General features: G+C 48.4%; 1 long non-coding RNA gene across 1 annotated transcript; it reads right to left on the bottom strand.

Moving 5' to 3' along the window:
- Positions 1 to 37,867: 37,867 nt before the first annotated feature.
- LOC126545722 (uncharacterized) lies at positions 37,868 to 54,423 on the bottom strand. Its single transcript, XR_007602430.3, has 2 exons — positions 54,007 to 54,423; positions 37,868 to 38,341 (listed from the first exon to the last, which is right to left on the bottom strand). It is a non-coding gene; the product is annotated as an uncharacterized lncRNA (long non-coding RNA).
- Between the last annotated feature and the right edge of the window lie 17,666 nt (positions 54,424 to 72,089).

Genomic DNA, 72,089 nt, shown 5'->3' with positions numbered 1-72,089 from the left:
CAGATTTTCTGCTAAGCATGCATGGCTTCACTGCTCATTGGCTTCAATTTCTCAATTACATGTGCCCTAAAGGTAGTAATTAGAAAGGTAATTAGCATAATGTAGTTAATTAGTGCCAATATCGTTGCTATTTTTCATGCCACCAATGTCTGTCTATTCACGTAGCCTATCAGGAAAAATGGCAGGGACCTAGATGTGTCAGTCTCTCTCTCTCTCTCAACGAAAAAAAAAGAGTTTCGTATAAAAAGAACGAGGAGAAAGGCAACCGAGGGCCTCGATCTTTTGTTAGTCATAACCATAATAACTACAGGAGACAATTAACCCAAGGAAATCACGGGGGAAATTTCTTGTTAAGTGAAATATAGAAATTATAAGGAAAAGGGAAAGTGGACGAAAAAACAGCCTGCCGCCTTTGCCGGACCCGCATCTCCACCATTACTCGTGCAATTCTCTTTGAGTATATATGAACTTGGGCGTCACTGAACTTATAGTCCGAAGCAGGCTGCATGCGACTCACTTTTCTATGTGAGTACATACGCGAAACACGCTGTTTCAAAGCTATATCAAAAATAACCGAAATTTGTTTCACGTTTGTCGTTACCACCTCTTTGTCTCTCGTTCCTCCCGCGCGTATAGAAATGCTTTCCATGTGGTGGATGGCACAGTCTGTGCGCAACGCCCGACTGATATGCCGTGTCCCGCTGGGCGACGACGGGAAGTTCGAATCGATGCCGCGCTCTCTCGTGCGTCCGTGACGGGAATGTTGCGTGCGGTCGGCCGCGCGGTCCGTCCAGAAAGTGCGACTGTTGTGCTCTGCGCCTGGGCTCGCTCGGTTTCTGCTAGGCCTCGATCATTTCGACGTGGTCTCCATTGATATGATCAGACAACTAATATATATAATATATATATTTTTTAAAACTTCACTTGAAAAAAAGAATTTTCCAGTATTGTGATGAACGTGATAAATTTTGAGCGGGGTTTGGATTCGCCTTAATGCACCCAAGCTTTGCAGAGAAACAAGCTTGCCGGAAGGAAGCACAGACATCGAACGGGAAATTTGCGAGGTAAAATTATTAACGTAGCTAGAACGGGAATCCCTGGTTGTCACTGCCACGCCTACAACGCGTAGTTGTTAATAATGATTTCTACCAGTTTTTCAATAGCCACGAGAGCTGCGAACCCAACATTAACACCACTCGCAAGAAAAAAAAAAAAAAAAAAGAGAGAGAGAGAGAGAGAGAGAGAGAGAGAGAGAGAGAGAGAGAGAGAGAGAGAGAGAGAGAGAGAGAGAGAGAGAGAGAGAGAGAAACGTGACCGGAACACGACTGCTCAAATCCACAGTGGACAGGAGGAAGTGACTGGCACAAATGGTAACCGGAGAACATCAACCGCCTCAGGTCGCTTTCACTCCGCACAACGACATAATTCTGCGTCAACAGGGGAAGAGAATGAGTGGAGGAAGGGAGTGAAAGGAGAAGAAGAAATGATGGAAGACATCGAAATGTGAAGAAGTAACGTTAAAATACATTAGGCGTTAGCAACGGTGTTTATTGCAAGTGGTAAAGAAGTCTATGGCACATTATGTTAATGTTAATACAGTCGGCAAGAGCGAAAGAACGAAAATTAAGTAATTTCATTGAAACGTAAACGGCAGGAGGAAACGTAAACGGCAAAAGTCGAAAAGAGTTCAATGTAAATAATTTCGCTCGTTGCAAAGGCGCAAAGAGCAAGGAAAGTCGTCAAGTTCAGCGGAAGTTGTCGTCTATTCATTACAGTAATTCTCTGTCTGAGTTTGGTAGTTTTCCAAGGATAGCGCTGGACCGATGTTATATAATATTTTATTTGAAAGCACACGTAACGTTGCGTTTGTATGCTGGCCAAGTCATTCTGTATGCATGAAAAGTCAGAGTGATGTTTTCTTCGATATGCTACTTGCAAAGTGTAATTCATCTGCTCGCGCGAATTGATGTCGCGTATCAGATACATCCCTTCCACTTCACGAGCCTCAATGAACGCTTTTGCCCACTGTCACTAAATACGTTTCCGTACAAGTTATTCGAATTTCTGCCCGTATAGACGTGCATTTTCACTTGCCCTCTTTATGCGCCACGAGTTAGAGCAACATGGCTATAAAATACCGAATCACATCGAGGTTAGTCATGTTGGGAAAGATGACACACTGCGCACTCGCTCGGTGACACAGGGGGCACGGCCAGCGCACGGCACGCTCGAAGCGGCGGCGCATGCGTGATTCACAAATATTTGTTGGCCTTCCCCACATAGAGAATTAATGACCGCGCCACACGGGCGCCGCGACGATCGCATGCTAACGACGCTGCGGGACAACGACAACACCTCAGCTTCGTAAAGCCCTGTGGAGAAGATAACCAGCCCGCAACTAACGAATGCCTTCTATATGACCCATCGCGTGCACTTCAAGTGTATACCAGCGCGAATCTTTTTTTTATGCGAAAGCATCAAATGGTCCATTGAGCGAAAAAGCCGGCGTCTGTAGCAGTGAAGCGGCACCTAAATTTCCATTGGCTGCGACGCCACGTCACGGGCGCGCCTCGACGGAGCAGAGCGGGCGAAAGAGAACACTTGCTGGGGCGATGGCGCGCCAGGTGTTGCATGAGGGGAGAGGACATCGCCGTGACGCCACGTCGCCCTCGCTCTGGCAAGACTGCGTTATCCGCGCCTTCCTTGTCCGCACAAGCTTTCGTCGACGTTCTAACTTTGCCTCGGTAATCGTTATAACGAATTAATGTATATAAAAAAATTGAATGTAAATAAATTAATTATGCGCTTGAAGGCGGAAACTTGTTGCAATGAGAAAATTCACCGACGACTACGATACTCCCTAATGCTAATTTTGAGCGCATCCCTATATTCGTGTTATCATTTGCCGATATATTGAGGCATCGCACCGATCACCGCACCGACTGGTAGAGCCGCGACGCGCGGCGCTATAAATAGACCGACCACACAGTTGCCGCTTCCCGGCAAGTGCAGCTTATGCAACCGTAATCTTTACCGGGAAACACTTGCGGCGAACACCATGCGTGAAGGCGAGATTTCTGATTATTTTTCTTTCTTTCCCCTGCACGGCCGGTGCCGCCGTGGATGCGCGGACGTGAGCGCCATCTGGTGGTGCTTCAAGGTGGCTTCCTCCGCTTTCCTCCGCATGCTTCCACTGCACCTTCCCCCGCTTTGCCTCCATTTATCCGCCGCTGTGCTCGTTCGCTCGGTTACGCGGAGGGACGACGCCGAGGCACACCGACGCTCAACGCAAGAACGGGCGCCTAAGAGCTGCGTTCTAAAACATTGGCGGTAGCGAGTTTCGGACCTACGACCTCACGCTGAGAAGCCGAGTGTCTTACCCACGGGGCTAAACCAGCGCCTCCTAGGTAGAAGGCCTGTGCACTCTGCTTTATCACATTATGCTACTTGGACCGAAATTTCCATTGCCAAGCCCGGCGTGACGAAAGCGGTGACGTCAAAATCACCGCTGTTCGGTGTGAGCGTCCCCACTGGATTATATGGCAGTCGGGCAAGGTAGCATGACGTCACGGATCGAAGTGCACCGGCCTTGCGCTATCTAGGAGGCGTTGGCCAAGCGTCTCAACGCACTCGCTTGCCCGCGAGGAGTTCGTAACTCGAAGCGGTGTTCAGCGGCGGACACTAATGGTTTCGCATTCACAACTCATACGAAGTGCTTAGTTGTCCTCAGATTTTTTCTTTGTGTATGTCAGCATAAGAACGGCGACCGCGCTGATGTAGGTCCAAAAATTTCACCTTTGAGGCGTCTCTATACCGTTAAACTTTGCCGGATATAAAATACAGTTGTTTCCATCCATGCCGTGTGTACTCAGAGTACCGACCACCGCTGGTTCGAGTTTAGCGAGCGCCGGGTTCGCCTCGGCAGTCGCTTCGCGAATACTGTCACGTTCAGCATCCGGGGGGCACTGCGCCGCAAAAAGGGTCCGCAAGAAGGATGCGGCGACACGTGACACCCTACAACTTCCGCACTAAGGCGGCGCGAGGAACAAAGGCCCCCTTTACAATGCCGAATAGAGCAAGCGCCGTCGCAAGTACGCCGCTGCGGGTGGAAAGCTCCCCGCGGCTATAGGCCCTTTTCAGGGCAATCCTGTGGGAGTCGCCATGTCTGATCACGTGGTGAGGCGTCCATTGCTTTGCCCAGCTGCCTCGTCGCCTCCATGTTTACAATGGATGTGCATGACGCCGCTGCGGCTCAACAGACCTCTGTTTCGGCGCATATAGTATGGACGGCGGCTGGGCGCCTTGTCTAAACTGTGCGAGCATATACGGTGCTTGTGTACAAGAAGGGGGCATGAAAGATGTTTAAAGCTTTCCAAACTTTCCGATTCTGAGTTAAATCAGGATCAATGTCTTTGGCTCTTCGTTCTTTATTTCCCATTCATTTTGAAGCAACGGCTTGCCAGGTTTCTGACTCAGTAACGTTCCTCGGAGCGGTCACTATAGGATTGTTTACTTCCTGCCTAATCGCTCGCTGGTGTACTCAGTTTCGGTAGATTTGTTCTTGCTGCGCACAAGGCTTGCAACGTAGATGCTCTGGGCTCTGTAAAAGCTTGTACAGGAAAGACATATTACCGCTATAGTCACTGCTTACTCTGTGCACCGTCACGGAACGTTCAGCTTCGAAAATTTGTGTGCTGTCGGTGTAGTCCTTCACCTATTCTACGACGCATTGATACAAAAGTGTGCCTATTCACTTATTCTTGATACGTGGACGATGGAGTGGGCGTAAGTTTGAGTGTAAGTTGGGGTGAATTTGTGTAGATAACCCGCGAGAAACTTACTGTACCAGTAAGCACCGCTACTCCCTTTGTTCACTGCGTATAACGAGCGGTACTCACTCTTGCCGATGTTCCGGAGTTGAATTCCTTTCCGTGGAGGTTAGCGATAGAACGCTGGCAGATGAGTGGATTTTCGATCCTCGAGGAAAGCTATGCGTCGCGAAGGGCCGGTAACACAGACAGTCTATACGTAGCAGCAGTCTGTGAATTTGGTCAAATAGATTCATTCCATTCCTTAATATGCCAGTCACTATTTTTTGCAGCCAACTACAGCACACATCTTCCCTCTACCGTTCTACATTTTGCAGCATGAATGGAGCACAATGCATTAGCAAACGCCCAGTTGCATTTCCGACAGCTGACCATGCAGTATTTCGGCTTAGCGCCCGGAATGAAGCAACGCAGGGTACGCGTTCGCAGTAGGTGAAGGACACCGTATAAGCAAGCTCAAGTCCGAGAAATTTTCAAATGGTCCTTCGGACGACAGGAAGCCTGTACGCGTTTTACGCTATTCATATGAAGTATTCTGCATGTGCTGTTCTCGATACAGTATACATATATGCGCTAGCTCTCACGGCTGCGCGGTGCGCGACCGGAAGAGCGACAGCTCGATTCCAGTCAACAAAGGCTTATATTGGAAACTGGCCACTGGATCTTCCGAGGTGGAGCAACAGCCGAGTGACAGCCCATCCGACCCCACGTCCCACCGTGAGCGGAAATGGAAGATAAGCAGGAGCGAAAGAAGAGGTCAATACGCGAATGAAGGCGACGAGGCGCGCCACAATTTCAATACCTATATATAGTACTACGCAAAGAAATTACGAACAAGGCTCATTAGCACTTTTCGACGTAATCGTTATTAACGCCAGTGCTTTCTTTAGGAAGAGGGATCCACTTTCTGCAGTATTCGCAAGAAATAAGAAAGCGTCTCGAGTCTGCCTTTTCTTCTCCGCTATCCCTACATTTCATAGTAGGAGCATGTTCATGCTCGGCAACAATCGTAATATTTATCCAAAGCCTCCGTGCACCTTCTAGAAGACTGGCTCGAATTATCTAGCTCTAAGCGTTCGGGCTTCGTGACCTTGTTCATTACCCGTCCTTGTTGGAAGGTGAGCGCCGCCAGCTGCTTCTCGGCATTCGAAGTGAGGGCGCGGACACTCCCAGCTCCTCGCAATCGTTTCTTGATTGCGTCAACCATCGCTCGTTCAGAGTGTTTTTATGCCACCGCCAGGCGCCCTACCGCACGCGCCTATCTCGAGCTCACTCGGCTGCATTCTGCTCTCGCGTGATCGCCCAAAAAGCGGCTGGGGCGCTGGTGATGGGCTGAACCGCGCATAGCGACAAATAAAAAAAAAAAGAAGAGAGAGGAAGGAAAGTGCGCGAGATATGCCGGTGCCGGTTGCCGTGCGCTTGCCGCGGCTGTTCACGGCGGCGACGTTGCATACCGCGCGCACTCACTCTGCCGCGGTCGCTCATGCGGAGAGGCGTCACGCAGGCTCTCCGCTGCAGCGAGGAGGGAAGGGGGGCGCCGTTGTGTAGGGCAGGCATCTACGGCCACGGGGTTTCGCGCGCGCCGCTGTTTACGAGCCGTTGTGTGCGCTGCGGGCCGGTGTGCCCAGGGGAGCGGCGGCTGTAGGCACGCGAGCGCGCCGCGGGCCCAGGCGCCGGCGAGGGAGGTTCTTCTCTTGTCGCCGGTGGAGAGCCCCCAGTGAGTCGCCGGCGGGGACCCTCCCCCGATCCCGTGGACGCCACCTCTCTCACCCCAGTTCCGTCTATCCGGCCTATATGCGACCCCCGGCCCCTTTCCACCTCGTCCGCAGGGCACCAAGCTCGCTTTTGTTCGCTGGGCGACCAATGGCGTGAGGCCCTTATATGCCTCCCCGCCCGAAATCAATGCGTAATACCACCACTTCTAGGGGAGGTGCGGGGGTGGGCTCGCCAAAAGGAACAAGAAGGAACCACAACGCCGTCGGCCCGTCACACGCACGCACACAAACACACACACTCTCTCTCTCATTTTCTGCTTCCAGTGCCGTTCCATTTTCCTGTCGTTCCCTTTTTCTTTTTATATCCCTCAATTTTCCCCTAGCGTTATGACGGCAGCCACCGCTCGATTTTTCTTTCCGCCGTGACTCTGCAACTGTGTGACAGGAGAAAGCCCGTTCAATCCCTGGCCGTCAGACGCGGTGCGGCTTGGGTTGCAACGGGGTGCGGCGCCCAGCGCGCGCCGTCGCCTCTGATCGCCGACGACACTTGCTTCTAGCCGATAGCTCCGTTAATTATGCGGCGCGTTGTTCCCCGCACCGTACTTCGTCCGCTGGTGAAGAACAGACTAAAAGACCGTCTGAGGGGCATATCAACACCGAACACTTTTGGCATTCCACGTGCCATAATGAGTCGATCGTTCTTGATGCAACTTGCGTCTTTGTAGGTGTTAAAGTATTCACTGCATAAATCCGGAAGTCCCCGTATTACAGGCCCACTATACAGCGCCACCGGACTGTCCTTAGTTCCTATTTACACCGCTCTGCTTGAAACCACTCGTGTACCGCCAAGGAGCGGAGGACGCATGCAGCGCACTCTAGAACAAAGGTAACGCGGTTGGTCTGTCTGAAGTACGTTCCCATCCACTCAGCGAGCATACCAATAGATCGCCGACACGCGGAGTTCTGTACTCGCTGCATCAGTTTTTGAAAGAAGAATCGGCAGCACGGTCGTCGTCAGGGTCGATCGAGCCATTTCAGCGGTACACTTATTGCCGATAATGCAGCAATGAGTCGGTATTCACTGAAAAAAATAACCTGGCGTCCCTTCTCAGCCAGGCATAGTGCGTATTGTGTCTATGGTGTTACAAAACTAAAAATATTGTCAAGGCGGTCGGCGGCGCAAGGCTGACAGCATAGACAAGAACGGCACCGCGAGCGGCGCTGCTGCGCCGGCGTTGAGAGTGCCGCATGAGGTGGCGAAAATTCAACTAGCGGGTGGTACGCCTCTCTCGTTCGCACCGCCTTGATTGCCTCTTGCACTGCGCGTGTTTGGGCACGTTTCGTACCGCGCGCGGTGTGTGCCTACGTGTGTGTGCGTGGACGCTTTATTCGAAGGACGACGTACACGCTTCTATTTGCCTTTAAGAAGATCGGTACGCTTGACGATTATGTTTATGGCTGCAATGCGGCGAAAAGGCAGCGCCTGCTTAGCCATGTAAGTGACGCTGAGCAGGTAATTGGAAACGACATCGTATGTGCCGCCGGAAACATCTTCGGCATATACGATGCGTGTTAGCTAAAATAATTTTGCCAGTTTCCCACAAAATGTTTGCTGCAAATCCGTGTTGTCTCTGATGTCGACAACGGACTTCCATCGACACTGTGCGGAAATAAACAAAATATATCGCCGCATAGCACAAGTACGACATGCGCACACAACTTTATCTAGTACGTCTCCTACAATATAGAATAGCTGCTGAGCACGAGGTCGCGGGATCGAATCCCGGCCACGGCGGCCGCATTTCGATGGGGGCGAAATGCGAAAACACCCGTGTACTTACATTTAGGTGCACGTTAAAGAACCCCAGGTGGTCGAAATTTCCGGAGCCCTCCACTACGGCGTGCCTCATAATCAGAAAGTGGTTTTGGCACGTAAAACCCCATAATTTATTTTATTTTACAATATAGAATAGAGGCAGCAGCGTAAATAGCTTGGCAATTTTTTAACAGTGGTCAAGAAACGGAAGTTGAAAGTATTAGGAATCACTTCTGCTTCAGCAATGCCGGCGCGACCAAGACGCGGGCGTGTATCGTCCATGTAACTCGATCGATCGGTGCAGTGGTGATGCAGGAATGAACTCCGGTCATGTTCAATGCATCGTGCACATATTCAATTTCTCGGCACGCGTCAACTTCGGCCACTGCTAGCGCATGCAACAGAAGTGATTTCCATTCTTGGGCAGCGCACACACAAACGAAACACAAAGAAGACAGGACAAGCGCTGGTCGAACAACTGAAAGTTTTTATGTGAATAAAATGATTATATAATGAGTAATCATGAAATTAATGTGGGTTACTGATAAGAACCGTCATCACTCACGAGTGATCAATGAGCCAGCTCGTTTCGTTTGCCAGTTGTTTTCTTCGTTCGGCGCACCGCCGTAATCCATGTCTGTCGTCTGCTTTTTCGTACCATTTTCTTGTGAATCGGCAGAATTTCACTGGTGGCATCAATCCTTTCGTGTTTACATTAGGTTTGTTCGATTCAGAAAAAGGTACACGGCACCACAAACGAAAGGGTGCAGGGGGTGCCAGTTATGGTGTGTCGGGCTGCACCCACTCGCTGCAAAGTTCAAGGGTGAACTGCACCGCGACGGCACCTTGCCTTGCAGCCCGTTCAATGGAGCACGGGAGTGCAGGGTCCACCGCTGCACCTCGGGGAATCGAAGGCCTAGGTGCAGTGCACCGTGAATAGGTGCAGAAGGTGCAGAGAAACTTGGCTGTATCGAATAGACCTATTGCTGTCGTGACAGTTAACAAGACAATAATGATTTCCGGTCATCCGAAGAGGCGCCGTCGCAAACAAGACACGTTTCGCGCGCAGTGCGAACTGAACGCGGGCGCGACCGTGAAGGGAAGCGGCGGCGGAAACCTACACCCGTTGGAGGTGAAATCATTCCACCAGGGGAGAAACGAGCGCTGGCGTGTAGGATGAAACTTGGCGTGCGGACGTCTATAAACACGGCAGTGGTGCCAGCAAACCGGATACCTGCACGTATACGGTTAACCTCCCTACCCTTCCTCCCCTTGCCTCTTTCTCTCTCCCTCTCTGATAAGCCTTTGAACTTGTCCGGGTAAGTGCGTCCAAGATTGCTTACCGTATGTCGAGCAATCTGACTATGCGCGTGAGGTTCGGCTGTGGCGAGCATTAGGCACGCGAGCCGAGCTTCTGTTGGCTTGTTCCTTCTTGTGTCGCAGCTGTCATTCGCCCAGTGATGAGTGCATTCTGAGAAAATTTTAAAAGTAATAAAAAGAAAGAACACGAATAGCAGATGTTGTCTAACAATTACAACGCTCTAGTCCCTGGATTCCCTGGAACGCTGTAGTTGTCATTTTGACAATGGACTATTTTGTTTTTGTTAGTCGTACAGCTGATTGCTTCTGTCTTGATTTTTCGCCAGCCTGTGTTTTCGAAATGTCTTGCTGGTATATACACTCGCGTTGAAATCCGAACGCGCATAACACGACTGTTATGTTGTGCTTGCAGACTGTTCACGAACCCGGTGCGCCGGTGGTATACTATTCACAGTGTTAGTAACCCAACCTCCAGGGTCTTCGCTCTCGGAAAGGTCACTTATGCACCTATATAGGCATCGAAGCTGTGTCTGATTCGCGACGCTATCCTGTACAATCGGGCAGAACGGAGTTGAAAACGTATAGGTAGGCGTGTGCACCATACCCTCTGTGCGCTGGTCATTTGCGGAACGTACAGTTTAGGATTCAGTTTAGGACGACTGCCACTTCGACTGAATCACTGTTGGACTTGCAAACCACCATCGCGTCTCTCTCTCTCTCTCTCTCTCTCTCTCTCTATATATATATATATATATATATATATATATATATATATATATATATCACGTACAAATTATGGCTTGCAGAAATTAACATCACGAATACCAGAGCTGAACAAATACCCGTCATATTGAACTTTTTACAGAAGACGATCTCCCCAATACAATTTACGAAGCAAGTTAAGGCAATATTACTTTCTGAGGGCTAGGTTTGTGCTGTGTGTTGTATGATAGATCTCATTTTGGTGTATCATGTGTGTTTACTATAAAAAATATTATACATATATAGCATTGTTTGTTTTTCTTTTTTATTCTTCTGAAGAGCAGAAAATAATAATTGTTGCATTTGCATTGATGTATGCACCTCATTGTCGTTTCGTGATGTGCAACAATATGAAAATGATCGCACTGCTGCGGCTGTTGTCAGGGTGACATGGCCTAGTCAGGTACTTTCCGGGCCTTTTGCTATGCCTCCCAAAGCAATTTGTATAAATTGTCTTGAATAAAGAATGAATCAAAGCGAATGATGTGTTGGTTGCTTACGATATGGCTAATAAAATCGGGCCCCTCAGTTTTTTTTTTTTCGGTCCCTTTCTTCTCGTTCATTACAAAGCGAGGGTCTCGTATCCGTCAGCTTTGATGCCTTCAGGTAGCATGTGTTGGTTTATTGACCAGTTGTCTTCACCCAGAAAGTTCAGGTAGACGTGACGCTTGCGGCAGAAAGGACGTTCCACATTCGCCGCCAAGGCTTGTGAGTGGTGGCGCAGGCTAACACTCCCGAGTTAGTTCTTGTTGATAAACATAAATACCCCAGAAAGTGGATGGGAAAACAGCGCCACGGTAGCTCAATTGGTAAGAGCAATCCAAACGTAACAAGACGTGGGTTCGTATCCCACCTGAGGTCGATTGTTTCTTCATCCACGTTAATTTCCGTTTATTATTTCCTTAATTCAACTAATATCTGCAAATTTCCCCCATGCTGTCCTTGGGGTCATTGTTTGCTGGTTCCTTACGATATCACTGCATATGTACAGTCAAACCTCTATATAACGAACCTCGATTTAACGAAATTCGCGATGTAACGAACTATTCTCATTTCCTGGTCATCGTTGCCTTGAAAACCGTGTACTTATTTTTCTCGATTTAACGAAGTAACTTTGTGACAGCTTCGATTTAACTAAGTTTTCGGCCATTTCAATCGCGCACTTCCATGGAGCCTGTATGGCTAGTAAATCTAGCAAAAAACTATGTCGGCCGATACAAAAGTTATTTCAAGCGTCCTTCTGCATGAAAAGTTTGAGCGGCAAAACCGCCGTCAGAGCGCGCGCGCCGGGACGCGGTAGGCAGGAAACACTTGGAGAAACACGAGAGCTGACGATTCCTTCTGCGCAAAAAGGGTGGGGAGGGAGTGAACGCGCGGTGACGTGATCAAGCACGCGCTGGGGCAAGTGGGAGGGGGGGGGGGGGGGGAGGAGCGCGCGCCTATCGTGCGCGGGCCACGCGCCGAATCGATCTTGGAAGTAATCTCACCGCGGCAAGCCCAAATGGATGGTGCCTTCACGCGCATTTTGTTGTTCCCGCGCGTATTGTGCCTGGCGGTCGCGTAATCTCAAGTTTCGAAGACACGGTACGAAGCGCTCGCTCGCTGTGACTTCGAGTTCGTGGTCATCGAGTGAGATCCGTTAATGTTTGCCTGGCCGCGCGTGACACCGACAAAACTACCAACCTTACTTCGTGTAGTCTCGTTGCTAGCGCCATCAATGCTCCACCTTTCTGGCGAAACTAACTTTTCCTTTTTTTTTTTGAGCTCAGGACCAACAGCCGTATCTTTTTACACTCTTGTTTTTAATTTGTGAGCGCCGGCTGCGGGCACTAAGTGCGGTAATCTATGGCCTCCAAGATAATTACGGCACCGCGCGACGCAGCGCACGCAAATCTCGGACGCCGTGAGCCCCGTCGATGCATTGCTCCCGGTGCGATCTGCACCTCACGCATTGGCGCTCATAACCGCATTGCTATATGAACCGACCTTCTTGCGATTTGTTTTTAAGTTCTTACTAACAAGATATCCACTCGGAATGCTCTGCGAATTTGTGAAGTTGCTTTTTAACGATGAAACTTTAAAACGACGAATTAAGGAAATTTGCGATTTAACGAAGTTTTTCGCAGCAAATACAACTTCGTTATATCGAGGGTCCACTATTATATATATATATATATATATATATATATATATAGACAAACGAGAAGACAGAAAACCGAGGGGCCTGATTTTTATTAGTCGTACTATAAGAAGCTAACAGACACCAAGGTCAGCATAGGGTAAATTACGTTCACTTAATAATTCAAATAAATAACTGATAAATAAATGGAAATGAAAGTGTATGAAAAAGCAACTGGCCGCAGGTGGGGTACGAACCCACGTCTTCCCAGTACGGGTGCAATGCTCCTAGCAGTCAGGTTGCCGCGGCGTCGTTTTCCCGTCCACTTTCTGGTGTATTTATGATTACCTACTAGAACTAACCCTAGGAGTGTTAGCCAGCGCCACCACTCACAACCCTTGGCGGCAGACGTAGTTCATCCTTTCTGTTGCAGGCGTCACGTGTATATATATATATATATATAGTTTGTTATAACTTTTCAAGATTTATCCGTAATTGCGTACAGTGGTGTGCGCTTAGGCTTTATTTGGTTTTGTTAGTTTAGTTTGCTGCCCTTGCATTATTGTCATTATAATGCCTTAAGCAGCAGGAATATTCTCGCTAATGTAGTACTTTTGTCCGCAGGCGCCGGTAGCAGGAACGATAACTAGCTTGGAAGGTCTGAAGTTGATCATGGCAGATGTTATGCCGCGACGCGGCATATCGTTTTGATAGCATGCTTTTGTGAGCGGCGCGCACTCTCATAACTGAGTCTTCACGCATGGCGCCGACCTGTCAGGCAGCGTGCTCCACCGCTGCAAAGATTACGAGGCACCACGCATGGTACTTTGCTCCCCGCAAGAGACCCTTGAGTATTCACGAGGAAAGACTCATCGCACCGATGCCCTGCCAGGGTTCCTGGGACTGCAAGAAGAGACCCTGGGGTAAGCACGGTGGTTCGAGCGAGGCGGGAGAGCGAAGTGCCGGAAGGCGAGAGAGAGAAGAGCCGGAGGCGAGCCGAACACTGTAAAATAATTTACACCCTAAAAAGTGAAAAAGGGTGTAAATGTGTCTATAACTCACACCCTAAGGGTGTTATCTCTATGTCGGACACCCTAAGGGTGTGAGTTATAAGACACATTTACACCATTTTTCGCTTTTTAGGGTGTAAATTATCTTACAGTGAAACAGAGAAACGGCACACGAGACGAACGGGAGACGCGGCCGAGGAATGCAGCGACTGCAACACGCTTCACGTCGACGCTCCGCAGATAATAAACAGTTTTCATTTAAGCAAGTATCCAGCCTTTTTCATTGCTGTCACTTTAGTTTAGCGGTGTAAGCAAATATGCTGTTTTCTCATTCAGTACGGAGATATGTCAGTTTACTTGCTCAAAAGAAATTTAGAAGCCACTGCAAATAGCGCTATGGTTCCTGATTTGGAGCATGCGTCAGACCTGGCCACAGTGCCGCCAGCTTGCTTTCCGGCTCTGTGCACTCAGCTAAATTCCATTACAACCGGTTTGATTCGTTCCCAAGTCATGCACTTACACAAGTAACATTGTTGAAAACCGTGGCTAAATTTCGGAAACCTGTTGGAAGAAAGGCAGCTTGGCCCGATTGGTTGTTATTTACTTCTCACGTTTCAGGGGAGGAAAACGACGAAGTGAATCTTGTACGGACCACTGTCCCTTCGCTCTGCAGTATTTTCGGCTTTTTCCCGTGTTTTACTGGGAGACGCCGCTGTCACGACACTGGAAGTGGAGTCGGCAGAACGCCGACGCGACGTGACTCTATACTTGGGCAGGTACCGGCCCGAGGAAGAGAAATTGCCCTCCAAGTCAAGCTGACAGCGAGGACACTGTGCTGTACTCCTGCTCAAGCGATGAGGCCTCAGACAAAGAAGGCTTCGAAAGAGTGGTACATCGGAAGGCCAAGAGAAGAAACGTCAGCGGACGGTCTTCGTCAAGTAAGTCAACCGTCATGCCACAGCGGAGGCCACCGGTGCACACAATTCTTTTTGTGCCGGACACACCTACCGACAACCTCAACCGCCTTAATCGACAAGCGATAGGGGAAACTGTCACGCTTTCTCTATATATAGGTGGAACGGTGGCAGGTCATGGTGCGACAATTATATCAAGTGATATTGCGGTCAAGCGTATTCAGATTTAATCTGTAGACAATACACATGTGCAGCGTCGATAAACAGCATCAAACGATACCTATTGCCGCATATCATGTCTACGTGAATATCGCGGTTTAGCCGGAAATGTCTGGCTCCCTGTGCGACGCAGCGTGCTGTATAATCAAGTAACTCTCCATTACTTTTTCCCGCTATGGTGAGAATGAACGTTAATTGTCGCATTTGTGCATCAGTTTTGTGTTTTATTATCCACATTTGACGATGTGATGTATTAAAAAAAGGTATTCGCGTTTGAGAACAGTGATATATGCGATTCGAAGAACAAATCGAATAGCACGATATTCGATTCGTTACTTGGAAATTTCCAATATTCGCACACCCAGACTTAAAACAGCACAGTTGCAATGTACAGCTTAGGAAGTACAGAAAAAAAGTGCGTAGCAGAATTTCAAGCATCCCTGTGGTCACACCCTCGAAATAGAACGGCCAACGACAGGCAACTCCGTGCAACTCAGTTTTGCTTTTTTGGCAATATCCGAAAGTCGTCCCGTTCGCAAGGATATCCCCTTGATGACGGCATTAATCCGCCTTTCATTGCCCCCCATTTTTTTTTTTCACGTACGTTGTCTTCTTTTCAGATCATTTCTGCTGAATTCCGCAAGGTGATGGAAGTTTCATCGAAGGGAAAAATTGTCGTCCACCCAAATGTTCTTTCTTTTTCTCTGCACTATTAGGGGGCACGGAGCTTCGCGTCACTAATTTTTAAGGCTTTTTGTCTGTGTTTCTGACATCGCATCATCTACCATTGATGTGTGATACGAAATAAACTGCCTTTGGGTGTAGCACGAATTAGGCTACAAGGAAAACACATACAGGTTTCTCGGAAAGCTTCTCAACTGAAGAAAAAAAAATTGGCAGTTATTATAGCATACGCCAAAGTAGGTGAAGGCGAAAGCCTGCGCGTTTATGAGGCATTCGTTAAATTACTTGACATTCTCATCCGAATGCGTTGTTACTTCCTATTAGTTGTTTTCTCCCACCAAAGGTAGTGGGTTCGAGTGCCTTTATTGACGCTTGCTTAATTAACTGTGCCTTAATTAACTTCGCCCTAATCAACATCAAAGGTCGTGGGTTTGACTCCCACCAAAGGTCATGGGTTCGAGTGCCTAAATTAACTCTATCTTAATTAACTCTACCTTAATAAACTTCGCCTTAACACCAAAGGTCGTGGCTTCGACTGCCACATAACCTCGAGGGTTAGAGTGCCCGAATTAACTCTATTTCAATTAACTTTATTGCCTGAATTACGAGCGACGTCGGAGCCAGCTGTGGAAGAAGACGACGACGAACGCGCGAACAATCTGCGCGAGGAGAGCTCACGTGACTTTCTGTACCGCACACCGCGTTTTCCAGGCCATCGGGGGTGTGAGCAACTTAAGGCTTTAGCCTTCAAATTCGTCCTTGTCCGTGGATCGAAACCGGGACCAACGCGAGGGTCGAAACAAAGCCCGGATTTGCTCGCCGGACGAGGGCAAATTTCGCTAGTGCGAAGCTTTCTTTCTGGGAAACCCGTCAGTTGTCTTTGTAGCTTCACGCCACTCTCAGGTAGATGTCATTTTTTTTTCTTTCAGGAAATTATATCGCTTTTGCATTTCCCAACTGCGCGTATACAGGTCGATTATAACTAAACGTGGAATGTTCAGCAAGCTCACTCACAAAATTCACTAATTATTCTTTAAAATTCACTACCTCAGGTTACACGTCACGATTGAGGAGGTACATACTTTTTATTCAGCAGTAGTATAGCTAAAGAAGGCTTTTAGAAGAAATAATTATCGAAATGCCAACGTATTTCGTCGCACATTTTATGGGTGCCTTAATTTTCCTGGGATTTCTTGCAGATGAACGCAGCTTTGTTCGATTCCGCACTTGCATCACGACTGACTTCAATTCCACACTTGCATCTTCTGGTCTAATGTAAGCAAACAGTTCGTTGGTGGAAATTTGTTAGTTCGGTAGTTCCTTGTTGTGTATTGTTGTAACTCTTTCCCGTCTATTCAGTAATCCAGGTGAATTGTTTGCAAGCACTCAGTTTGCCTTGATATCCACTACTTCACGAGCCTACATACTGACGTTTACAGTATATGTTATGAATTATATAAAGTACAACTGTATGTGTGGGTAGGCCGGGGGGGGGGGGGTAATTGCGATATCTGCCGCCGAAGGTGTCTCTATTTTGTATAGTTAATAAATAAATAAATAAATAAATAAATAAATAAATAAATAAATAAAAGAAGTAGCATCGACGTATGTGACCCTGCGCTATGCAGGAACTGGATATAAATTTGTAATCTGGTGATTTACGGAAGGCGTCAGGCTTGTCTTGTAATCTAGGTCATTTAGAAACAAGAGTCCCTGGACGAATTCTGTGCCGGGAAATATCCCGGGACTGATGGCAGACGCTCACATTCGTTACTTTGACGCATGCACTTGTGGCAGGTTTCATCCCGCACTATTTGAAGCGTTTCCAAATGCATATAAGGGTATTCACTTGGGGCGCTATAACGTAAAACTATTCCAAACTTTTCTATTGCAATTCTGCAATCAGCCCTCCGCGATTGGTCAAGAACATTTTGGACCACCTGCACTTCACCTGTCTGTCACGCGACGTCACGAAAACCGCGATAGCTCCCCACCTGACATGACGTGTACACGCTGATTATGCATGATTTGACCGAAAAAAGAACAATAGTTATTTCTGATTCGACGCCTTTTCGCCATTAGCCCCCCGGATTTTGGTCAAAAGTTTTCGGGCTGCACACATTTCACCTGGCTGTCACGCGACGTCACAAAACCGCAACAACTCACCGCGTCAAAGTGACGTCTACGCGTTAAGGATGCATTAATATGCCGAACAAAACTGAATTTTCTTCTGAATAGCTGCAGGCTGCCCCGTTCCGAAAGGAATAAAAAATGGCTGACGCCGATCGCTCAGGCGCTGGCTATATACTCGCACCTGCCGGAGAGCATGGGTTTATTTGCGTGTAATAAAACTTTTTGCGTGGCCGTGTCACGTTTTCGAGCACTTTTGGCACGTTTACGACCTCATTCTGCCAACTCTTCATTGCTGAGGATCCGTTTTAGCGTCATTCTTAAGCTTCCGTTGCATGCCGCCGCGATTTGCGACCAGCCACCGCAAGCTAAGTAAAGGAAAGCGGACTAAGCGCAGACGCCGGCACCACCTTCTTCATCCGGTTATCGACTTTCAGTGCAGTGGCTCTGCCCTTTCGCATCCCTCTCCCCTTGTGCGTGCTTCTCGCCTCTTCTCAGCCAATTAGATACGACAAGCCGCTTAGTGTAGGCAATCCAGGGAAAACAGGGGGAATGTGGGAGATGGAAATTCAAGACGATGATCAGAACGTGAACAAGGTGAATGCAGGAGCCAACGTTTCGACAAGTGGATTTGTCTTCTTCAAGGCCTTGAAGAAGACAAGTCCACTTGTCGAAACGTTGGCTCCTGCATTTACCTTGTTCAGGCCTTGAAGAAGACAAGTACACTTGTCGAAACGTTAGTGTAGGCAATGTTATTCGTTTTTCAAGCAAAAAAAAAGCGACCTCCTATGAACGAGGAGAGCGTTTGATTGGTCTGTTCAGACAACCCTGCGAGTGACCGCCCGGTGCTTGCGTCGGCGGTTACGGAAGTTAGACGTCAGGAGATTGGAATAAAAACATATTGGAATAGTTTTACGTTATATAGGGCACTTGGGCGCTTCCTGAATATGACGTCAGTGCGTTCTGTCGTCGGCGCCTATTACACGCTGCGCACTTTGGACGCCGCTTCATGAACAGATCCCGTAGTTCAGAGACGAGATAAATAAAGTGGGACGCCATTACAAGTGACAGTATAGATTTGACGATGATAGGTCCTCCTATCGAATCGTTGGCCAGCCTTTCTGAGGTACCTTATCCCTGTTTATAACCTGTATACCACAGTGCACGTGCTGCTCCATCTATCAGTCCCATTCTTGATTTTCGATAGCACAGATTAATAGGCACAGATAGAATAAAAGTACAGATAGGCTGGCTGCGCGCCGCAATTACGACGATACATAAAGGAAGCTTAGAACGACAGAAAGCTGAGCTATAGTTGGTAAGGATTCATAATGCAAAAAGGGTAAAGGCGTGCACAGACACGGGCACAAGAGAAGTGGACAACGCGAACGCGGCGTTCGTGTTGTCCACTTCTCTTGTGTCCGTGTCTGCACGCCTTTACCCTTTTTTGCACATAACAGGAACTCGAAACAATACTGATTGAGGAGGCGGTAAGGCGAACGGGCCCAATCTCTCCAATGCTGTTTGTTCACTGTATGCTTGGAAGAAAAATTAGTCAACATACTGGGAAGGATTAGGTTTGGGATGATCAACGGAGAGCATCTCAGCAACCTTCGGTTTTCAGATGACATTGTCCTGTTCAACAACGCTGGAGGTGACTTGCAAATAATGATTGAGGGTCTTATCCAACAAAGTGCAGGACTTGCATGGTCTGAATATTAAGATGCAGAAGACTAAGGTACTCTCGAATAGTCTGGTAAGAGAATGAGTATTCGTAATTCGCAGTCAGCCCCTCTGCGCAAAGAGTACGCTTATCTAGACCATTTAGTCTCAGGGGACTCGGATCATGAGAAGAAGATGTACAGAAAAATAAATACGGCTTGGAGCGCATACGACAGGCACTACCAAATCATGACTGTCGGCATATTCTCGAAAATAAAAGTGTAAAATCATTGCATTCAATCGGCACTAACATACGGGGCAGAAGTTTGAAAAGCTGAAGTTCGTGCAACTAGCGATGGAACGAAAGTGATAGGCGTAACGTTAAGAGACAGGCAGACAGCGGTGTGGATTAGAGAACGAACGGGGGTAGCCTCTACTGTAGTTGGCATTAAGAAGAAGAAATGCAGTTGAAAATAATCGGTGGTCTGTTATAGTCATGGAACGGGTATCAAAGGAAGCCTGGTCTAGAGCGGCAGAGAAATATAGGAGGTGTGATAAAATTAGGAAATCTGCGGGCGTAGAATGATGCTATATAGCTGACACAAGACACAGTAATGAGAGAGGCTTTCGTCCTGCAGTGGCCATACAATAGGCTGATTATTATTATTATTATTATTATTATTATTATTATTATTATTATTATTATTATTATTATTATTATTATTATTATTATTATTATTATTATTATTATTATTATTATTGTGACATACTACATAAATATGCGATGACTGACACCATTTAACATAGGCTGGGGGTGACCCCTTTGCCTTAGTGCGAACATGGCATCCATTTGGTAGTTGAAACGTTAATCCCGCTAACTTGCGTGCCGGATGCCTCATTTATTTTCCGCGCATCGCACCCGATCCTAGAGTCCATCACATGTATTTTATCCGTTCCGGCGGCGACTATCTACAGTTGTTCAAAAATAGGGCATTCAAGATAATATAATAAGTTATTGCCGGCCGAAAATTCGGAGCTGTATGGGACAGCAGAAAATTGTGCGGTGATCTCGAATGAGCTCTTCGACTATGGTAATTAGTTCTTCAGCTAGTGACTTTATCGCATCTGTTGCAATGACGGAACTGTTAGTAGCAGGAATTCTGCAAACATTAGCTCCACTTTTGTGATGTTCGTCATAGCGGGGAGCTCCGGATATTAGTTGCGACTACCTGGGTATCTTTAACGTGCACCCAATGCGCGGTATACGGGCGTTTTTTGTATTACGCCCCCAGCAGAGCGTGGCCGCCGCGACCGCGATTCGAACCCGCGACCTGGCAAGCTCAGCAGCGCAACGCCATACAGCCGCATGGGCTACCGTGGCCGGGCAAGTCTCTGGTTTTCCGCGTTCTGTCTCGCAGCGCACGCAAGAGAGGCTTTGTGGGAAAGTGATACGAAAGCAGTTGTTGACGAAGGCAAGTAGTTCTCTTGTCGAAACGTTGGCTCCAGTGCCCGAGGCGTTCCTCCTTCGCCCTGCGTTGAGATGCAGGAAGGAAAACAGACTGCAGGAGGGAGACTCACGTCCCAATTTCTGAATGCTATTCGTAAGAGAATGCGAAGAATTGGTTCTCACCACGTGAGAGGCCATCTGTAATGTTTAGCCAGTGAGCGCGCGAATGGTACGGCGCTGATTAGGGCGGATTGAGCGCTACCACGAAGCGAACGACGTCTTGGAAGGACAGGCAAAACGTGGTGGGCTATACTTCCCAAGAGTCAACGCACAAGTAGATCCCCGAAGAAGAAGGCCCGGAGGCGTCACAGCAAGTTTCCTTGCCAAGGCTATAGCTGCCTGACGTCGTGCTCCATTTTGGTATTTCTACTTGATTAATGACTGTTGATCACTTCAAATCTACATCTTCCTGTGAGGCCTCCTTCGTTCTTTCTTTCTGTTTTTTTTAATGCCAAAGGCACTCTGCCGCGAGCTTGAGGAGGTATAGTATAAACACACACACACACACACACACACACACACACACACACACACACACACACACACACACACACACACACACACACACACACACACACACACACACACACACACACACACACACACATATATATATATATGGAGTACCTTTACAAGTACAAAACACGCAACGCAGTAATAAAATAAGGTGTATCTCACACGTACGCCTGTGAGATTTACCTCTCCTTTACTTGACAAACAAGGAAACACATCAAATGGAATCGCGCAGGAAGAACACTGCCAAGAACAAGTAAACAAGCGAAAGTCTAAAATAAAGATTTCTAGTAGCGTTTTTTGAGTTATGTCTGGAAGAATTATAAAGAAATATATATTTGCGGAACAATCACAGGTTCTTTTGAATACCTCGTTTACAGCTCTACCAAGTGCCAAAACCGATTCGTATTGTTATTTGAGAAGTTGCGTAACGATGCGTGGTCACCAGTCCCGTACAACCGCGTAGAACGCAGGACGCTGCGGTTCTAGACGTACTGCGCCCACAGCGAAAGGTTAGAAAAACACCCACATAAGCACAGCACAGAAGTGGCTACGTAAGGTGGCTCGGCTGATAACTGTAGAAGCGTCATTTAAAACACACAGAATCATTCTCCACTTCCGGCGGCGTTTTCTCTACTTCTCTCTTTAAATAAAAAGATGTTGCTCCATAAATATTTTCACAACGGTTAAATTTGTTAAGTTTCGCTCTTCCTTCCTGTTTGGCTTTTGCCTTGGCTCTCTCCTTTAGTACATCGCTTAATTTCTGAACTCCTTGCGACTCTTGTTTCCAGTTGCCAATTTGCGCGAAAAGTGCTGTACAATAAGGGAAAAGCCAGACGAGGTAACGGGTGACATTCATATTGCTTATGGGTTTAACTGTTATTGCAGGGTTTGCTGACGGACGCTGTTTCGCATGATCTTATTTTCCACCTTATCTAACTCATATCATGGGTATATGGTTCCAAGGATCTGCCAGCGTCGCGGCGAGCCGTCACTCGAGGAAGTAATGAGGCAAAAGGAAAAGTTAAACGCAACTGGCGTTTTCTCTGGCCACAACTCGTTCCACGAGCATACAGAGCAGCTGACTACGAACTGAATCCATTTCCTGGTCCCTGGATCACTCTAAACAAAGAAGATTGAACCAATTAACGAAGCAACAGCGATGCGCGTGACCGTTGCAATAGATGGTGACAACTGAACGCATCTCAAGTTAATCGCGCAGGCACGGAATCAATGAGAAAATTGACTTTCACACCCCAGGAGATGCCGATAACTACCGCCATCCAAAAGTAGTGAAAAAGGCAGCAAAATGTTCACTGCCGCATAGCTGTCAACTCTCAAGCTTTATTTGGCGGCGCTTTAGGAATGTGTGTGAGGAGTGGTGCCGTTGGGGGAGGGGGGGGGGGGGGGCTATGCCACTTAATTTCGGGGGGGGGGGGGGGCATTGGGTACGTGCCTGATATATATATATATATATATATATATATATATATATATATATATATATATATATATATATATATATATTCCCTCGGTATTCCTGCTGAGGAGACGTGCCTCGCACTGCTGCAGTTGCACGATCACAATATATAGGCCAAGGTTAATATTCAAAAGGTTAATTAGGGAAGTTTAGTCAAGAGCTGACCAGCGTTTATAGCTCAATGGCTCCTGCTACGAGTTTTGACCAGCGAGAAACTGTAATTTCGTCTCGAATCCTCCTTCTTCACCAGATTTTAGACACTGGTCGCTGAAACACCCTCGTGTAGTTGACAAGTTATCCAAAGTTCTTAAAATGTTAACCCGAAATTAGGTCACACTATCTTGCTCGTGAAATGAAATAAATGCCTAGGGGTAGATCATGGATACGTGCTACTGCATACACAGCTTTACCGAAGAAGTTAGAATCTGAACATTTGGCCTATGAATGTTCTTTATTTCTTAGCAAAGACATTAGCGTGACAACATGTAAATGTTATTTGTTTTTTTAGCGTTTCTTCTACCTTTCCTTTCATTCCTTTTTTAACTCTTTCTTTTGGCTATTGTTAACGAGGTGGTTCTTCTATCATTATTTCTAAAAGGCAGTCCAGCGCGCAAGGCACCAGCTAACAAAACTATAAAACAGTAACTTATTGATAGCGGGTGGCGTGACATTATTTACTGGATGGCGATATACGCTCCATGTAACTAGAGTTGCTGTATATGGCTCCCATATACAGTGCCTACATGTAACGTCCGTAAGTTAAAAAAAATAAAAAATGACGAGAGACACGAAAGAAAGAAAAATAAAGAAACAGAAATCTCGGCACAATAGGCGATTCTGCCCGATCGAAACGAATCGCAGAGGAAATGTGCCCTGCCGTGACGTGTGTTTCCCTCGGTGAACAGAGTGCAAGAGACACCGAAGCCGGACACCAGAAGTTAACAGAAAAAAAAAAAAAAATATTAACACAGAGACAATACCGAAATACATTTGCAAAAGAACGAGGAAGGCAACGTGGCGAGGATGCATAATGAATGTAACGCCTACGGCGCCGCGCGTGACTTCCCACGCGAATTTTAGTGCACCCCCCCCCCACCCCCCCCCCCCGCCAACGTGGTTGTTTTCATACCTTTTCCACCGCCCTGCCCCCTCTCCCACCCCGCTTCTTTCTCCGACAAAGTACCCATTCCGGCTTCCCTTTCTCGCCAGCGTTCCCTCTCTTGATCGGCCGGTCGCTCACGCCATAGCTCACGCCGCAGCCTGTGACGATCTCTGAGGAAGAAAGCACGGAGCTCGAGCCAGGCAAAAAGACAGCGGCAAGAAGCGAGAACGAGGCCCCCCCTCCCCGTTCGACGGGCGGCCAGTTCCGCGCGCGACCGCGTGCCAGCGCGGGCTCTTTGTACGGGGATCGATGGGCGCTCGCCGCCACTCGGCCGGGCCCCTTTACGTATTCATGGCCTACTCTAATGGCGCGTTTTCTCTAACTGCCCTCGAATCGGCTCAGCTGAGGCATGCCTAAAGAATTACCTGCCATCGTTGGGCATCTCGCGGCCACTGTCATGCACAGTTGTATTTGACTCTGCCCGCGGGTTTCCTGCGGGGAAATCGGAATCATCGACCGGTATCCCTTTCGCCATTTTCTTTTTCTGGCGTCCACTTGTAGTTACGCACGTACACACGTAGTTACACACGCACACACACGCACACACACACGCGCGCGCGCGAGTAGGCTTCTCTCTCTCCTGGTCTTTAGTTTCACCTTTTACTTCTCCCACTTTGTAACACGTGACAACGCTCCTTCCGTCAGTTGGCACGCTTTGGCCAGAAGTGGCCCTTGCGCCACTAAAGCCCATTAATCCAATCTTTCCGTCAGTTCGTTCGCACCGCAATCAATTTACTCCCCGCTTGTTCCTTTCGTTACTTACTTAATATTTTTTTTTCTTTACTTTCGAAGTGTGCTCGTATAGCCGTAATGATGCAATTGGTGGCATTGGTACTGCTCACGCCGCTCTCATCTGGTTCGTGTAACGCAAGCACAACGGATCGATTTCTTCGCAGGTGCCAAATTGAGACGAGGTAATTTCCGCCTCCCACCCTTATAAATTTAATTTATTTTTCACAAATAATATAGGATGTGTCAATGCACCCTAATTTCGAGCATTTACTTGAATAAATGCTCGACAGCCTGTTCATGTGAAGCGTTAATCTTTTTCCTCAGCTTAAGCTGCAACAAGGAAAACGGTATTTTTTTTTTCTTTCTTTCTTTATGTGGTTTTCTACGCTTTGTTTCCTGCTGGAACACTTACGATATCTTCTTGGTGGTCTACCGCTCCTTAACTGTGCCTGACGTTGCTGTCAGTGGTAAATTTGTGCAAACAGCAGTACGCTTGTAAGTGTGCGGAACGAATTTCAGTAATGGTGTAGTTCAGCTTTGCTGTATACCATTGTGCCCCAGTGTTGTGACATCTACCACGCTTTCATGATTCGCAGGCGTTGCTGGCACCAGTTCTTCAACCGGCACCTTCGTATATGTACGCTCGGCTAGAGGAAGGAAAAAAAAAAGAAAACGCAATGAGCTCGTAACCGTTGTAATGGTACGGATAAGGAGAAGGAAAGATAAAATGAAACATGCCTCTCTGTCGCTTCTATTTCATGCAGAAACGAGGGAACAGTTGTTAGAAGACAAGGAAGATGGGCCCCCGTCAAGTTTTTCCTTCACAGCTCCACGGACAGCCAGCTGCGCGCAGCATACGTGACCTGCGAACTTCCGCTCAGGTCCCCCATTCCGTCTCCGCGCTCGTATACTCTTGAGTTCCGATGTTTTATTTCATCCTCTTGCGGTGAAAAAGTGCACCTGCGGGGCAGAAGCAACAGTTATTGTCTTCTGAAATCTTGCTCCCCGCGCCAGTCGTCCTTGGCGCCCCCCCCCCTCCCCCTGGAGTGGGACGAGGAACAAAGAGCGCTTAATTAAAACCGCACTTGTTCATTTCTTTTCTTGGATACGTGAGGCAGGTATGCTTGTGCGACTATTCTACTTGTATACGTTTGGCCCTTTTGCCGCCGGTTGTAGCTGGAAAACTCCTGCAATTTGTACAGGAAAGTCCCTGCTCAAGGACCGCGTTTTGTATTCTTTTCTACCACGCAGAAAAAGAACAAAAAAAAAAAGAATAAAACTGAACATTGTTGTTGTATTGTGCCTGCTTTTCCTGTTGGAGTTTGGCGCCTGTCTTCCTTATAGTTTAAAGGAGCCATCATGACGAGATCACGCGTTGGGAAGCGCACAGTTTAAATATTTAACTACACCATATAGCTAACCATTAATATATATATATATATATATATATCAACAGCCTATTTATGTCCACTGCAGGACGAAGGCCTATCCCTGCGATGTCCAATTACCCCGGTCCTGCGCCAACCGATTCCAACTAGCACCCTCAAGCTTCCTCATTTCGTCGCACCACCTAGTCTTCTGCCGTCCTCTACTGCTCTTGCATTCTGTTGGTGCCCATTTTGTCACCCTAATGGTCCAACGGTTATCTAATCTGCGCATTACATGACCGGCCCAGCGCAATTTTTTTCTCTTAATGTCTATTAGAATGTCGTTCTATACCCGTTTGCTCTCTGATCCAAACCGCTGTCTTTCTGTCTGTTAAAGTTATGCCTAGCATTCTTCTTTCCATCGCTGTTTGCGCGCTTCCTTAACTTGTTCTCAAGCTTCTTTGTCAGTTTCCAAGTCTCTGCCCCACATGTCAGCACCGGTAAAATGCACTGACTGTATACTTTCCTTTTCAATGATAACGGTAAGCTCCCAGTCAGGAGTTCACGATGTCTGCCTTATGCGATCCAACCCATTTTTATTCTTCTGTGAATTTCTTTCTCATGATCAGGGTTCCCTGTTATTATACTTGACCTAGGTAAACGTACTCCTTCACAGACTCTGGAGGCTGACTTGCGATCTTGAACTCTTGTTCCCTTGCCCGGTTATTTATCATTATCTTTGTCTTCTGCATATTAATCTTCAGCCCCACTCTTACATTCTCCCTGTTAAGGTCCTCAATCATTTGTTGTAACTTGTCGGCAGTGTTGCTGAATAGAACAATGTCATCGGCAAACCGAAGGTTGCTGAGGTATTCGCCGCCGATCCTTACTCCTAAGCCTTCCCAGTTTAATAGCTTGAATACTTCTTCCAAGCACGAAGTGAATAACATTGGAGGGATTGTGTCTCCTTGTCTGACCCCTTTCTTTATATGTATCTTCCTACTTGTGTAGAATTAAGGTGGCTGTGGAATCTCTGTAGATATTTTCCAGTGTATTTACGTAAGCGGTCTGTACTCCTTGATTACGCAATGTCTCTATGACTGCTGGTATCTCTACTGAATCAAATGCTTTTTCGTAATCTATGAAAGCCATATAGAGAGACTTATTGTACTCTGCGGATTTCTCGATAACCTGATTAATGGCATGTGGATGTGATCCATTGCAGGGTATCCCTTTCTGAAGCCAGCCTGTTCTGTTGGTTGGATAAAGTCCAGTATTGCCCTTATTTTATTGGAGATTATTTTGTTAAATATTTTATATAATACTGGGAGTAATCTAATGGGTCTATAATTTTTCAGTTCTTTAACGTCTCCCTTTTTGTGGATTAGTATAATGTTTGCATTCTTCCAGTTTTCTGGGACTCTTGCAGTCGATAGACACTTCGTTTAGAGAGCCGCCAGTTTTTCTAGCATTATGTCTCCTCCATTTTGATTAAATCGACTGTTATTCCGTCTTCTACCACGTTTCCACATTTCATGTCTTGTAAGGCCCTTCTGACCTCATCTCTAGTTACAGGAGGAGTTTCTGTATCCTGTTCATTATTGCTTCGAATGGAGTACTCCTGAGTCCTCTGGATACTGTATAGGTCAGTATAGAATTCTTCCGCTGCTTTTATTATACCTTCGAGAATGCTGATCACATTACCCTGCTTATCTTTCAGTGCATACATCTTGGTTTGTCCTACGCCAAGTTTCCTTCTCACTGATTTCAGGCTGCGTCCATTTTTTACGGCTTCTTCACTCTTTCTCACGTTATAATTTCTAATATCACTTATTTTCGCTTTGTTGATCAGTTTTGACAGTTCCTCGATTTCTATCTCATCTCTTGAGTTGGACACTTTCATTCTTTGTCGTTTCTTTATTATGTCCTTTGTTACTTGGGAGAGCTTGCCTTCTGGTTGCCTTGGTGCCTTGTCTCCCACTTCAGTTGCTGCCTCTGAAGCCAGCCTCGTTTCGGTTTCATTCATTACCTCTATGTCATCATCATCATCTCTTTGTTCTAAGGCTGCATATTTGTTTGCAGGTATCAGCCTAAATTTGTGTGCTTTTACCCTTACTGCCTCTAAGTTGACCTGCTTTTTCTTGACCAATTTTACTCTTTCTCTGTTCAAATTGAGGTGAATCCTAGCCCTCAATGACCTATCATCACTGCACTTTACCCTACCTACCACTTCTACATCATGCACTATGCTGGGATCGGCAGAAAGCATGAAATCAATTTCATTTATTGTTTCACCATTAGGGCTTTTCCAGGTCCACTTTCTGTTGCTACGTTTCTTACCTATATCCTACCCCGTATTGCTTCTTATCAGGAATACCTCTATAGCAGAGGACATGGCCGTTATTTAGCAATGTGTAAGCCTCACCAGTTCTTCTAATCTCACTAAGGCCGATAATATCCCCAACAATTTCTGATAGTTCCTCGAAGAGTCCTCCTAAGCTACCCTCACTCGAGAGGGTTCATGTGTTAAACGTTGCAAGGGTCACTTCCCATCGGCTACGGTGCTGGGCTGCTAAACTCGAGGTCTCGAGTTCGATCCCGATCACGGCAGCCACATTCCGCTGAGGGTGACATAGCATAAAAATGACAGAAAGAGAGAGAGAGAGAGAGAGAGAGAGAGAGAGAGAGAGCAACGCTCGCGTACTTAGATTTAAGTGCAGGTTAAGAACCTCAGTTGGGCCAAATTAACCCCGAATTCCCTACTGAGGAGTGCCTCATAATTAGATCGTGGTTTTGGCACGTATAGGACCCTAGACCCAATTTTTTTTAAAAGATGCGACTTTCAGGGGTCATGGCTGAAGTCGAAAGAAATGATAAAACAAAACGAAAAGCAAGACGGAGGAATGCAATCACCTTGAAATTTTGCGCGCAGCCCACAGCTCTTATTTAGAAAGCAACAGCCGTATTCGTCTATTTACTTGGGAATAGACGAACAGAGAGGTCGGAACCAACCACGCGCGGACTGCTCCACTTCTGAGGGCGTTCCTCGTCCGCCAACGGTGGCGAGCAGCCTCTGCGCTGTCCCGGGCTGCTGTGCGTGCTACGAAAGTGTTTTCATTAGCGAGCTGCCCGAGCGTGGGCCGTAATGAACGGCGCCCTTAGCGACACCTGTCGCGGAGGGCCGGCGTCGGCGCGCGCTTCCGACGGCTCGGTCCGCAGCCGCACACGTGTACGCACACGTGCTCTGCAGTGCGCCAACCTTGCTCGCCGCGGTCCGGCAAAAGTGGGCCTGCGTCCTCTCTTTTCGCGGCGACAGGACATGATTTACGGCCGGGCGAAAATACCTCGAGCGATCCGAAAGTTTGCGAACGGGCCGGCGCGGAACAACGCGGCTCGCTCGAGCGCCGACACCCCGAGCTTCACTGTACTACGGTGCACGCCGCCTCGATTACCGAGCCTGCGCCGAGCTCGCGGTGGCAGCTGTTGTGCGCGCAGGCGTGGACACAGCTATCGGAGAGCATGTAGGCTTGTACGTTAGCCTTCCGAAATGCTCTCACGGGCGTGGCGACGTCGCAGCGTCGACATCGCGACAACTCTGAGGCTCAGTTCGAAAGCCAGGGACCCGCGCGAAAAATGCGCGTGTATGCGGCGACTGCACGTCGGCTTGTATACGTATACGACGAAATTGGCGCCAGGAACGCTGCATTATACGCGGGCTTTCCACGGCGCGCTTTAGAGAACCTTCGTGCTGTCAAAGTTAGCCCGCGTCCCTCTAGTGACTTCTTGGGGCGTCCCAGTTGTGCTTGCCTTGTGACGTAAAACGCCCAATTGTAGATTTTTTACTCCTGCATTTATTAGCTCATTTGTAAACTATATAGCTACTTCAGTCAAACTGTGCCAGAATAAGCGAACTCAGAATATTTATATTCAGGCGTATGCTAAGGAGATACTCAATGATGGTGATAGCGAGGGGTTGCTCAGTTCTCCGTGTTGCACGCGCAAGGTGCGGAGAGGGGAAGACGTGAATTCTCCCCTCTGCGGCGGGTTGTCTTTTCATCCAGTTTCATTTCGCTTTTCTTTTATGAATTTCTACATATGAATTAAACATAACCGTTAACTTTCCCCGCGCTTTCTCTGACTTCATTGTCTGTTTCTCCATTTATGGTTGTGACACTAACGAAAAATCTAACCCCTCGGATTTCCTTATTTTCCTCGCTAACTGCAGTTATAGTAACGTTATAGTTCGGCATCGCACTATATCGCCATGACACACTAATTTGCGCCGACATTCACACTCCGGTTCACCCACACCAGCCGCCAATCACTCACGTTCACACTCACACATCCGCTCTCGTTCACCAACACTCAGCACCATTCGCGCCCATGGGCACTTACGTCCACTTAAAACACGCAAGCACTCATGTATACTCACGCCACCTCATACTCCAATGCACTCACTCACCCACTTCCCTACTAAATTTTATTGCACTAACTTTGCATCTATAGTCGCAATATGTCGAAAAAGAAGAATGTACACTTGACAGCTCCCTCACCTGGATGTGTTCGTCTTCAAAGCTAAGCCTTTCGAAAGCGTTATTCAAAACGTCGGCCTCGGGACTCGGCGCTTCAAGGACTCTCTGATCGCTGAACCTTGCGCCTATAGCTATCGGCCACAAGATTGTCGTCGATTCTTCCTCGTTGGCAAGAAATAAATGACGGCGCACTTTATTTATGCTGCGCCAGGAGCAGTTGGTTATTTATCTTTAACGGCGCAAGGATGCTCGTTTCAATTTGGACATCAAACTTTGATTTATTTGTTTTCCTCCCAATTCATCGATCATGCTCAATATATGGGAAATTCGCCAAGACGCGGGCGGATATAATGCCAGTGACTATAGCGACAGTAACTTTCGCTCGCAGATGCGCAAAGAATGATAAATTCAATGTTACAGACGAAAGAAAATGAATCACACACTATGAATTAAAAAACACTCAAAAAGACTTAGCTTATTGCAGAAAGGCGTCTCTTTCTTAAGTCTGGTCGGAGTCACTTGCTGGGTTCGGATATGGTCAGTCAAATTCATAACTAAAGATTTAATAAATAAATAAATAAATAAATAAATAAATAAATAAATAAATAAATAAATAAATAAATAAATAAATAAATAAATAACAAAAGAAATTGTCTTAGAGGTTTGTGCACGCGTGTTCGTGCTTGCAATGTCATACACGGTGAGCTGCTGGCGGGGAACTAGGTAAAAAGTGTATTCAAACGAGAAAGCACGCAAGCACACTCGTTCAGCGTATGTACTTTTTAATGACTCTGCAAGTGGACATGGGTTTCTCGCTCTGCTAAGATGTTAGTCACAAAGTTAGTAATTAACATATAGAGTAAGGACTAAGTTAAACAGTCGCTGTATTGTTACAAACATCTTTTGTGAGACGACTCATCTTTAGTAAACGCATACTGGTAATAAAAGCACGGTACAGCGATGTTCAATGCGATGGCGATGTGCCTGCCCACTTCTGCTTACAAGGCTGTTACTTGAAGCCGGCTCTACAGCGCGTCAAACTGAAATGTATACTGCACGGTGAGTGTTCGTTCTATACATCTTAGACTTCAAAACTCCGTTACGCGAGGCTCGCGTACATTCGCTGGGAATATTGCTATAGGGCTCGGCATGACATGCGCCGTACGTGAAGTCCACCGATTCTAACGGAGAGAGTCGTCGCTTTCTCTCCTTGCACGTGTTCACGCGGGCATCGCGGCCAAGAGTGGAACAATGGTGTCCTCAAACTCGGCATGCAACGTACCGCAGTGACGCCTGGGCCGGCCACAGACTGCAGGCCCGGTCCATGTGCATTGTACGCATAGTCCGCGTGCGCGCCTCGAAACCCGGCTGTCCTTTCGTCCGGCAGTTTGCAGGTTGTATCACGCCTTCTTGCAGCCGCTGTCGGACTTTCTGTCTATAGAAGGCACGTGTTTTCTTTTCTACGTCTTGTTATTTTGTTGCTTATTTTCGCATTACTTAAGGCGCGATGTCAGAGTTTATGGTGTCCTGTCGCTTGAGAATTAATAGCAGATGCTTGATACACCATGAGTGTGGTGGTGGCCGCACACTTGTTATGGCACCGTGCGCAGCATTAATTGCCCAGAATAACACAGGGAGAAGCCGCGTTGTCGAGAAAAGAAAAATTGCACGGGGGGCAAAAAAAAAAAAAGACTAAATATAGCGTATGGAAGAAAGCACGAGACTTCCTTGAAAGTAAATGCGTATACGAGCATGAAAACTGTGAAAGTGGCGCTTACGTAAAAGTTGGTGCCTGGCAAGAATGAAATAAGCAGAGGAAAAGAAACAAAGAGAGGAAGCGGCGGCGAAGAGATTGAACAGGAGGGAGCGAGCATAACAAGACGGTGGCGGCGTGGGCATGGGCGCGCGAGGGGCGCAGGGGTTAGGCGGCGCAGCGTGGGAAACCCGAGCGTCATTCATCTTGTCGCGGGGCCTCAAGGAGAAGGTCGGCGGCGGCAAGCACGTAAGCGTGGCCCCGAGGGGCCTCGGCGCGGAGAAGGCTCCGGATGTCGCCGCCTGCCGAGAGAGCGAGGCCATCGTCGGCGAGCGGGGCCCCCGGGCGCCGCGCTGGGGGCGCTGCGATGGTCGGCCGCCGTGGTACAGACGTGTCCTGATCGTCGGGTTGTCGGCGCAGTGCCATCGGCCTTGTTGACCGCATACTCACGCCGCCCAGCGCACGCCATGCGTTGCATGATGCGGTGACGTGGACTAACCTGCTCGCCGAAACGACCTTTCGAACAGCAAAAGAAAGGCCCACCGCTGAAACCCTCCCCTTACCTGATTTTTTTTTAATGTGTATATCCAACGCTGAGATTATGTTCGGCTTGAAAATGGGCATCAGAGCGAGTGGAGCATGTACAACTGCACAGCGACAGCCTGTGTTGCCGCTTCGTTAATTATTGTATTTTATTCTGATGTAGTCACGTTTCTCAGTTTAAGCGTGAGCGTTCACGTGGGAACACCTCTCACTAGTTGTGGAACTTTTGATCTGTCGTGCGAGAACTATTTTTTGCAGCACTCGGACCACATACGTACAGTACTGTATGTTTTTTTCCTTGACTGCTTCTGGGATAGCCGATAATTTATTGGCCAAACTCCCCACACTTCGCAGACAATAAACAGCAGCAACAGCCCTGATTGCACAAATTCTGCGCTTCTTAATAGGCTACGCGCACAGCTCCTACAAACTATGGGCTGTTACAGACTGCTACATGCTATGGCTCAAACTGCATATGCTACATTTATCCTGTGCAGCTCACACCAATTACTAAGCCCCTCGTGCAGGATTTGTGTTTGTTTGGTGTTTATTAGCTGTAGACAAATTAGAAGGTATACGCTGCATTAGAGCGTGCTATCCAAAGGGATTGTTAAAGAAGTTGAGGCTACCCCTTTCTCCATATAACACACACACGCATGCCAATGTCCAGGATCGAACATCGTTTGGTCGAGTTTTTGTTGACTCCTCTCGTGCCCCACTTTCGTAAGCTTGTTAATAACCGTTAAGCTTAATCTCAGTTACGGCTCACAACAGTCGTACGTTATGTTGTACGAATAATCTCACTGCAATTATTCCCTAAGTACATGTCAAATGTTTGAAAATATACATGCGGTTAGGTTTAATTTGTAACTCCCAATAATTTCGGCAGGCCATAAGTCAGGCGCCGCTTAACGACATTTGGAATGCCCGTGTCAGTGGGAGGGGTGTAAGAGAAGCAGCCAGAAGCTTCCTTTCACTGACGGCTGGAGAAACAGGTCAACTGCAGTTTTCGTGACTCTGCCACGGAGCGCGCCAATCGTGCCCCGAAATCGGGGCCTGAGCGCGTCGTGGAGCCGAGCTTCACTTGTGCGGCCCAGCACGGCCCGATCAAAGCGCGCAGGCTGTGCGCCGTGTGGACAGGTGGCCGGTGAGAAGCCGTCCTTCCCGGCAAGGGCGCATTGTGCTGCGCCCCGCCAACCACGAGAGCGGCCCAAGGTCGGCCCGCAGAAACGCGTCGTCGCTGTGACCCTGATCCGACACGAAGTGATCGCCTGGGAAGGTTGCGCGCCGCAAGGACTGCCTCATGGCTGCGGCCGCCACCGCACCGATGCACGCGCAGTGTGTACCCAGCGCGTATACCGCTCACGGTGTTGCGAAGCAAATGCGGCGGCACGGCTTACCCGCATTCAATGTCGCGCTCGACGCGCGCGCAGCCATGTGTATACTGTATAGTGCTACGTGCAAGCCACGACACCACTGCCGGACTAGCAGGTGCGAACAACGTAAGCAAATGTTTGAGCCTCGCGTTTTACTTCAGTCGGGAGTTGTTTCTATATACACGATCGGTTATTTGCATGGGCACTTCACTCTGTCATTGCATGCATTCGCGGGCGCCGAAGCGCGCAGCCGATGTTCATGCATGAACGTGGCCTCCGAGCCAACTACATACACTCCATACATTGTATCACAAGGATAGCTAGAGCGAATGCATCATTTCGGCGGGTCAGAGTTCGTGACGCGAGCCAACACCAAGCCGACACGTCTTAATTCCTCGTCGCGGCCTTGGCGAGGAAGGACGCTTGCAGCTCTCGAGGTCAGAAAGATGCAAGCGCTTGAGGGGAATGGGCGCTCGCACATGCAGGCGCGTGCGCGCAGACATCAAGTACGCCGGACCAAGGGCTAGCGCATTTGACAAATGCGCCGTGGAGAGCGAAAAAAAAGCAGCCTACGCAACTTGCAGAACAGGCCGCCTACGCAACCTTTAGCTCCGTTTATTCGCAATGTTTTCCCTTGCGACGCCGACGAGGACATCTAAATGCATGCGCATATACGTATACGCGTGAGCTGCTCGTAAAGTAACATTGCCGGGTCTAGTTTCGACGGTGTGCCTTCGAGCGGCCTCTCTTCGAGGGCAAACGACGCGGGCCTTGTGCCACACGAAGTTTCAACAAAGCGGACGTAAGTCAGAGCTTCGTGTCATCGAAGCCGTTCATAATGGCGTATAACGCGTGCATGCGGAGTGGAAGATAGCGGACGGGAGCACTGCCGTATATACAAAGAAACAAAACTGCCGACTGAACCGAGCCGATCACACAAAGAGGCGCGCACTTGGCGCCTTGTGAGGCGAACTGAACCGGGCCAGACGACGCTGACCTTGGAGCCGCCAGCGGCCCCACCCGTTCCCATGCGTAACGGTACATAAAGAGAGACGCTGCCGCGCGAAGGAGAAGCGGTCGGGTGTCTTTACATAACCCCGGTGGGCCCTCGCGGGACGCACTTGGCTCGCCCCCGTTTGGTTGGGTTTTTCGGCTCTCCCCTTCGGCTGTGCTGCCGCCGCTGTCATTCGAGACAGCCGCTCCGCGCTGAGACGCTGAAGGGCAAAGAGGAAACGGGACGGGGAAACGGGGGTACAATGGTGCGGGCGTCTTTATCTGTCTCGAAAGGGCTGCGGGGCCTGCAAAAAGACGACGCACGAAAACGCGTGCTCTGGCCTCCGAGTCACCCGGACGTCTCGGCTGTCCTTTTGGCTCGCACGCCAGATACGCTCGTTCAAGACCCACGCCGTTCTTGTCATGCCCCTGTGGTTGTGACCCTATCGTTCAGCGACTATTACGATCAGTGTCTGTGCCTTAGACAAATACAGTGACAGACGTGATTTCGCCTGAAAAGTACTTGGCATGTTACACGGGCGCACCTGAATCTCTTTGTCAGTATGAGAGAATCTGAGCCGGCAATCAGTAGCATGGGGCTAATGAACTGCAAGGACTTAGAAAATATCTGTATTTCTGCCTCGATTTTTCTTTCTTCTTCGTACCTATATGCTGCCCGAATTTTTCAAAAACGAGCAACGCGTATAGAGCGAAGTGATGGTACTCGTCCAGGGAGACTTGCCTCGTCCACATGTCCTCACTGCACATTCATCGTGGACGTAGCGTGCCACGTCCTCACCGACGAGAGCGAGGCCTTGCGGGGACTGCCCCACGAAGACCTCCGGCTTCCGCGGAGCTCGGAATTGAGCGCATGCGGGCGCAGCGAGTTGATTCACGTTTGGCACGCGTTCAGTCGGGTCGGCAGCGCAGGCCCCTTACGTGGGCGTCGCACGGCGTCTGCCGCCGCCGCCGTTGATGCCATATATGCCGCTGTGAGCGAGCTACGCTGTGCGACTGTGCGCGTCCGGCTTTCTCGAGGCGTTCACGCATGACCGCTCCGGCCTGTGACGAAGCTGCGTGCTCGTCGTAAAGTCCTCGCACTTGGAAAGTGAAGCGGTCAGACGATGTCGTGGCGCGCTGCGCGGGACTCTACAAGAGAACGCAACGCCGTCAGTGCCTCTTTGGGACGATACCGGGGGGGGGGGGGGGGGGGGCTCGATCGACTTCGCTCAACTGTGCGTGGGTGCCGTACAAGATACGCGTGCGGCGCCGCCGGTCCGTTTGAGAACGTTCCGGAAGCGCAACCAAGTCGTGTAACGCAGCATTCAAGCTGTATACTACGAGTAGGCTGGCTCTAATAGTGGCAGTCAGGCTTCGTATTGGAGCCGGCTTGGGTTCGTAATCAAGCTTAGTTGCTGCTTCACGTGACCTTCGTAACACTTCCATAGAACGACCAAAGAAGCATGTGCGTCCAACTTTGTGCAAGCCGCAAGGTCGAAGCGCTGTAAGCGACTGGTTGTACCGAGAACGCGATTGAGCGACTCGCCAAAATCCAGGCGCTAAATTCACGAAGCTTATCGTTGCTGTTAAGTGTTGCATTGACTGGCGCGTTTCGTTAATAGTATGTCCGACATCACAAATGGCTGGCGTCTTTTCTTACGAACGGAACAATAACTCGTGTGAATTCTGGCCCAGTATAATTCAGCGATTCATCCAGCTCTGAAATCTGTGTGGACGTACTCGTTACTCAGGTTAACGCCACCGTTCTTTCCGTTTCCTATATATATGAAACTGCGATGAAGTGAAATTATTAGTGCTGGAAGAGCGAATTATTAGACTGAGCGAAATTATTAGAATGTTTCTCCCGAGGTGACAAAACGTTTCTCCCTCCCATACCTCTGTTTTATTTCTTTTTTTTTTAAGAGAAATATCAGAGGTAGACAATGTATGGCTGTCAGCACGTTGAAGACGAAGATTATTAGAACATGGGATTTCAGTATAGTAAATGCTTGTCTACTTATACGCACGTCGATCTATGACGTGACTCAAACTATACTCAGCAACGTGATTGTCTCTGCCGCACAACTTGCAAGGCATAGCTCGTGGACTCAATGAGTACGTTTAATTACTACAGCGAGTAAGTCGAGTATGAGCCTTGACATAATGCACGCAGAGTGCACAAAGACAGCGCAACCTTGCAAAATGGTGTGTTTGTGGCGCAGCCACTTCCTGCACGAGGGGTAGAAACGATTATGCTTTACTCAACACTAAGCTATAAAGAAAAATGCTCGATCACCTCGAAATTATATCTGCGAATTGGTCACTCGTAAAATATTTCGAGAGAAAGTTCGGTAATGTGCGTCATCTAAGGTTTCTAAACCCACTACACGACTTAAGGGAGCTTTTCGTCTCAGCAACAGAAGCTCCACATGTGTACCCGTGCGCACACATGACGTCCCAGTATAATGTGACGTGTTGTTAACGCCCGCAAGCTCGTAAATGCATCGTGACGAAGCCAAAGTTGCGCGGTCGACGTAAGCTGTTTGAGAACAGCTGCGAAAGTGCCGGCGGCGCTCTGGTCGCTGACAGAAAACGCAGAAGTGTGACCAAACAGGCGCCAAAGCGCGACACAGTCTAGGCAGAACGAATTAAATTAAAAAAAAAAAAAGATAAGACCGACGCACGCTGGCATTGCCAGCAGCCGTAACAAAGTGATAACTATCCACAGCTTGGTTCACTGTAAATTTTATTGTCTTTGAGTATCACCGCAACCCGTACTACGCGCGAGATGACGGTGCACCTACCTGCAATTGTGTGTGTGTGTGTGTGTTTTTTTTTTTTTGTCCACTGACATTGGAGCTTCGACGAGCTAAAGTGTCTGTGAAGCAAAAGGTGGTGAACGCGCTTAGTCTTCCTTTCTTTTCCTGGCTAATCCCAATGGCTCGTCGGCTTCCGGCTGGAGGAGTGCCCGCAGGGAGAGCGACAGCGCGGCGCAGCCAGCATCGCCGAACCCGTGTCGCCGCGGCGTGCAAGGCGCCGCCTCCTTGGCATCGTGCACGCGAATGATGGCATGCAGGCTCTCGGCATGGCATGCATGGCTGGCAGGGGCTTATTGAGGTGGCCTATGCGAGATGACTAAGCCACGTCCATGCGTTCCGCGCGCACATCGACGCTCGCGCAAGGCCCACGACTCGGCTGAATACCTAAGGAAAAAAGAAACGAAAAGGAAGACAGACACGTATTGTTATTGCCGAATAAGTACGAGACAAAAAATCACACACTGTGACCATATTCCTAAATATTGGCGGCTTCTAAACCTCGATCACTGCACGGGAGCCGAGCAGGGATATACAGTAAAAAAGGCCACAGTTCCGCGGCACTCGATAACCACAGGCGTTGCAAACAGATGCTATATATGCGCAGTAGTCTGCGCTCTCTCCGCCTCCGTTGAGCGCAACGAGCATGGCGCACCAATATGTCGCCATTGATACACATTTGTACGCCGGCCGTTTTGACGCAAATAGGCTGCGATGAGCCACGCAAAGAAGTGAGAGGCGAACAATTCGATGCTTTCTTGTAATACATTTCAGTCGCAACGAGAGCGCTGTGCCTGCGCAAAGCAAGCGACATGACTGTCAGTGATTTACCGACAAGAAACCCGCAGGCGAGTCGCGCGCAGAGATATACTCGCTGCGAGCAGCTGCGTTGTTCCTGATTAGGCCGCTAGCATTGAGCGTGATCTCTCTCCCTCCCTCCCAAACACGCATGCATGCAAACAAACGCACAGCTACACCGAGCGCCTGTTTTTCTTTCCTTGCGGCGACGGAATATCGGCGCGCTTGGAGCGTCCAGCGAGGCGCTACTCGCTTGCACGTGCGCTCTACTTAATTCTATGCATTACGACGTAAAGGTTACTGCGATGTGTCACCCACGTGGCAACATTCCACGGCACTTTGCACGCTGCTGCACGCACCGACTTTGTCGCTTCGAAGCAGTCGCGGTTAGCTGCCGCAGATAACGCCGCGTGGCGCTCGAGATTGTCTGTACGACGTGGCCGTAAGAATAACGCAAACAATTTATCGGCGTTTCCGGCCGAACTACGCGCCTCACGATACTTTCTAGCCCAAGAAGGGATCATATGTAACCCGTGCTTAACCCGTCAGGTGTATATGCGCGCGGATCGAGGCCTGTCAGGGCCAATACTGGAGAAGGTAACGATACCCGACCTTCATCGATTAGTGTGAGTGGCTCGTATAGTCGCACACCACGATAAATCACGCGGTTCCACGCGTTTTCAAAGTAGATGAAACCATTACTGCTGAAGCAGTTTTTGATGCATAAAGAATCATTTATAATTCACTAAATATAGCTGAGCAGGAGGAACGATGGTATGGCTGGACAATCCTGAACAAGGGATTTTCTTTAGCGATATTTCGAAAAAAATGTTTTAAGGAAAGAAAGTGACATGTACCAGCTATGCGAGATATGCGAATGAGTGACAGCACAAAAGGGAACCTAAATATGTAGCCGATGTAACTTCAACCAGCGCAACTCATCGCTGCACGTGCCAGCGTGTTTTTTTTCTTCTTTTTTTCTTAAATATGGGTGAAAAATGCTTGCTGCAATGCTCGTCGGTGGCTCGCACTTACTTGCGCTCCCCTTTCCATGCCACTTATCTTGACCCCGGATCTTAAACGCGCGTTTCAATTAACTGATCCAATACATTTGTATTTTGCTCGGCACACACGAGTGATGACCTAACATGCATGTTCGTTTATCGTGTCTTTAATTTACCCAGCTGCCATCAGCGCGCCAAATTTAGGCACGGTATAATTCAACGGACGCAAAACAGAGACTAAACAATAGCCGAGGCGTTGCTGCGGGAATCTATGTAGGCTCAGCGGGAGGCACGCGCAAACATTCCGAGGTAGCGGGTGCCAACAAACTGCCATCGGCGAGGGCGGCGCGAGAACGGTTTCTCCGTATTCATAACGTTCGCCTCGTGCCCAGGAAACACGCCGGCGCAGCTGACGAAAAGCTCGCCTCCGTCGATGCTTATTCAGCGCTGCCGATTCACTCAGCGGGCGCCCACGTGCAACTTCTGGGCGCCCAAACACCCCTGTCGTCGCTCAAGCTATACCCGCTCGGCGGCACTGCAGCCGCGCGCGCCGCGGAGTCGGCGGCGACTCACTCCTTTGTTCTGGGCTGCCGGAGTCATTCGTTAGACGCCCCGGGCCAAGGCAGCCCGTTCCGTAGGCGCGGCACGTGCTCTCGTCGGGCTGTCCACGCGCGCCTGTATGGACCAAGGCCGGCCTCGGCCCACGACGAGGCGGAAACCAGTCGGGTCTCGCCGTTTCCCCCGGCTCTACCCGGGGCGGCGGAAGAACTGGTTCGTGTGGTACGTGCTCGCCGATCAGATGAGGTCGTAGCCAAGGAGCCCACCCATGTGCCGGTGATGGAAGCCCTCGATCGTTCTCAAAGCCGCGCGATCGAACAGTCCTCTCTCTTGGCCTACATCTCAAACAAGAGACGGTTGTTCGGACGCGTGGAGCGCGCGAAAGCTGCGAGGCTGGCCGCCGTGCCGCTCGAATGGCGCCCTCGCGAACGGCCCCGTTCTATCGCGCTTTGCTTGCAAGAGACTTGTGCATAGTCGACGCGGTGGAATGGGAAATAAAACTCTGTTTACATAGCTTACATATACAGGCAACGTTATGCGGCGAGCTTCCTTCTCTTACATAAGAGTGGTTTGCATCACATTCAACGACGAGCAGCCCAAATGTCGCGCGCAGACTGCCGCTCTGGTGCCTGACGTCAGCAGGCTATCACAATGGGCCGGGACGCGGAAAGATCACAGGTGGAAGGGAGAGCGGACCGTGCATTCTTCGTCGCTCGCGAGAAGCGGACGCACACCTGTACACTGCGCACAGCTGCCGAGTGAAGGTACAGCAGCAGCGCGCGCGGCACGTCGTCTATGCAGCGAGACGAGCGTGGAAAAGCGGAGGCGGCAAAAAAAAAAAAAAAAAAGCACGAGGCATCGGCGGAGGGACAAAATACAGCGACGCAGGATCGTATATCTACGCGACGAGGAATCGATCGGTTGCCGTGTCACGCAGCTGTAACTCGAGGCAGCGAGCGTGCCCGGGCTGTGCGCTGCCTATGTATGCGCGCCCATGATTTCCCAACCTAACGTAGCTGCACGACCCTGCTACGTTAGGTTAGGGAATCACGTGTGCGTATACATAGGCAGCGCATAACGCATGACAGTATTGCTACTCAAAATAATGGCTATGACGTCCGTAAAGCGAGCGAACTGCGATGAATGGGGACGACACGTTCTGAAGTGCACACGCATTCCAATTGGTCCGTAAACAAACGCGTATAGGGTGAAGGAGAAGTTTACACTGTTTCTCTGCAGTTTAGTCAGTTATTGTTATCAAGTGACCACATTTTGACATTGACGGAAGCGGCGAATTCTCCATTCAACGCGAAGTCATTACTGAGAATTTTACTTCTCCGCGATGCAGAGAACGCGTGCGTGCCGAGTGACTGGGGAAAGCCGACGCTTTGTTGCCTGTGTAGACGCAGCCGCCGCAATGAAATGGAAATACGTAGCTCTTAGGACCACGAAAGAATATCACTGCTTTTATGCCTTCTATATATATATGCCTCGCTCGCCGAAGTTCGAGCAGTGCGATCCGGCCTGCGTATGGTAAGCGACGCTAGGAACTCTTACTGTAGCACTCGGTGATGTTAAGAAATGTCGTATTGGTGCCAGGAAATTTAGGAAAATATTGTTTGTTGAACACGTGTGAAGCAATTCGCCAAACGTATTTATTGGTTTTTTTTTCAGTGAATCTCTCGTAGCGCGCGCATAGGTCCCCGAACATAAAAGTACTGTAAGTCCCTCGGAGATCCACTCTGCTTATTTTTCAATATACGACGCTTTTAACTGCGCCATGTTGTACTACGAAGGGAGAGAGAGAGAGAGAGAGAGAGAGAGAGAGAGAGAAACAAAGAAAAGGCAGGGGAGGGTAACCAGAAAAAAAATCCAGGTTTGCTACCCTGGAGGGGGAAAGAGGACTCAATGAGATAAGAGAAAAAGGAAGAACGACTGGTATCGAAACGGAAATCGGCGCACGAAATTGAGGCGGTGCACATCAATATCCCAGCACATATTTCGCAGGCCCGTAGACCGCAGGAAGTTAACTAGCTGTCTGGCTGCCTTTAGCGCGCACGTTCGTGGTCACAACTGTGCAAATACACTTTGCTCTGACCGCGGCCGGCGCTATACGTCGGGAAATCGCAGGCACAAAAGTAAGCATGCGCAGGCGGACATATATAGGCCATACAAAGCTCGCCATCGACTAAGTCGCGCGTATGGCGCTAAGACACTTTTGACGGAAGCAAACGGCGTCTTCGTTACCAAAAGAAGAAAGAAAAGCGGTGATTGCACAGCTAACGCCGAATTTCGTTTGCCATGCGCTCCGATCAATATGTAGCGAAGCACGAGGGGAACCAGCGACAAAAGAGGGAGCCCTAAACGTGGGCGCTGTGGGTGCCTGCCCCTGCGCGCATCGCCTTAGATCCGTGCACCCGGTGCCGGAGGAGCTGACGCGTCTATATACGGTGCACGTACCGCACCGAGTCTCGTTGGCACTTGAGAGGGTGTTTTTGACAGCGCCGGAGATGGGCCGTTTCGAGTGCGTCAGCTGCTCGCCTCTGCAGGCGGCGGTTAAGTTCGGCGTTATCAGGAGGCGCAAAGTTTTATAATGACGATTCGTCGTTCGACTGCTTGCGGGGGGGACAGACTTAGCAGTGCACTTTATTCTTCGCTTCGTGCACCCCGCGCTGTTGCAAAAATGCGAGGGAAAGGGTGAGAACCTGGTCCCACCCACTCGCGCACACGACCGCTATCACTCATTCAACGGGCTGCCACGTTCGCGAGCGCGCTGGTATGTTCTTGACTCCGCCTTAATTCGTGCCGTTCGCTTTACGTTGCACCTGCTGAACCTTAGGCCAGTTGACATTTCCTGCGCTGGTATACGTGATGCCGGCGTAGCACATAATAAGATTTACTACTCCAGTGGAACTCCGCTGTTGCCTTTAATTTCCTCCTTTCTGTAGAGCCTCTGCGCGTATCGCTGTGGCACAGTGGATACGCGGCATTCAGCCGCCGGGCACGAGGTGGAAACGCAAGCGCGGAGGCCGAATACGTAACAACTGGAAAACAAAAATGCCAGGCGCACCTAAATAAGCCCAGACCGCAACAATTAACTTGACGGCCTCCACTATGCTTTTCCTCCAGATCCCACCGCGCAGCTCTCCCGCCATGCCCCAAGCAATCTGCATGCTGCGGCTCCGGTGAGCGCAAAAAAAAAGTGGAATTGAAGCCACTGCTTCAATTCTTACACGAAGAAGGTCTGCACACTTTCATTTATATGCGCACAAATGCAGCAGGGAAAAAAAAAAGAAAAAAAATACCCTTCGAGCACGACGAGGAATAGGTGCTATACTTAGGCGCCCGGTGGTTTTGCACAGCTGTGCGGGCTAGATGGCGAATAGTGCAACGTTAATGGTAATGTTGTTTTGCGCGCTTACGCTCGAGTGTGACGCTGGATGTGCGCGTCAGAGAGCTGTGTCCAGGGAAAGGGAAAAACGCCCGAGCATACGTGATCGATGGCGGCCCCGTGACGAAATCTCCCTTGAAGCCGCCGGGAGCATGCCATCATTTCCGATTGCTCTTTGTGCAGCAAGGTACGTATTTTGGCTTCTTACATTGCTGGAAGCCACGTTTACTCCAACCGTAGTTATCATTCGCCACCGCTGAGAGGAGTGCACTCAGTGTCAAGCCGTTGAGTGCCGCTCAACGCGCGAGCAACGCATGGAGTCGCATGCTTATTGCATGCGTGTGTTGCTTCAGAGGAGCGCTATGTTATAAGGAACGGTTGTGATACTAAAGTCGTGCGTCACAATAAATTCTCGCTCATAACTGACAACAGACGTACTATGCGGGAAGAATGAGAAAGAAAGATGAAAAAAGAAACTATGCGCAGTACGTGCTATGGCGTCTTGATGTTGTGCATCTGTCTGGCTGTCTGAAAACATGCTTCGTGAGATATTTCCTCTTGAATATTTTTTTTGCACGCATATGCAGCGCTGACGCTATGTCTGACATTAAAGGAAAACTGAAGGAAGGATAAAAAATTAGTTAAAAGACCGCGATCGTTTCTAGATCTAAAGATTCTTGTTCGCATTTCTAAAAAGTCTCGTTCGCAGACGGGCGAAACTGCTGGAGAGAAGTGAAATACCCACGTTGTCGAGACGACCGTTCGTCAAAAAATATGCCCAAGTTACTGGCTCATACGTTTATTACGAAAAGCCTGTTTCAAGACGTCGAACATGCCTACGGCATGTCCGTGGATCGGTGAAAATGCGATCATGGAAGGAACGGGTGGCAAGCATTTACGGCGCTGGAAGCGCCTAACTTGTTCCCTACTTTATCGAGGCATATCTGGGCGTACAAACTGAACTGTTACGTTCTGGCCTTCTTCTTCGAAGGCTTCTTCTCCTCCCATGAAGAGTAGCGCGGGGGTGAGCACATTTAAGCCGACAAGCTTCTCTGGCTTCCACATAAATATAGCTCTCACTTTTATATCAGCACGCTCTGCTCCTCATTCTTCTGAAGGCTGTACGACCATGAATTATACAATTTTAAAAGAGAAAGCGAGAATAAAATACAAGTGAACTTCTTTACTATTACTTAATGGTTTGCTAGGAGGCTGGCTGACAAATTAAACCTTCGCAATTAAAACGTGTCTGATGCCAACGGCAGACGGATGAAAAATCTGCAAGTGTCGTGTTCAAATAACGACAGTTTACTGGCCCCTGTCACATTCCGCACTCGGATCAGCAGGTGACGCAGCAGCGTTACCACTGAACCGACACGCCCGACGACGCGTCGTATCGAAACAGGACAAAGCCGGCACTATCGTATCCGCACAAAGAAGCCGCCAAAGCTTGCCGTTCCCGATGACCCGCTGAAGCAAGGCGCTGTCACGCCAGTCCACAAAGATGCGCTCGGTTTTTGTTCCCTTTTTTCCACCCGACGGGTCGAGGCGATGGCGCGAAACGTGGCGACGACGCCGCACAAGACGAATTAGCTCCGCCGTATAGTGCGCCACCGAGCGCTAAATCGCAATTGCGCGGCATGGTCACGTCGGACCGTGCGATGTGGTCGCTGATTTCACGGTTATGCCGCGGCAAGGTGAAACCTCTTAGTTGAGCTACAACGTCGGTGTACCATGCATATGCGACGCGAGCCTCGCGGCCCTCCCTCTACGCCTCGCGGCCGCCACTTTGCCATACGAATGCGAAGATGTAGTGTTTGCGCACGTATACACCTGCTTACTACGTATGCACATTCTTACTGTACGCTCCCGATGTTATGATAGCCTTCAGTCGACAGAACTGAAAGTCGGGTGGGCGAATGAACTTTCCAAAGGCGCGTCGAAACAAGGGCGAACACGAGAAAATAAAGCGTACCCGACAAGTGGAGTGAGTCTTGCTAGGGCGTCTGTTTTTTTAAGGTTTCCCTCCTTTCTGCCTGAATGTGTGGTGCCTGTCCGTGTGAGCGAACCACTCTTCTACCACAGAGCGATATCTCTCGTGCCGAGCGAGAAGCTTTGGCTGGTGCCTGGCAGTAACCACAACACCCGCCGCATATAAAGTAGCAAATGCCGGCTGCGCATGGAACGATTTCGGGTAAGGCGCTGGCCATTGAAGTAGGATCGATGACTGAGCACTGCACGGTGCAGCGCAAAGCGTGCGATTTCCATAGCTGCGCATCGGCCATTGAGCAAGTTGCGGCTCAAAACGCGACGCTCTCTCTGACCTCTTTGAAAGGTTTCGCTAGATTTTGAAAATGCACATCGATCTCCAGACGCGACGTTCAACATTTAGGCCCCAAGTCAGGAACTATAGAACATGTTTTCGTTTGCGCTAACCGCTGATCGTTCTGTTATTCGCGTTTGGAACTTAACCAAATCGTAATTTCAATATCAATAATAAAGTGGTCGCTAAAATTTACGTACCTTCTATTACACATCTGCACTATATCTGTGGACGGTACCACCAAGACAGGTGAAGACCAGTCTACATAAAAACCGGCGTCGCCAGTTATTCTCCCAAGAAATGCACCGAAACCTGTTCCTAAATATTGATTCTGGTGTCTTTGTTTAGACCATGAGCTTACCTAAAGGAAGCTATAAGTGACGCGTTTGCTCTTCTCGTAGCACCAAGTAAGGTGAGCTAAGTGAGAACCTGTGTGACGTAAGACGCGCTTCGTTATCATTTTCCTGTTCTTCGAAACGATGTTCGCATGCACGTTATTTGACAACCTTTCTTTATGGTAGCTAATTTGCACCAAACTTACTTACTTTCTTTCTTTCTTTCTTTCTTTCTTTAAAGCGTAGGCTTCTTATGACCGTGAAACTAACTGTATGTCGACAGAAGCCACCTGACGAAGCCTCGATCATTTTTGTGATCTCCTGGTTTAAATAGTTATTAATGAAGACCTTATAAAGGTAACTGTACGATCGCTATCTCAATGCCACATTCCTTAGACGGCATTTTAAAACATCAGTCCGATTTTTTTTTCTTGGCTCTTCTTTTTTCTACGTTTAAAAGCAAGGCAATGAGATCTAGCAGAGCCAACGCGGCTCCTGCTTGCGCGCCGCACCATTGCTGCTCTGACACAGTGCGAACGAACTAATCCTTTCCGGCCAGTCTCGCTCACGTATTATATATTGCCTTTCTTCCATATGACCACTATACAAATTCGCGCCGCTGTTCGGATTCGCCTGACGCGCGGCAAATCGATAGCCTGTGCCGTGACTCCTGATAACGTGGGTTTCCCACATTGCTTGTCACTGTCACAAACTGTCCTGTGCTCATGCTACACGTGAGGCTCGCCGCTAGCCGTAATTTAGCGGTCACACCAACGTAAGCACCCTGTCAAATTTACGCAACCACAGAACTGGCCATGGATGCGCACGTTTAATTCGTTTGCAGTGCGTTTGAGAGCAATACTGCTTTGGCGAGCAAGCTCGGCGCCACGTTGGCTTCTTTTGTTACTATTGTTTTTCTAATACTTGTTTTCGTGCGATTTCTTTCACAAATGGGAAAAAGAACTACGCTACGGATCGCGCACCACAAAGGAAAAACAAGAAAGAAAACACACTGAAGCTGATGTGTAGCACTAAAAGCCTCATATTGACATAACGAACATAAATTTATTCAATAAAAACGTAAGCTTATTAGCCACATAAGTTAATTAACAACTGTGAAAGCAATATTGAAGCCTTCTTCAGGTGATTACTCACAGCACATAGTTGGTTTCAGCCGCACAGGAGGCTTTGCTCTCTCTTCATCTTATTTAGCTTAGCGCATGTTAGCTCGGGCAACCTGTATTACCTAAAGATTCTTGCACAACTTTTCTTCGGTAACTTACCCAAGAAGCATTTAATATTCGCCGTAACTGGCAACTAAAGTTAATTGTAATCCGGTAAGAATCGTTAGAACGTTTTAGCACGTTACCGCTCTAGTGTTACCGTTACCGCCGCGGTCTGGTTCCCGCGCGCTAGCTCTACCGCGCAGGAAATGCGCAGCTGGCGCCCGGCAGGGGCAGCAGCTGTCGTGTTAGAGCGGTAACGCTGTGCTCAAATGCTCTGTTACTGCAATTAGCCTTTGTAATGTGAACACTGGTGAACGGACCTGTCGCTGCTGAGCCGGATAGTTTGCCCACGCCGCCTTTCATTCGGCGCGTCGGTATGCTGCCTTGCGCATCGCGAGCTCCAGCTTCATGAGTTTTTGATTACCTTGAAGTCTGAAACATCACTGTGAAAGATTAGCATGTCGTGGGAAATGCCGAGCCTCGTCCCTCTCTACTGACCACCGCAAAGCGAGCTTCACTGCAGAATGACGTTTGCAAAGGCGAAGCACCGAAGTTTCCTTCGGCGGAATCATTGATTTCACCATCGAGAAAGCTACGAGGCATGTTCTGAAAGTAAGTTTCATCATTTTTTTTTGAAAGAGAAGGTAGTACACCAGGTGAAACAAACAATTGCCATAAGGATCCACGCCCCTTGCTGTTCAACGACGGAAGGAACGTCAACGGAGGAGGAACGACGTATGCACAGACCGCCGAAGGAGAGAGACTATATCAGCCGATCGGCGTGCTCGAGGTTATTCGAGTACAAATCACGATGGCAGACAGACGTGCGCTGACAACGTGGTCTCCAATGCAAGTGCGTGCTATTAGCCGATATGAATGGGCACGTAGAACTAGTGTGTCACAGTTCGGTAGTCATGATTACGACCGGTAGTCATGAATGACTACCGATCGTGTATGGTGAAGAGATCATGTCTCAGGCCTTGCATCGTAGCACACCGAACTTTACCAGTGTGGTGTCTTCAAACTGATTACACGCTACGACATATGCCTCAATGTCGGTGGCGACTATGTGGGAAAATAGTGCAAGATGTATAGCTTATGATGTCATGGTGTATCTTTTTTTTCTTTCTTTTTTTTTTGCAATAAAGTTTCCGTGTGAAAATAAATGACGATACTAACGTCCCTCGCAGAAAAGAAAACGCATATGTGACTAACTGAGGTATCGTGTGAACCACCAGGAGAATACGGCCCCAAGTGGCCGATGGAAAAAAGTCGTTCTGCCCTGTCACCTATGTTGTAAAATGTGTCAGGCACGGATAATGTGAGCCTAAAGCTCGCACTTTCTGACAGGGACTCCCCCTTCGTTAAGTAGGAAATAAAGATAGCTAAGGGAAACCAAGCATTTTTTCTTAGGCGTGTCAGCGATGTCTACGTTGCTGTCTTCCCTCTCGCATTATTTTAGCCGGGGCGGGCTGCCATCATTGTCACAGCCAATCTGTGCCAGCGACATGTAGTGGATGTTTCTCTTAAAAGTGGCGTAGAGGAGCGGGAGGTCCGAATTCCCGCTTCAAGTAACTCAATGTTGTTTTGCCCCGAAAAAAAAAAAAGCTATCTGACGTTTTTTCCAGGTTAAGATGTCTACGAAATCAAGTTTTCGTGCGAGCTAAATTGAATTGAATTGAATCGCTCGGGCTGCCGCCGTCCCTTCGTAAGAAGCGCACGTTGACGGTTTCCACGTTGAGCCTGACACGACGTCAACATGCGAAAACGCACGCCTACTGAGACTCTGGGGTCCTGTAAAGGGATACGTAAGGGCAAAAGATAGCGTTATCACGGCGTCCTATATCCTTCATTCGCGTGCTATACACTCAAGAAGCCGCGCGTTACTGGAGATATTCGCAAGCCGCTACTAAAGCGGCCGGAGAGCACGCGTTCCACGAGCTCGTGCTCGACCACGTTCCAGACACTGACGAGAAGTCGACTGGCGCCTGTTGCTGGCCGCTGGGAGTCGTAACGTCTGCGTGTACCACGGCAACTACGAATCATTAACCTTTAACTCGGTGTTTCAAAAGGGACGTTTTGCTTACTGATGCAGTCGTTGACGATCCTGAAAAGCTGTGTCAACCTAAGCGTTTACGCAAAAAAGAAAGATACGTCAAGTGGTTCCACCTTTCAGTGACAAGTACAAAGAAACTTCCGAAAAACAATGCCGAACAAAGTATTCCTTGGTCACTCTTGTGTCTTTCTCGCTGTGAGTTACCATTTGGCCACTATCAGTGCTAAAGAATACGCTTTCAATGAAAAGGAACCAGCGAAGAAATAATCAACAGCCATTGCAAGTGTTAATGAACCTGCACTGGACCGTGATGGACGTTTTGCAGGAGCTAGAAAGAAAGCCCGATGGCATGCGTAAGTTTATGAGGCGCGCATTTAAATATTACAGAAGAGATAGCATTTAACTTGACGATTTTGAAAACCTTGAGATCGAGTTTCTTGAGAAAAATCAACGTTGAGAGTTCTTCAGTCCTTTAACTTCCAACATATAAACGTTTTTTTTTAAAAAGAAGAAAACGTAACAATTTTCTAGAATTTTTATTCGTGCCGCACTATCCTTCAGCTTCCACCAGCTAGCTGTACTATATATATGCCATGGTTTCTGGCCTCGACGAGTCTCAACTTCGCCTAAATCATTAGCCAATTTAATCCTCAACGCCTAATGTTTAAAACTTTTATCGCAAGCACATTATTCGTTACTTTGGCTGACCTCGCTTCACTTTGGTACCGGAGTCAACCGTTATTCCCTTGCCGATATAGATAGCGATTGTCTCAATCCGTGCCCCGAACCCTCTCAATCTCAATGTTTTGAAGCTTTGCCGCACTGACAACGAGTGTGACCCTCCCTCGGTTGTTGGCCCGAACTTTACCTTTCTACAACATGCAGGCACCTCACCATCATCATTATAGACACTCGGGCGTTTTTAGTGCGAGTATTGCTTCTTTGTCGAAACCGTTTGAGTCGCTTACCCCGTTTTAGGTTGTTCTGATTCCAATCAGAATATTAGACTGGCACTGCTGGCTGAATATTGCGACTCGGAAAGCGTACGGCAAGCATTTTTAATCACCTAAGTTGCCCAATAGTTTAACAATTGCAAAAGTAAATTGTCCTCGCTCAGCGCACAAACATCTTATTTGGACGGTCAGGATTGTTTTAACTGCGGTATAAAACAAATCCCTGCATCTCATTCGCTCTTAATAGCTGTTGCCACGTGGCCATGCTGTAAATCGTGTTTTATGTGGTTTAACTGAAATCACAGAGTTCACGGCGCAGCACTAATCGACAGCACTCTATCCAATTCCTGGTCGTCTTGCACATATTCTTCTCTGGGGCACCTGACATAGTACTTTTTTGCACCGTTCTTATTCACAATAAACGAATAACCCGATAAGGCGAGAGTATATTTATGCCTACAGGCGATACTGGGACTCGTCCGGTGTACTTGCATCGGTGTAAACTAGTACGAGGATGACTACATATCGGGCTGAGGAAAGGGTTAACGTGACGTTCAAATAACAACTATGCATGGGCGACGCTAAGCCAATGGTCAATGCATTGCATGTATCAGAATAGAGGAGCAAAACACACGACGCGCAGTGCATTGCGTATATTCTATTCAAATGCAAAGCATTGTCATGCGCTTGGCGGCGACGCGGTGAGTGAGGTATAGATCGGAGTAGTTCTCTGTAGTTAATCGCATTCGGGTTTCGCCTGAACCCATCGCGTGACTACCCAGGAAGAATGGTGCAAGGACTGGTCCTTCGAAGTCCCTATAAGCAGTGCGCGCTGCCTTGTTGCTTTTACGCTTTCTAGTTTGGCGAGCATCGGAACGATGCCTTTATTTTTAGCGGGGGAATAATGCTAGTAAGTATCACAAGCTGGCATGAGAATGAAGTTAGGACCGGGAGGTGCTCTTGAGGAAGGGCGCCATCTTGTCTAGGTCGCTGTTTTGCCGGCAGAGTGCTGTGTCTAGTTATATTTAGTGACAACGCGATACTCGAAGTAATAATGATTTAAAAAAAAAACACCCCACTGCTACTTGTGTTTATCCCCATGGGCTTCAAGCAATACACCTATAGGATTCCGAGAACTTGGCATTATAATGTTTCTAAAGCCCTTTCAAGTGCACGTAGCGCTCGAAGTGCTACTTAAAGCACTGTACACTATACATGAAGGGCCTCAGCGCTGTGCCCCAGTGTTTCTTTGTTCATGTGTTTTTTTTTTCTAACTATATATTGCGCTGAGTGCCTGGCACAGATTTAAAATACCAACTCGTGCTAATCAGCACCACATTAGCTTTCCCCTTCGTGGGGGTTTCCCCTAAAGTTGCGCTTTACAAGCGGCTTCTTGTCACTTATAGAGCGCATACGGAATTGATAAACGGCGCACAGTAACCGTGATAAGGTCCATAGTCATATGCTGTCACGACCTGCACTGACAATACGACTTGGAATTTGTCAAACGTTCTTGAAGCTGCGAAAAACCGCTCAGCATGTGGTGGCGCTGTATGTTGCATACCTGTTCCTGCCTTCGTACAAAGCGTTTATATACGCACCAAACATGTCGGCATCGTATACGCTCGCTGCTCGAGTGAACTTGCTCCTCTCGTGCGAACAAGCGGGGAAAATGGCGGCGGTTTGGGCACGCGCTATATAAGCTCCTTTCGCTTTCTCGAGCCTCCATGTGCTCGCAGAAACTGCGCAAACTTCTATTGTGTGGGCTTGTCCGCGGCCCATTCGGCGCGCAACCACCCGCTGCCGGCGAGGGTGGCCATCAGACGCCCAAGCGCGGCAGCGTGAACAAGGACCGTCAATGCGCGTGGTATTTCCTCGTGTGCTCTGCCGGCGCAAAATACAGCTCTCCTTATACTGTCTCCTTGCTGAACAAACGACACGGTTGCACGAAGGACACAGACAAGAAGGAACTCTGTTAAACAATCTGCGGAAGCCGTATTGCTTGCTTCGGTAGCGTCGTTGCATTGGCTGGGTACATGCTATTTCGATGCACGAAACATTTGCAAGACCTGGCGCAGAGAATTATTTTGGCGTATTCTCGTAGTTAAATGTGCAGACCAGCTAGCTGATCTGAACGTGCCATTGTCTTGTGGTTAAGATGTGCGTAACGTTAAGCCTGCGTCTAGCAATACTGTCTCTACCTTGACGTTGTTTTCCATTCATGTTAAGCACGAAAACCATTGCCCACACTTAAGTGCTTTGGATGAGCGGATTGAAGCAACGTTAAAACCAATGTGCAAACATATTTTATCTCAGTTATGCGTTGTTTTTGTTTGTGTAGTTATGGTAGTTTAGTCTTCAATATCAACTAATGAGGCGTTGCGCTCAAACGCAAAGGGCCACATATCCGGCAGAAAAAAAAAAAAAAATTACCGACGCGAATCGTAAAAGAAGACAACCTGATGCCAAGAGTTAGCAGTATGTTCCAGCTGGATCTGAGCAACAGGTCGTAATAATAAACTGATTGACTGGTTTCATCATGCATGAAATATATAATAACCATGAACGCATGCACATAAATTAACACACGTACAAATACTTCATCCGTCCAACGGCTGTATATAACTGTCTGGGTTCATATTCGGTGGCCATAAGATTCTCTGTTCATTAGGGAAAATGAACAGACAATTCCATGGCGCCGAAATACACTCGTGCTGCCGAACATAGTTGAGATGCGGCAACGTGGGCGCGCTGTGCGAGCGATAGAAAAAGAAAGGGGGGGGGGGGGGGGAGTAGCGACGATTTGGCGCGCCGTTCGGTGCGAGGCACACGCGTGGCCCTCGACGCGGCGTGTGACACCGGGGGGCATCTGGCCACCAAACGAGGACGCGCGCCTTACACGGCCTCTGCTTTTCGCGCAACGCTTTCCTGCTGTCGTGTTTGTTGCTCGGCCCCGACTGAGAAGGAAACACGTTTCGTGCGAGGCATTTTTTGCTTCCTCCGCCCTTGGTCGGCGAGCGTGCGCCCCCCTCCCTCGCCCGGCCAAGAAGCTGTTTCCTGTCCCTCCGGCGGCCTCCGATTAATCTAGCGAGATGCAAGACGGGGATTCCTTTCGCAACGCGCTTTTCCCCCTCGATCGCCTTGAAGCATGCTTCGCCGTGAGGCGGCGGCGTCGCTAGGCCTAGCAGCGCTGCAGCCGCAGCGCGGCGCCGCTCGACCTCGTGCGCTTTTCTGGCGCGGCCCGTACTTTGGCAGCGGGACAGGAAAGGCGAGCCGTGCTCGCGATTCCTGCGGCCCTCCGACCGGCCCGTCAGCCAAGGGTTAGGACAAAAAGTTGGTCCGGGCCCCTCCCCGGAGCGCCCGTTGCACAACCCAAAAGCCAAGCACGTTGGAGGTGCGGTGACTCACCTTGGCGTCAACACCGCTGACGTCGGGCGGTGACTTGAAGCGATGAGTGGGTTGCATTCCATCGCGAGCATGGTATGAAGTTCCTACCTGGGTTTGACTCACAGTAAGAACTCCATACCTCGCTCACGATAAACCAACGCCCTTGCAGGGAAGCCCGACTAGGCGAGGCGTCTTCCGATCGACGAGAGCTGGCGGGGCTCCGTGCGCATCACCAACCAAGACAGTATCCTCCTCGGCGCCAGCGGGGGATTAAGCATCCGAGCGCGGACACTTCGCGAGAGCCGACTGTTTTCCGCGAGGTGCCCGAGAGGCACGCGTGAGACAGACGACCACGATGACGACGCTAGCGCCTGTAGCGCCGCGTCGCGAGCGTCAGGAGCGGGAGGTTGAGCGCTTGCTGCGCGGACTGCGGCGTCAACACTGACGTAACGCGCCGCCGGGACTGTTGGGTCGTTAGGGCGGCCGCCGGCACGCCCTCTGGTTGCCACGCGCGCCCAATGGCTGTCTCCGCCGAGGCTACGTCACGCGCGCCCTCGCCCCTTCTTGGGACAACCGCGGGGAGAAGCAAAGGGTTGCCAACCTGTGCGCGGTTCGGCGGCGAGGGAAACTCATTGAAATTCCGGCGCCGTCCGCAGATCGCCCCTCAAGCGCGGGGCGCCGCTTTTCGGTGTCGCCTGTCGTCCCCGCCGCGCCAATAGGGCTCCGGGGCCTCTTTGTGCCGCCTCGGCCGCCGCTTCCTGTCCGGCGCGCTCACCTGCCACGCGGCTCTACCAACGGCGGCCCGCCGTGTACAAAATTTCCCAACAATGGCAGCAGGAACGATTTATTTTTCTCTCTGTGAGCACTTTAGGCGTATTTATTTCCTCTCTTCGTTGAATCTTCTTTCTTACCCGGTGCAAGCTTTGAATCCAGTGCGGGAATCTTAGAAACGCCGGTGTCGTGACATCCACCAAAGCCGGGAGGAAGTTGCGGTCAACAATGCACATTGTTTCCTGTAAGTGACGAATGTGCGGTAATGACCTTTTTCGTAATAATGGAAACAGTTATGCTGTCGGGACGTGACAAGTTCTTTCTTATGCCAAAGGATTCTATCGTAGAGCATATATAGTGTATGACTCATGAGGCACATAAATAGTGCAACAAGTTACCAGGAATATGTGTACATTTTACAAAGGAAGTGGTCAAAATGTTTTTCACTTAGAAAAATGTTTACCTACTTTGTTATCCACATATTCCTCAACGGAAACATGCCTGTGAATTTCTTTTTGTTTAGAACGACAAGCCCAAAGGCGAGATCATTTAAATAAGTGTAGGTTGGAGCAGCGTAGCATTCACTTCCTGAGTTGGGCGAATGCAACTCATCTCCTGTCAAAGAAAGCGCTGTTTTGCATGCTGATACATATTCTATGCATAAGCCTCCCTAACGCTTAGATCTGGGAATCTGCCAAAGCATTTCACCTGCATTTCTGTTGTGTCCGCTAGTGGAATCTATTCAAATTTCGATTTTGTACTTATTTTAAGTTGAGAGTGAGATGTCGCACATGCTAATTACAAGTGTGCAGGCTTCCTTTCATGCTGTGGTCCACCGCATGTTGTCCCTGGGCTGAATCCGGCCTCGTCTGTATGGCGATATAGAATAAGTCGATGTAAATGAAGTATAATTGGCTGTTATATAGTTTTGCACGCTGTATGCATGCGTCTTGCTGCACCAGCGATAGAGGAAGGCCCGCAAACCCGGCCGTTCACTGAGTGTGTTGGTTTCCACAGCGTCTCGCGATGGGACACTCACAGCCTGGAGCCGACATGGCTGGAAGGACATTTCGCTGGCAGGCGAGATTGACCGGAAAGTGAGCAGCCCACACTATAGTATAGAAGCTTACTTGTACTGAAACTTGTAAAAAGTACTGGACTTCGTAACTATAGGCAGTGCAGTTATATGTCGCTCTCCATATATGCGCCGACGTGACCAATGTTCACGCGTTGGCCCGGTATAGTACGTAAATACAAATTTCGAACGCATTTAGCAGAAAAGTGCCGCTCAGTAGTTTATCTGAACTTGCTTGTTCATCGTCTCAGGCTCAATTTTGTATATGCCTCTCTGCTAACGACTTTAGCCATGTGGCATAGTTCTAACTAGCATCGTGAGTTTTCTTGTCGTTTGGCCTCATTTACCATATCTTCCTGAGCTACTACAACGGCAGCTGTGGCGGGATCTCGGGGAAAGGCAACTGTCGGCTTTACCATCTTCCCCGATCACCCTCTCTTATAGGCTGACCTCGTTTACTGTTGCCACCAGTATCAATCTTCACTTCCTTCTTGTCCAAGCAGCTCTCACCTGTTCATGACGCGGTCACACTGTCTTGTTATTCCTTCTTGATCCATTTTGACTGCAAAGCCCGCGGCCGGCCGGCCGGCTTGTGTATCTTGTTTTGCTTTGTTACATAATGTCTCGCTAACCGAAAACCACAGGGTGATTGGACGTGAGTCTGGTTATATGCTGCCTGCCCCTTTCCTGCCTTGTTCGCGCTCTCTTGGCCTTATGAACTGTGTACCGTAGACACCTATTTATATGTGCCGATTAAAGTCAGCGTGGACTGCAGTTCTGTGACCATCATTTAGCAGAAAGGCTATCTTTGGGTTGGCTTTTCCCCCTGCATTACCTGGCGCCGCTGTGGTGTGGTAAATGCAGTTACACCGCCCCGACTGTTAGACATTGCTCACAGTTCTTACAAGGAGTGAAACGGTGTCGCTCTGAAAGAAAAGTGCAGAAAAAACGAATTGAAGAAATAAAAGCAACCGCCAAGGAGAGGGCACGGTTGAGAATCTCGCATTTGGTCGTATTATATAGGCGTGCCGGATACGTGGCGGTGGTATCTCTGTGTCCACGCCAGAGAAGATCTGGGAACAGGTGCCAGTCGAAATTTACAGGCTACCACGCACCTGTATACGAACGCTCGTACAAATACCAGTAGGGGAAAGTACGTGGGATACGAAGATCTCTCGTCAGACGCCATGGCGATATATGCATCCATCCGCTGGCGTGTACCTTACAGTTTCGCTGTATGTCTGGGCGTTAAACTCAAATGGAAAGTGAATTTCGGCTCTTCACGGCCCATCACGTGTTCAACGACAACAGACAAACGAAGATACACGTTCGTCTTTTCTTTTTTTTTTCTTTTTTTTACCAGTAATACTTCCAGAAGCCACAGATGATGATACACTCACAAAGTTACATATACGCCCCTTTATTACGTAATCTCGCTCTCTCTCGCTCTGCGGCCGAGTGGTGCTCGGCTGCCGCCTTCAGGTGCAGGCTGGCCCGGAAAAGGCCACAAAGGGTGCGCCACGCATGCTCTAGAAGCCAAGCCGACCGTGGCCGTGGGAACGCAGGTCTCCTCCACTCGCCGAGATGGCACGACTCGCTCGCTGCTCGGCTCTTCACGCAGCAGGCTCTGTCTGGGTCGGTTAACTATACGCTTGGTTGCCTGCTTCGCCGCGTAGACCTCTCATTTCTTTCTTTTTTACGCGCCAGCATTTGCTATTTCATCCTCCCTCGAATCTCAGAGATCCATGCCTCATATTCGCTTCGTTTTCCTCTTCCTAATGCTTGTTCCTTCTTTATCTATCACTTTCGAAAGCAGCCTCGTTTCTTATTTTCGCAGCGAAAGTGTTATTTCTTTATTTCTTTGCGAGTGTTCATGTTTCGTCAAGTCTGCCTTTTCTTTTGCTTCTACTGCGCGAAGTGTTGTTAGTCGAGTATCGCCAGTTTCTTCACTGCTTGGAGCTTTTCCATTGCAGGCGTTTTAATAAATCTGTACGTTTAAGGTTCTTTAGTTGCGTGATGCGATTACCGATGGCAATACCAAAAACCAGGTAATGTCGCTCAGGTGAGTTGAAATATTTTTTTTTAGTGCTTAACACTTAATTTTCGTTCTTATTTTTTTCACATTCGCTTCTTTCTCCCTACATCATCAGCTCTCGCGTTGTTGCGATGGCAGTTTCATCTTTCTGCTTTTCATCCTTTGAGGCACAACGATTTTACACTCTACCATTGAACCGAGTGAGGGGAGCACAGGAAAAGAAATAGGAAAAAAAAAAGGACCTCTTTTTAGACGCCAAAGAAGAAGCCGTTAGATGGGAGGGCTCGAACCAAGGTTAAGGTCTAGGCGTCTTGAAGGAGAAAGCAGATCGGCGTCCATTGTTCCGCCTTCTTTTCGCCCCGCGCAAAGCCGCTCTTCTTTCAAGACACCGCGCAGTGTTTACCCTTACCTGCTTTTCCGTCCGTGTTCCCGATTTCCTTCTTTATCGTTCTCCTTGCCGACAAGGGGATGTCGGGCGATCCCCGGCTGGGAAAGGGTTGCGATTTCGGGCGCGCCACGCCGAGTCGGCGGCGTGTTGCATCACCACCACCTGCCCCCGTCTCCTTGCTCGACGGGGGCACGAAGGGGACGGGGAGCACATCCTCCCGTGTCCCACCAGCGCCGATCCCCCTTCCCCCGAGCTTTGCCGCACAAGACGTCGTTGCCCGATACCCTTCGCCGCTTCCCGACGGCGCAAGAAAGCGGCCGCATTGAGGCAACCTATACTCCGCCTCCTTGATGCTCACAGACCCTCGGGGGACTTTCTATGATGAGAGAGGAGGACGGTGGTCCTTGGGAGGCCTTTATCTCTTCCGGGGGTGGGAGGGAGTAGCAAGGAGGGGGGGCTTGCTTCTTGCACGCCGCCAGAGCGAAGGGGCTTGTTGCTTGTGTCGCTTCTTGCCTGTGTCTCTTGTGTAAATCACATGCGGGGTAAGGGGAGAGTGGCGCGCAGCTTTGCTGTTTTTCTTTCCCCCTCGTACCTTGGGCCGTTCTCTGAAGCTCTTTGGATCTCGCGCACCGATTGTACGTCGGTGCACGCGAGTCCTGTTCCTGACGGCGCGCCCTGTGCACATCGCGGCGTAACGACGTGGCACCGCGACACTGCGACGGGGCACGAAGAAGTACAGGCAATGGGGGAAAAAAAAGCGAGGAAGAGTGGTGCGCATCAGATGCGGGCGCATTCGCTTACGCGCGCGTTGCATAACGTCCCGTGTGTTTGAATTCACTTTCTCTTCGTTTGTTTGTAAGCTTAGAGCTTACGCCGCGGGGAACGTCAGGTTCCGGGGACCGTCGAAGCACAAAGGATTGAAGGGCACCTCTATTTCTTTTTTTCCTTCTCGTACCTCTCTCGCTTCTCTCTCAACCGCGAGTTCGAGTCCACGTAGTGTTCGGAAAGTATGTACAGGCGTATGTATACCCTCTCCAACTCTGCGCGGAGTGGCCTTCCGTTTCTTGGCTGTCCTGAAAAGCTGTGAGGTAATGTGTTTGTCGTAAATGTATCGGTCTTGAACCGTACCAGCAGTGCTTTCATTTATTCCAGACATCTTCAAAATAGAGACACCACGTAGCCTCACACTTGTTTCACCAGGAAAAAATGACAGCCACTTGAAGAGTGCGGAATGTATACTAATCAGATTGTCAATGTACCATTCACATTACTTCACCTGAATTTCACAAATGGCAAGGTTACTAACTAGTCGTGTGTAGTATGCCTGTACTGAAGGCCAAAATTTTAAATCACCCTCTGCTTTAACTGAACAACGTATTTTACTTTCGGGAGCCGGGGCGAAGAAAGTAAAGAATAGAGGAAAAAAGAAGAGCTGCTGTTGTGGAGTACACGTCACTTTTGGGGTCATAAAATAAGTACGACAAAATTCGCGGAACCTGGAATAGCGCGGTGATGTACGGGAGCTCACCTTCTTAAACGCACCTGTATGCCTTGGAGCAGGCGCGAGTTCTCGATTTGAAATTACGTAATCCAAATAGGTGGATGGGGGAGGGGGTGAGTCAGCATTTGAAGCACGAGATCCCAAAGCAAGATTCAGTGTGAAGAACGGTTGAGGCACGTAGAGGAGACCAGCGAAAGTTCCAGGTACTTGTATCGCTGGGTGGAGAAGAAAAAAAAAAAAGACACGGTGGCTTGGAAGAAAATGCGGATGTCAAAATGGAGCATGGGATAGCCAAGTTACCTCGAAACAGAAGGCAAGTGATTCTGAGAAGATTTTCTGGTGATCTAGAATGCAGAATAATTGGAGATTAGGCATTTACAGCACGACAAAAGGAGACGTTTAAAAATGCGTCTAGAAGGTAATTAAACAACATCGATTTAACTGGTGTCAAAGGAGATTAATACTATCGCTCCTTGTTCGGAACAAGTATTTCGTCACGAAATCGCGTCTATAGTGCGCGCGTATTATTTTACTTCAAGTGTAGCGTGACTATGTACTGCTTGTGGTGTTCACAAATAAATTAAGGTCCTTTTAGTTTAGCTGCGTCAGCAGTTAATGCGTCTTTTGCACTATTCCTGCCGCGCCCACATCCTTGCTAGTTCCATCTGCAGTCTCCACAAACTGCTAAACTATTTTTTTCCTATTGCTGCAGACAAACTAATTGGGATGGCAAAGTTAAACCTTTAACAGATATGCACAGGGTCCATGGACAGACTGGAGGTATAACTTTCAGTAATACCTTGTCAAAGTTAGTTGTAGCAGAGCTATTGTCGACATTCCCCAAGTCTTGCCAGTGAAAAAAATTGAACAGATGGCAGATGCCTGCCAACCGTTTTTTCACGTGTGATACGTTAGGGCTCCATAACAAGTCCCTGTCGACTATGACACCTAGAAACTTGCAAGATCGGACATATGGTATTTTTTGGCCATTTATCATTATGCTGTAGTTTCTCATGGGTTTGCGCGTAAATGGCACTATAGTGCGCATTTCTCAGCGGAAAACTTCCAGGTCTCGATTACGGAGGTAGATAGCAGTTTGGGTGGCAGCTCTCTGAACTTTCGCTCGCAACTGTAGGCGTGTTACTGCAGACACCCATATGCAGATGTCATCCACGTACATTGATAGCTTGAGTGTGCTTGACACGTGCTTAAGGAGAGCAATTAGGGTTAGATTAAATAACACAGGGGCTAAGTACGCCGCCCTGGGGGGACGCCGCGGTATAATGTAGAGAAGTATGGCCTTCCTGGGTGCTCACAAAGAAAGGATCGTATGGAGAGATAGCTGTGTATCCATTGAAACATCCGACCACCCACTCCTACCTCTTCGAGAGTAGAGAGGATGGCTTCATGCGTAACGTTGTCATACGCCGTCATATCGGCAATGAACGGGTCGATCAAGCTGCCCGTTCAGCTCATGCGGAGGGCCACCACCTATATCAATGCCACTTTCTAGAACTGATGCAGCACGGAAGCTCTGCCTGCTTGCTCGCCAGTGCACCACGCCGCAATGGAATGAGTCACGTTTCGGGAATTCCCCGACTATACTCCCTTGATCCCACATTAAGCCTTCGAGTCCCATCAAAGCTTCGCCGTGGAGACGCCACGCTTTTGTATCGACGGTGGTTGGGCGTTGCTTTTACCAAAGCCTATGCGTTCCGCATAGGGATGGCCGACACCGCAACCTCTGACCATTGCGGCAATGAAGAGTCCAACAAACAAACAAACAACAAACAAACAAACAAACAAACAAGCAAACAAACAGACAAACAAACAAACAAACACACACATACAAATAAATAAATAAGTAAATGAATAAATAAATAAACAAACAAATAGCAACAGCAACAACAACAACGACGACAACAACAAGCCTAAATGTCAACAAGACAATAACTTAGGCACTTTCGCACGAAGAGCGAAGCATTGAAAGCGGTGGTAAGTTCTAGCGTTGCGCTGAACCTCCTCAGACGGTGTTCTAGCAATATGCGGAGGCGAAATGTCGGCGCAGCGCAGTACGCGAGGCGTCTTCTGCGGCGCATAGCCTTTCAGCCTCACATCGAGAGTTATAGATAATTCCGCATGATTTTTCCTTTGCGCATGGCTTTCCCGCAATAATTATAGCCCTGCATGACACAACCGCAGAAGTCACCGCGCAGAGGCATGGTTAATCGACTGACGCACAATGCAAGGCCGTTCGGGCAAGCCGTCACCACGTGTAACCATGATACAGACGAATGAAATCATCCACAAAAATTTCTGACAGCAGTCAGGCTCTACGACACGTTCTCTGGCATTTCGACAAGCTTGACAAACAGGGAAATTTAAAAGATGCTCGGTGCATCTTTACAACTAACGCATCACCTATCTATATATTTGGGTGGTTATAGGAAGTCTTCGGTAAACTCTGCATCCGGAAGGAACACATTCCGTGCCACGACTCTGCGTCAAGGGTGGAACGAATTGAACGTCGGCGAAGGATACCGTAAGCTTGTGGACGAATCTAATGAACTTGTTCCATCCATCGGTATCGTGGCAGACCCATACATTGAGTGTCTTGATGTGCCCTCAACAATGCATGGATTCTCGACGCTCATCGGCTTCAGTAACGGACAGAATCACGTGGGCTGCACTTTGTCATCGTGGAATAGAAACATGGCCAATTTTGTTATCGTTCTATAAAACCGCATGAGCTTCAGGAATTGTTCGAGATAATTGCAAATGAAGCCTTAATGAAGCCGGGGAAGTGGCCGGACGAGCTTTACAAGCCGATCGCTTTAGCCTGCTATACGTAAACTAATGAAAACATTAGTATTGGTGGGATTCGAATGACTCCTTGAAAGCACTGAATACGTTCGATATTTTACGACGGGATTTCGAGAATGCTGGTCTTACGTTTGCGGGAGGGGGAACGAGGTAACAGTGTTGCCGACTTGGGGACATATAATGTACCGATTGTTTTCGCTCTGTTCTACTCCTTACTCGTCATCCATCACACACGACCGGTCGATCCTGGTGATAATGAAGAGGAACGTCGCTGGAACGTTGTCGAAGTGCGAAATCGAAAGGAATTGGGACAGAATAAATGGCTACATTATTCCATCCTTGGGCTGCACTGCTGAGCAGGGAAGAATTGACCGTCCGGTTGGTAAGCAAAGTATACTGCATCAGAAGATGGATCCTTGATGCATTTGAAGACTTGGGCGTCCGCGTCCGAGGGTCGTCCGTGGCAGACATGCGCGTAGATTGTGCAAGAAACGCTACGATAAATGTCCTCCCATCTGAAATCACCGACATTGTGAGAACTAGTGCATATACAGGACGACATACGCATATGATTCACCCGCTCCAAAATGCGTGCTGGGTTACCACGGTTACCACCCAAGTATGCGGCTTCAAGGCCTCCAATTCCCAACAGCAGTGTGTGCCGCGTTTACATTAACGCGAAAATGGATGGCAGGGTATCCGATCATCGTTAACGGAACAATGGTGTCTGTTGTAAGGTACCACAGGTGCCTTGTTTTCTTTATGCACCATGGACGAAACACGTTGCCGCACTGAGGTCTAAGCTTAGCAGCCTCGCTCATATCCTTCGTGTTGTGGCAAGAGCTATAAATGGGGTCCCTCGGAAGACTTTTTGCTGAAGTTGTACCAAGCATTTTCATAGGGTATTATGCATGCGGTACAGCATGCTGGCAGCTGCAAAGTATGCGCACGCTAGGTAGCACTTAAAGGGACACTATAGCGAAACAATAAATCAGTTTAGACTAAGAAAGCATTGTTTGCGAGCCCTGCAGGCAGTCATTTCAAAATAATAGTTTGATTATTAGATGAGGAAATGAAGGTCGAAGTATCTGTATTTGAATTTCGCGCCGAAACCCCGACGCCAGTACGTCAGTGTGACGTCAGGGATTCCAAAGTATGTTTTGGCATTTGGGCCGCGTTGGCTGAGTAAAGGTTCCCGAAACTTGCCATGTTTAATATTTGGTTCCTTTAGAACACAATGTGGTCAGTCTGTACGGCTATATAATTAAGTAGGCCGTAGAACATGCCATCAAAATCCATGACGTCACAGCGACCAGGTGCGGGAACTTCAAGGAGGCGTCGCCACCGCTCTTTCGTTCTTGCGCTTTTTCTGGCTTACCAAGCCAGGTAAGAGTTGTGTTTTGGTGCATGTCGTAGAGAGGTAATTTATTGCACAGAAAAAATCATTTTTCTGTTTAGTGTCTCTTTAAGGCCGAGCCCTGTGCCCAGGCTCAGGTTATATATACATATCACAAAAAGCCAACAAACAAAGACACCAAGGACAACATAGCTAGGCAAATACTTGTACTTACTAACTGAATTACAGAAATGAGAATTTAATGACAATGAAAGTGGATGAAAAAAACTTGCCTCCGTTGGGGAACGATCCCACGTCTTCACATTACGCGCGTGCTGCTCTCACTAACTGAGCTACCGCGTCGCCGCTTTACCATCCACTTTCTTGGGTATTTATGCTTTTACTACTAGAACCAACCTTGGGAGTGCTAGCCAGCGCCACCACTCACAAACCTTGGCGGCGGGATATATATATATATATATATATATATATATATATATATATATATATCCCGGTGGTATTACCCGAAGACCATGCACACTGAGTGTTGCCTGGACCTTTGATGCGGCTTCCGAACCCTGGAATTTCGAAGACCCGATGTGTTCTGTCTCATAGCGTCAAATACCTTTACATTTCGAGCGGTATACGGATGGTTCTGTGCACGTATACTATGCCGATAGCTCCGTAACGTCATCTACCTCTATGGTGGCATTTATCAACCCTCAGCTGGTCATTGTTCGGCGGCTCAAGCTAAACATTATGTTCAAAATAACTACGGCAAAACTTGTTGCAACCCGAAAGGCAGGTCATTTTCTCACCGGGGGCTGTCTCGCACGTGGACGCACTCCCGCTATAAGTCAGCTTTGCAAACTACATTGTTTCGGTCATCGGAGAAGACTGGTATTGTGACTTAGCTCTAGAAATTACAGAGCTCCTCGTGACCACAATGTAATCTTCCGATGGATGCATGTGCACTGTGGCACCGTCGGAAATAAGCAAGCAGACGCTGAAACATAGACGGCCTTGAATTACATCCTCTGACGCACATATTGCGTTTTAGCGCCTAGATGCGAAGGCACTGCTCCCTTGCGTCGTGCGAAACTTTCGTTTGACCACTGGACCCAACAAGCCAGAAGCCACAGTGGTTTGCACGTAAGCATGCAGGATATCATTTATACCTACAGGTATATGGTCCCTAAATGAAATCTTGCGTGCATATTTAGCTCAACCAGATGCAGACGAGTACTGTGCACAGAGATTCACCTTGGTGTTGCGTTCATGAGGCGTTATGCACACCTGATTGGTCGTAGTGACGTTGGTTTAAGTTATAGACGTCTTCATCGGGCGACGAGGAAAGGGCGCTCGGAGCCTTTCCTTCTCTCTGGCTCGTTCGAGCCGGAGCGGCGCTGCTTGACTTTGTTGCCGTCGCGTACAGTGGAACGATTTCGAGCCGTTTTAGCTCATTCTCCGAGATATTTAGCGACGTCACTTCATACATGGTCGTCGGGCAACCACTGTGTAGCCTTTCGGTGCAGCAGTAACTATACAGTCGGCAGAAATTTCTATGGGCTGCGCAAACATGCGATGGGCCTCACCAGCCGCGGTCAGTATATACTTGTGAACTATTTTGCCTGTATCGGTTGGTATATACTCGACGAAAAGCAGCGTCGTCTCTATAATTGTCAACGCGAATTGGAAAATATTCTCACATCTGTTCGCTTGCCGTAGGAACTAAAACATAAGAGTGATCGTGTACGGCCAACCCAATGCAACCCCAAAACGTCTAAACCCCAATCTCCACAAGATATTTGCGTAAGCGACTGGCATCATTCATACGCATATAGTCTAGAATAGACTTGAAATCACTGTGATATATCTCTACGTTAGCGTGGCTCAGCGCAGCGATCACTGCGGTTGGTAAACCAGCATGATGCATATAAGCTTTTTGCTTCGGCATTGCCGTTCTGCCCTGTGAATCGCTAATATTCAAAGGGGATCGTATAAAAAGAATTCAACGGCTATTTGTGAGCAAACAATTTTCATAAAATCAGTCTTTATCCCTTTGCGGCTTGTAAAGCAGGGGACACATACGCAGTGCCTTGAGTGACCAATCGACCGATTTGGTCACCCATGTCTGCGGAAAAAAAAAAGAAAAGCACGGGCTAGAAAAAAAGCACGCACGGTCATGCCGTATAATCGGGCCGCGAGATATAGAAGGAAAATATCTATAACCCAGCCTCTATACTTCTGCTTCGGATGCTCGCGCTGTCTGCAACCGGCCACTCGACCATATAACAGGTGTGATTCACACAACGGTGAAGTGTTATCACTAACCAAAGCTTTCGTTATTCGTCGTCGGAAATCGCCTCCAACAAACGAGGTAGACGCGCCATGTATCTACGGATCACAACGGGAACGGTCGTGAAAGTATACACCAGAACGGTACCCACGCTGATATGCGATCGTCGCGTGTGTTTCTTAACTACTTCTTGCTGCTTAACCACAGATTAGAATCAGAGTGAGAATGTCGCGTAAAGGCCACATTCGTGAAACTAATTTTTAGATATACACAACTAATGTCCGAGGCTGACTCTATAAAACGCGCGCGCACACATTGCGCTGGGTGCTGCGTCCGCCTCAGTAATGCTGCAGAAACTCCGGCCATGCCGACCTATATCTCATCATCATCTCTAACAGAACCGTTTCCGGCGTAGAAGACGCCACGCCATACTAAATAGTCCGCCGCGAGCTCGAAAACAGCCACCATGCGGAAACAGGGCCCGGGTATACACACCTGACAACATGGAGCTCTCGCCCAAGTGAGCATGCTGATTGTTCATAGATGGCGCCACTGTCTACGTAATATGGCGGCACCCTTGAAAAAAAAAAATGGAAAGGGGCTCGTGGGGCGCCTGGGGCGCTAACGCAGATCTGGTCCATCTGGTCTGCCTGCGACTTTTACGCAGTTCTAAACATTGCGATATACTGTACGTTCTTTTGCTAGTGCTTCGCTGCGCGACAGAGGTTCGGAGGTGGCTGTACGCAAGTTAAAAATGTAAAAAATCCAAAATAATATATATTTTCAGCATTTTTAGCTTGATTCTACTCTGCACTATTTACAGTATCCGTGTTTGTCTGCCAGCGTTTCGAGGAAGAATTTAGGCCAGGCACTGCCACCAGGCTTTATTGACTTCTTCGTGCAATGAGCATGGTGCGTGGCCGAAATCCCCTTCAGAAATGCTTCTTTTGGAAAGTACACCTGTTGATAATAATGCCAGTTACTTCCGACGATACACAGGCATCCATGTTACCAGATGTGAATGAAAACGACGTGAAAATAAATTGTTTCGGAGGCGCACCCTAATCGAAATACGCACGCCGTTACATGTAACAAAGAAAAAAGAAAGCGTCTTAAAATATACAAAAAATCATTATAAATATTTCCTTTTTGTTCATTTCATAGGCTGACCTGTATATGGGATGCATGATTATTAAGCTAGCACTCAAGAATATTGGGAGAAATACCCCTGTCAAACCTTTGCAGTGCTTGCACCCTCTGCATCCACCGCGACGAAGGTGGTGATGATGATGATGATGATGATGATGATGCACTTCATTCGCGAACTTACAGTGCCTATGGCGCTCCATGCTCAACGCGAGGTCACAGATTCGGATGCTGGCTACGGCGGGCTGAATGAAAACGATCGTCTACCACCCTTTGGGTGGACGTTGAATACCTGCGGTGGTCTAAAGTAATCCGAAACACCAACCAACACCCACCAACACCCACCCTCATAGCCCGCTGTTGCTCTCGCAGACGTCAAAGTTCAATCAATCAATCAATCAATCAATCAATCAATCAATCAATCAATCAATCAATCAATCAATCAATCAATCAATCAATCAATCAATCAATCAATCAATCAATCCGGCCATTCAATCAATCAACCTTCGGAGCGGTATGCCACTGTTCAGGCGTTTTCTCCGACTCCAAGCCTGTCACCGTGAATGATATACGCACGTGTTCCAGTATTCAGAACGACAGGACATTTGCATAAAGCTCTCCACTGGTAAATGTAGTTTACTAGCCTACTTATCTGGTCATTTATGTAGCCAAACGCCGGCGACTAAAATTACCGTTTGTTTTCAGACCGAAATATGCAAATGTCTTGACATGAACTTGTCCTGCAGAGTGTGTCAAAAAGACATATTTTCTCTTGCACCTAAATAATGCCACAGGAAAAATAAAAGACGGCTCTCGTAAGGTACTGCTTTCCGTTATTTTCACGTTTGCATGGCTCTCACGTGGAGAGCTCTCACCGAGCATGGTGTTAGTTATTACAGAGGCAAAAGTACTGCCATTAATTTTACCTAACATCATTACTTTGAATTCTCCCTCTCCTTTCTTTTCTTCCCTTAAAGCCCTTCCCCTGCGTAGGGTAGCAAACCGGATGTGCGTCTGGTTGACTTCCCTACCTTTCCTTCTTTTCTTTTCATCCTCCTCCTCCTCCATTACTTTGGATGCCAGAACTTGGAGAGAGAGCTGTGCAGCAAGAACCTCCGAATATATATATATATATATATATATATATATATATATATATATATATATATATATATATATATATATATATAGAGAGAGAGAGAGAGAGAGAGAGAGAGAGAGAGAATTTAGGTGTCCCATTTCTGCTTTAAGGCGTGGGGTCAAATGTTATACTTCCGGGACTTCGTGGATGTGTTGGCAATCGAACGAAGGCTATAGTACGTCTTGAAATCGAGAATAAAGTTTAACCTGATCAGTAATCTGAAGCTTTAAATCGAATTATTAATCGAATAATCAAATTTGTGGGCTTCAGACCAACTGCTGTTCACATCCCATGCTCCTGAACAGAATGCACCCAACGAGTTACAACAAAGAATGCAAGCAAGCTGCCCAGCACCCTCTACCACATGGTATGGGAATGTGACGGCACCGGCGTGCATCCCATCAGGGAACCAACCGTCGACCAGTGGGAGGCCCGGCTGACCTGCAGCTCCAACCCTGAGGACCAGGCGAACCTAGTGGACAGGGTGCGGACCAGAGCCCGCGGCCTGAGGACGCCACCCACCTAGGGCGAAGATGGCGCCATTGCTCCTTTGATCAATAATGTCTATTGCTACTACTGCACTACTACGTGTGGGATGTACAAAAATAACGAAAGCTCTTAATTTATGTACACGAACTTTCCAGAAAAGAAGTTCCTGGCTCTCCCGCAATCGAGAGTAGATGTAAGCATGAAATGGCAACAGGCAAAGCAGATTGGTTGGAGATGACACTAGCCACAATCTTAAAATGAGTGTAGTACATGTTTGCAACGGCCCGCACCGCCACACTACACTGCACCACGCCATATTGTGCGCTGGTCTATATGCACGCTGTCCAGCTAGAAAACCGGCTGAAGGCGGCACGACAGGCAGCGAAAGACACCAGGGAGACAGAGCGCATTGCCCAGCTACAAGAAGAAAATCGCCCGAAGGAGGCGCCACGCAGCGTGGCGCCATCTCTCGAAGCGAAGCAAAACACGCGCCGCGGAACTCACGGACAATTGTCCTTCCAGACAGGCAACTCTGTCTCAGCGCCAAAAGATGGCAATCAAGTGTATGGTGCCCTGTATCTGCCTTTTGAACGTCGCTATTGGAAATGACAAATAAACCTTCAGCGTACTAGAAGCTGCAGCTTGAGTGATAATGTGAAAAAAACATTTGGAAGAATTCTGAAGCAAAATTTTTTGTAACTTCTTTGGGCAGTAATTAGCGCATGTAATTAGAGACCGCATTTTCTTTAGTTCTGACTGGCTGCTGGGCGATCTCGTTTTGTTCTCGCAACTTGCCCGGATAAGGGCTCTGGATTTTGACTCAAGGTCACTTGAAGATCGCCGGCATCGGGAACAAAAAAAGAAACAAACCGTACTATTTGAACTGCCACTTGTATTCAATATGTCAGCGCCACCTTTCATTAATAGACACATAAAGCGTATCCAGCTCACTTCGTCACAATGGAAGGTCCTACTGCAAAATCTAATAAGCTTGTTAACGTTCTCAGTCTGGTATAGAGTTCCTTTGCTTATTAACAGTCATGCCAGCTGCACAGAAGAGACGCTTGCATGATGCAAAATTTACCTTTCGCTTACTCGAAGTGCAGCGCACATCAGTTGAGTCTGTCCTGAAAGACCTAAAGGTGTCATCTTAGCCGGAACGCATTGAAGCTCACTCTGTCGTTCCCGTCTTTGCTTTTAAACAAGCGAAGTGGGGCCGTCGTTGCCGATGCTTACTCGATTTACCTCATGGAACCTCAACAGATTAATCGCGAATAAGTCATTATTTTATTTATAGGAAGGTAAATCGATCAATCGCCTGGCCATAGCGTCTATTGGATTCAGCTGAATAAGGCGTGAAATATAGAGCCGAGATAATGTTTTCCGTTTCTCAATAGAAGAACTGCAGTTGTGTGCCTGTGTATTTTGATCAACTTTATAGTTTCTTTTTTTTTTTCTTTAACAGCACGATGAAGTTGTCGCCGGACTTTTTGGAACCCTGCATATACAAAGGCAGCTAATATTATAATTCTTGTCATTAAATTTTTTTTTTACAGTTTAGGAATATTTTTCACTACAAAAGAAAACTGTGGCATTAAACGTTAGGATTGTGCAAAAATGTATAGCTTACAGCATCGATTTTTTTTTCTTGCCAGGAAATTTTCTTAGTTCTCGCTGGCTGTTCTCGACGAGATCGTAAGCGAGAGTAGCAGAGAGTCGCCTCACGGCGGCGGCGGTTGTTCAGCGTGCCTGGCATATGCGTTGGAGGCTGGCGTAAAGACGTCATTAAAGCCATGAGCAGGCAGCGCAGCCTCATTTCGACCGCAATAAGACCTTGAGACCTCGGGCCGTAAGTGCGAGAGGCTGCGCTGCGAATACGTCTGAAGCAGTGCACGTATTGTCCATTCAGACAGCGAGCAGCAAAGGCGAAGAGCGCTGGACACTTTCCGCAGCTGAAGTGGAGTGCAGTTCGAGCAACCGCTGTACAGGTGGAAGAAACCTGCTACCACAATTTATTCAGGATTTTTTTTTTTACTTTCTCCTCGAATGCTACGTTGGTACAACTGGAGACGAAGCTGCCTCTTCAATGCGGCTTTATCTTCAGTCACGTGAGGCGCATTCATACCTATAGCTGTCTGCACTAGAAAACTCGTCGCGCCGTGTCGGCAACATAAGGGTCTCTTATGCACGTGTCCAGAATTGCCTCCTCCGAGGTGTACTCGCACCGCAATGTCCGTTCAGTAAAACGGTTTCGGTGATAGAGAGCAATAAGTGAAGCGATGTGTTTCCAGTGTCATATTAGTTGTGAGCGCAAGTATAAGCTCACGCGTCAGCACCTGAGCTAATTTGAGAAATGTGCCAGAGAGCAGTTTTCACTGTACTGCTTCCAACCGAGTCATTGGTGTCCCGAACGTCGGTACACGCACATGCCTTGTCGAGGGGGCGCAACGAGGCTATAGCGACCAGTGCGAGCAGCGGGCTCCCTCTAAAGTGGAGCGGTAGAGCACCGTACGAATTGAAACACAAGCGCTGAATGTAGAGCAGTTGAAAGCGCGGAACTGATAACATCGCGTTGATATATATATATATATATATATATGTATATATATAGGAAACGCGCGCTTGTGAGTCGTTGCTAACGAGTCGGTTGCGTCCGCTGCTTTCTTCAATTCAGAACCATTGCATTTCCCATTTCCTTTAGCTTCTTACATCGCCCTTATTGATTCTTCGTCGAAAAGAGCATTCTTCACATCATGAGCCAGTGTCACTAGGCATTAGGCAAGAAAGTAGCTAACAGCGCTCACGTCTTTAAGAAAAAATGTCCGCGTGTTCTCGCTAACCATCCTTGGATCCATACACAGCATAATTCTGCTGCGGCTGAAGTCATTACTGCGTATACTGAAGCGTCACGCGCCCTTATGCAAGCGTTTGGTCCACCCGATAGAGTTTACTACAAAAATTAATGGATTTAACTCGGGCGCCATTGTATACGGAAGCCCCATAATATGGCGATTCAGCCAGCATGGGAATGATGGGCAATACATGAATTCGCCTCAATTTTGTTCTTTTGGTTTCAAACCGCTTTGTGACATTGCAAATT

Source organism: Dermacentor andersoni, chromosome 1, assembly GCF_023375885.2.
Source record: "Dermacentor andersoni chromosome 1, qqDerAnde1_hic_scaffold, whole genome shotgun sequence".
In the NCBI taxonomy this organism is placed as follows: domain Eukaryota; kingdom Metazoa; phylum Arthropoda; class Arachnida; order Ixodida; family Ixodidae; genus Dermacentor; species Dermacentor andersoni.
The sequence above is the reverse complement of the archived record's forward strand: the minus strand, read 5'-3'. Positions and strand labels throughout refer to the sequence as shown.